At 53.7% G+C, this 69,590-nt stretch overlaps 2 protein-coding genes across 3 annotated transcripts; one reads left to right on the top strand and one right to left on the bottom strand.

Annotated features, from left to right (window-relative positions):
- Positions 1-21,229: 21,229 nt before the first annotated feature.
- LRRC8B (leucine rich repeat containing 8 VRAC subunit B) lies at positions 21,230-30,854 on the bottom strand. The gene is made up of 3 exons (XM_048497520.1): positions 30,748-30,854; positions 26,775-28,932; positions 21,230-24,532 (listed from the first exon to the last, which is right to left on the bottom strand). Exons 2-3 carry the CDS (start codon positions 28,908-28,910, stop codon positions 24,281-24,283), a joined length of 2,388 nt encoding a protein of 795 aa, XP_048353477.1. The 5' UTR covers positions 28,911-28,932; positions 30,748-30,854; the 3' UTR covers positions 21,230-24,280.
- A 9,492-nt stretch (positions 30,855-40,346) lies between these two features.
- On the top strand, positions 40,347-46,816 carry LRRC8C (leucine rich repeat containing 8 VRAC subunit C). 2 transcript variants are annotated; one of them, XM_048499026.1, is made up of 2 exons: positions 40,347-40,493; positions 44,446-46,816. In XM_048499026.1, exons 1-2 carry the CDS (start codon positions 40,356-40,358, stop codon positions 46,714-46,716), a joined length of 2,409 nt encoding a protein of 802 aa, XP_048354983.1. In that variant the 5' UTR covers positions 40,347-40,355; the 3' UTR covers positions 46,717-46,816. The 2 variants fall into 2 exon arrangements, with proteins under 2 accessions (XP_048354983.1, XP_048354982.1); XM_048499025.1 differs by lacking the exon at positions 40,347-40,493 and having other exon boundaries at positions 44,508-44,669; positions 44,792-46,816.
- Positions 46,817-69,590: the final 22,774 nt, after the last annotated feature.

The following is a 69,590-nucleotide window of genomic DNA, read 5'->3' as shown; positions in this document are numbered from 1 at the left end:
CCCCCCCCCCCCCACCCCCCCCCCCCCCCACCCCCCCCCCCCCCCACCCCCCCCCCCCCCCACCCCCCCCCCCCCCCACCCCCCCCCCCCCCCACCCCCCCCCCCCCCCACCCCCCCCCCCCCCCACCCCCCCCCCCCCCCACCCCCCCCCCCCCCCACCCCCCCCCCCCCCCACCCCCCCCCCCCCCCACCCCCCCCCCCCCCCACCCCCCCCCCCCCCCACCCCCCCCCCCCCCCACCCCCCCCCCCCCCCACCCCCCCCCCCCCCCACCCCCCCCCCCCCCCACCCCCCCCCCCCCCCACCCCCCCCCCCCCCCACCCCCCCCCCCCCCCACCCCCCCCCCCCCCCACCCCCCCCCCCCCCCACCCCCCCCCCCCCCCACCCCCCCCCCCCCCCACCCCCCCCCCCCCCCACCCCCCCCCCCCCCCACCCCCCCCCCCCCCCACCCCCCCCCCCCCCCACCCCCCCCCCCCCCCACCCCCCCCCCCCCCCACCCCCCCCCCCCCCCACCCCCCCCCCCCCCCACCCCCCCCCCCCCCCACCCCCCCCCCCCCCCACCCCCCCCCCCCCCCACCCCCCCCCCCCCCCACCCCCCCCCCCCCCCACCCCCCCCCCCCCCCACCCCCCCCCCCCCCCACCCCCCCCCCCCCCCACCCCCCCCCCCCCCCACCCCCCCCCCCCCCCACCCCCCCCCCCCCCCACCCCCCCCCCCCCCCACCCCCCCCCCCCCCCACCCCCCCCCCCCCCCACCCCCCCCCCCCCCCACCCCCCCCCCCCCCCACCCCCCCCCCCCCCCACCCCCCCCCCCCCCCACCCCCCCCCCCCCCCACCCCCCCCCCCCCCCACCCCCCCCCCCCCCCACCCCCCCCCCCCCCCACCCCCCCCCCCCCCCACCCCCCCCCCCCCCCACCCCCCCCCCCCCCCACCCCCCCCCCCCCCCACCCCCCCCCCCCCCCACCCCCCCCCCCCCCCACCCCCCCCCCCCCCCACCCCCCCCCCCCCCCACCCCCCCCCCCCCCCACCCCCCCCCCCCCCCACCCCCCCCCCCCCCCACCCCCCCCCCCCCCCACCCCCCCCCCCCCCCACCCCCCCCCCCCCCCACCCCCCCCCCCCCCCACCCCCCCCCCCCCCCACCCCCCCCCCCCCCCACCCCCCCCCCCCCCCACCCCCCCCCCCCCCCACCCCCCCCCCCCCCCACCCCCCCCCCCCCCCACCCCCCCCCCCCCCCACCCCCCCCCCCCCCCACCCCCCCCCCCCCCCACCCCCCCCCCCCCCCACCCCCCCCCCCCCCCACCCCCCCCCCCCCCCACCCCCCCCCCCCCCCACCCCCCCCCCCCCCCACCCCCCCCCCCCCCCACCCCCCCCCCCCCCCACCCCCCCCCCCCCCCACCCCCCCCCCCCCCCACCCCCCCCCCCCCCCACCCCCCCCCCCCCCCACCCCCCCCCCCCCCCACCCCCCCCCCCCCCCACCCCCCCCCCCCCCCACCCCCCCCCCCCCCCACCCCCCCCCCCCCCCACCCCCCCCCCCCCCCACCCCCCCCCCCCCCCACCCCCCCCCCCCCCCACCCCCCCCCCCCCCCACCCCCCCCCCCCCCCACCCCCCCCCCCCCCCACCCCCCCCCCCCCCCACCCCCCCCCCCCCCCACCCCCCCCCCCCCCCACCCCCCCCCCCCCCCACCCCCCCCCCCCCCCACCCCCCCCCCCCCCCACCCCCCCCCCCCCCCACCCCCCCCCCCCCCCACCCCCCCCCCCCCCCACCCCCCCCCCCCCCCACCCCCCCCCCCCCCCACCCCCCCCCCCCCCCACCCCCCCCCCCCCCCACCCCCCCCCCCCCCCACCCCCCCCCCCCCCCACCCCCCCCCCCCCCCACCCCCCCCCCCCCCCACCCCCCCCCCCCCCCACCCCCCCCCCCCCCCACCCCCCCCCCCCCCCACCCCCCCCCCCCCCCACCCCCCCCCCCCCCCACCCCCCCCCCCCCCCACCCCCCCCCCCCCCCACCCCCCCCCCCCCCCACCCCCCCCCCCCCCCACCCCCCCCCCCCCCCACCCCCCCCCCCCCCCACCCCCCCCCCCCCCCACCCCCCCCCCCCCCCACCCCCCCCCCCCCCCACCCCCCCCCCCCCCCACCCCCCCCCCCCCCCACCCCCCCCCCCCCCCACCCCCCCCCCCCCCCACCCCCCCCCCCCCCCACCCCCCCCCCCCCCCACCCCCCCCCCCCCCCACCCCCCCCCCCCCCCACCCCCCCCCCCCCCCACCCCCCCCCCCCCCCACCCCCCCCCCCCCCCACCCCCCCCCCCCCCCACCCCCCCCCCCCCCCACCCCCCCCCCCCCCCACCCCCCCCCCCCCCCACCCCCCCCCCCCCCCACCCCCCCCCCCCCCCACCCCCCCCCCCCCCCACCCCCCCCCCCCCCCACCCCCCCCCCCCCCCACCCCCCCCCCCCCCCACCCCCCCCCCCCCCCACCCCCCCCCCCCCCCACCCCCCCCCCCCCCCACCCCCCCCCCCCCCCACCCCCCCCCCCCCCCACCCCCCCCCCCCCCCACCCCCCCCCCCCCCCACCCCCCCCCCCCCCCACCCCCCCCCCCCCCCACCCCCCCCCCCCCCCACCCCCCCCCCCCCCCACCCCCCCCCCCCCCCACCCCCCCCCCCCCCCACCCCCCCCCCCCCCCACCCCCCCCCCCCCCCACCCCCCCCCCCCCCCACCCCCCCCCCCCCCCACCCCCCCCCCCCCCCACCCCCCCCCCCCCCCACCCCCCCCCCCCCCCACCCCCCCCCCCCCCCACCCCCCCCCCCCCCCACCCCCCCCCCCCCCCACCCCCCCCCCCCCCCACCCCCCCCCCCCCCCACCCCCCCCCCCCCCCACCCCCCCCCCCCCCCACCCCCCCCCCCCCCCACCCCCCCCCCCCCCCACCCCCCCCCCCCCCCACCCCCCCCCCCCCCCACCCCCCCCCCCCCCCACCCCCCCCCCCCCCCACCCCCCCCCCCCCCCACCCCCCCCCCCCCCCACCCCCCCCCCCCCCCACCCCCCCCCCCCCCCACCCCCCCCCCCCCCCACCCCCCCCCCCCCCCACCCCCCCCCCCCCCCACCCCCCCCCCCCCCCACCCCCCCCCCCCCCCACCCCCCCCCCCCCCCACCCCCCCCCCCCCCCACCCCCCCCCCCCCCCACCCCCCCCCCCCCCCACCCCCCCCCCCCCCCACCCCCCCCCCCCCCCACCCCCCCCCCCCCCCACCCCCCCCCCCCCCCACCCCCCCCCCCCCCCACCCCCCCCCCCCCCCACCCCCCCCCCCCCCCACCCCCCCCCCCCCCCACCCCCCCCCCCCCCCACCCCCCCCCCCCCCCACCCCCCCCCCCCCCCACCCCCCCCCCCCCCCACCCCCCCCCCCCCCCACCCCCCCCCCCCCCCACCCCCCCCCCCCCCCACCCCCCCCCCCCCCCACCCCCCCCCCCCCCCACCCCCCCCCCCCCCCACCCCCCCCCCCCCCCACCCCCCCCCCCCCCCACCCCCCCCCCCCCCCACCCCCCCCCCCCCCCACCCCCCCCCCCCCCCACCCCCCCCCCCCCCCACCCCCCCCCCCCCCCACCCCCCCCCCCCCCCACCCCCCCCCCCCCCCACCCCCCCCCCCCCCCACCCCCCCCCCCCCCCACCCCCCCCCCCCCCCACCCCCCCCCCCCCCCACCCCCCCCCCCCCCCACCCCCCCCCCCCCCCACCCCCCCCCCCCCCCACCCCCCCCCCCCCCCACCCCCCCCCCCCCCCACCCCCCCCCCCCCCCACCCCCCCCCCCCCCCACCCCCCCCCCCCCCCACCCCCCCCCCCCCCCACCCCCCCCCCCCCCCACCCCCCCCCCCCCCCACCCCCCCCCCCCCCCACCCCCCCCCCCCCCCACCCCCCCCCCCCCCCACCCCCCCCCCCCCCCACCCCCCCCCCCCCCCACCCCCCCCCCCCCCCACCCCCCCCCCCCCCCACCCCCCCCCCCCCCCACCCCCCCCCCCCCCCACCCCCCCCCCCCCCCACCCCCCCCCCCCCCCACCCCCCCCCCCCCCCACCCCCCCCCCCCCCCACCCCCCCCCCCCCCCACCCCCCCCCCCCCCCACCCCCCCCCCCCCCCACCCCCCCCCCCCCCCACCCCCCCCCCCCCCCACCCCCCCCCCCCCCCACCCCCCCCCCCCCCCACCCCCCCCCCCCCCCACCCCCCCCCCCCCCCACCCCCCCCCCCCCCCACCCCCCCCCCCCCCCACCCCCCCCCCCCCCCACCCCCCCCCCCCCCCACCCCCCCCCCCCCCCACCCCCCCCCCCCCCCACCCCCCCCCCCCCCCACCCCCCCCCCCCCCCACCCCCCCCCCCCCCCACCCCCCCCCCCCCCCACCCCCCCCCCCCCCCACCCCCCCCCCCCCCCACCCCCCCCCCCCCCCACCCCCCCCCCCCCCCACCCCCCCCCCCCCCCACCCCCCCCCCCCCCCACCCCCCCCCCCCCCCACCCCCCCCCCCCCCCACCCCCCCCCCCCCCCACCCCCCCCCCCCCCCACCCCCCCCCCCCCCCACCCCCCCCCCCCCCCACCCCCCCCCCCCCCCACCCCCCCCCCCCCCCACCCCCCCCCCCCCCCACCCCCCCCCCCCCCCACCCCCCCCCCCCCCCACCCCCCCCCCCCCCCACCCCCCCCCCCCCCCACCCCCCCCCCCCCCCACCCCCCCCCCCCCCCACCCCCCCCCCCCCCCACCCCCCCCCCCCCCCACCCCCCCCCCCCCCCACCCCCCCCCCCCCCCACCCCCCCCCCCCCCCACCCCCCCCCCCCCCCACCCCCCCCCCCCCCCACCCCCCCCCCCCCCCACCCCCCCCCCCCCCCACCCCCCCCCCCCCCCACCCCCCCCCCCCCCCACCCCCCCCCCCCCCCACCCCCCCCCCCCCCCACCCCCCCCCCCCCCCACCCCCCCCCCCCCCCACCCCCCCCCCCCCCCACCCCCCCCCCCCCCCACCCCCCCCCCCCCCCACCCCCCCCCCCCCCCACCCCCCCCCCCCCCCACCCCCCCCCCCCCCCACCCCCCCCCCCCCCCACCCCCCCCCCCCCCCACCCCCCCCCCCCCCCACCCCCCCCCCCCCCCACCCCCCCCCCCCCCCACCCCCCCCCCCCCCCACCCCCCCCCCCCCCCACCCCCCCCCCCCCCCACCCCCCCCCCCCCCCACCCCCCCCCCCCCCCACCCCCCCCCCCCCCCACCCCCCCCCCCCCCCACCCCCCCCCCCCCCCACCCCCCCCCCCCCCCACCCCCCCCCCCCCCCACCCCCCCCCCCCCCCACCCCCCCCCCCCCCCACCCCCCCCCCCCCCCACCCCCCCCCCCCCCCACCCCCCCCCCCCCCCACCCCCCCCCCCCCCCACCCCCCCCCCCCCCCACCCCCCCCCCCCCCCACCCCCCCCCCCCCCCACCCCCCCCCCCCCCCACCCCCCCCCCCCCCCACCCCCCCCCCCCCCCACCCCCCCCCCCCCCCACCCCCCCCCCCCCCCACCCCCCCCCCCCCCCACCCCCCCCCCCCCCCACCCCCCCCCCCCCCCACCCCCCCCCCCCCCCACCCCCCCCCCCCCCCACCCCCCCCCCCCCCCACCCCCCCCCCCCCCCACCCCCCCCCCCCCCCACCCCCCCCCCCCCCCACCCCCCCCCCCCCCCACCCCCCCCCCCCCCCACCCCCCCCCCCCCCCACCCCCCCCCCCCCCCACCCCCCCCCCCCCCCACCCCCCCCCCCCCCCACCCCCCCCCCCCCCCACCCCCCCCCCCCCCCACCCCCCCCCCCCCCCACCCCCCCCCCCCCCCACCCCCCCCCCCCCCCACCCCCCCCCCCCCCCACCCCCCCCCCCCCCCACCCCCCCCCCCCCCCACCCCCCCCCCCCCCCACCCCCCCCCCCCCCCACCCCCCCCCCCCCCCACCCCCCCCCCCCCCCACCCCCCCCCCCCCCCACCCCCCCCCCCCCCCACCCCCCCCCCCCCCCACCCCCCCCCCCCCCCACCCCCCCCCCCCCCCACCCCCCCCCCCCCCCACCCCCCCCCCCCCCCACCCCCCCCCCCCCCCACCCCCCCCCCCCCCCACCCCCCCCCCCCCCCACCCCCCCCCCCCCCCACCCCCCCCCCCCCCCACCCCCCCCCCCCCCCACCCCCCCCCCCCCCCACCCCCCCCCCCCCCCACCCCCCCCCCCCCCCACCCCCCCCCCCCCCCACCCCCCCCCCCCCCCACCCCCCCCCCCCCCCACCCCCCCCCCCCCCCACCCCCCCCCCCCCCCACCCCCCCCCCCCCCCACCCCCCCCCCCCCCCACCCCCCCCCCCCCCCACCCCCCCCCCCCCCCACCCCCCCCCCCCCCCACCCCCCCCCCCCCCCACCCCCCCCCCCCCCCACCCCCCCCCCCCCCCACCCCCCCCCCCCCCCACCCCCCCCCCCCCCCACCCCCCCCCCCCCCCACCCCCCCCCCCCCCCACCCCCCCCCCCCCCCACCCCCCCCCCCCCCCACCCCCCCCCCCCCCCACCCCCCCCCCCCCCCACCCCCCCCCCCCCCCACCCCCCCCCCCCCCCACCCCCCCCCCCCCCCACCCCCCCCCCCCCCCACCCCCCCCCCCCCCCACCCCCCCCCCCCCCCACCCCCCCCCCCCCCCACCCCCCCCCCCCCCCACCCCCCCCCCCCCCCACCCCCCCCCCCCCCCACCCCCCCCCCCCCCCACCCCCCCCCCCCCCCACCCCCCCCCCCCCCCACCCCCCCCCCCCCCCACCCCCCCCCCCCCCCACCCCCCCCCCCCCCCACCCCCCCCCCCCCCCACCCCCCCCCCCCCCCACCCCCCCCCCCCCCCACCCCCCCCCCCCCCCACCCCCCCCCCCCCCCACCCCCCCCCCCCCCCACCCCCCCCCCCCCCCACCCCCCCCCCCCCCCACCCCCCCCCCCCCCCACCCCCCCCCCCCCCCACCCCCCCCCCCCCCCACCCCCCCCCCCCCCCACCCCCCCCCCCCCCCACCCCCCCCCCCCCCCACCCCCCCCCCCCCCCACCCCCCCCCCCCCCCACCCCCCCCCCCCCCCACCCCCCCCCCCCCCCACCCCCCCCCCCCCCCACCCCCCCCCCCCCCCACCCCCCCCCCCCCCCACCCCCCCCCCCCCCCACCCCCCCCCCCCCCCACCCCCCCCCCCCCCCACCCCCCCCCCCCCCCACCCCCCCCCCCCCCCACCCCCCCCCCCCCCCACCCCCCCCCCCCCCCACCCCCCCCCCCCCCCACCCCCCCCCCCCCCCACCCCCCCCCCCCCCCACCCCCCCCCCCCCCCACCCCCCCCCCCCCCCACCCCCCCCCCCCCCCACCCCCCCCCCCCCCCACCCCCCCCCCCCCCCACCCCCCCCCCCCCCCACCCCCCCCCCCCCCCACCCCCCCCCCCCCCCACCCCCCCCCCCCCCCACCCCCCCCCCCCCCCACCCCCCCCCCCCCCCACCCCCCCCCCCCCCCACCCCCCCCCCCCCCCACCCCCCCCCCCCCCCACCCCCCCCCCCCCCCACCCCCCCCCCCCCCCACCCCCCCCCCCCCCCACCCCCCCCCCCCCCCACCCCCCCCCCCCCCCACCCCCCCCCCCCCCCACCCCCCCCCCCCCCCACCCCCCCCCCCCCCCACCCCCCCCCCCCCCCACCCCCCCCCCCCCCCACCCCCCCCCCCCCCCACCCCCCCCCCCCCCCACCCCCCCCCCCCCCCACCCCCCCCCCCCCCCACCCCCCCCCCCCCCCACCCCCCCCCCCCCCCACCCCCCCCCCCCCCCACCCCCCCCCCCCCCCACCCCCCCCCCCCCCCACCCCCCCCCCCCCCCACCCCCCCCCCCCCCCACCCCCCCCCCCCCCCACCCCCCCCCCCCCCCACCCCCCCCCCCCCCCACCCCCCCCCCCCCCCACCCCCCCCCCCCCCCACCCCCCCCCCCCCCCACCCCCCCCCCCCCCCACCCCCCCCCCCCCCCACCCCCCCCCCCCCCCACCCCCCCCCCCCCCCACCCCCCCCCCCCCCCACCCCCCCCCCCCCCCACCCCCCCCCCCCCCCACCCCCCCCCCCCCCCACCCCCCCCCCCCCCCACCCCCCCCCCCCCCCACCCCCCCCCCCCCCCACCCCCCCCCCCCCCCACCCCCCCCCCCCCCCACCCCCCCCCCCCCCCACCCCCCCCCCCCCCCACCCCCCCCCCCCCCCACCCCCCCCCCCCCCCACCCCCCCCCCCCCCCACCCCCCCCCCCCCCCACCCCCCCCCCCCCCCACCCCCCCCCCCCCCCACCCCCCCCCCCCCCCACCCCCCCCCCCCCCCACCCCCCCCCCCCCCCACCCCCCCCCCCCCCCACCCCCCCCCCCCCCCACCCCCCCCCCCCCCCACCCCCCCCCCCCCCCACCCCCCCCCCCCCCCACCCCCCCCCCCCCCCACCCCCCCCCCCCCCCACCCCCCCCCCCCCCCACCCCCCCCCCCCCCCACCCCCCCCCCCCCCCACCCCCCCCCCCCCCCACCCCCCCCCCCCCCCACCCCCCCCCCCCCCCACCCCCCCCCCCCCCCACCCCCCCCCCCCCCCACCCCCCCCCCCCCCCACCCCCCCCCCCCCCCACCCCCCCCCCCCCCCACCCCCCCCCCCCCCCACCCCCCCCCCCCCCCACCCCCCCCCCCCCCCACCCCCCCCCCCCCCCACCCCCCCCCCCCCCCACCCCCCCCCCCCCCCACCCCCCCCCCCCCCCACCCCCCCCCCCCCCCACCCCCCCCCCCCCCCACCCCCCCCCCCCCCCACCCCCCCCCCCCCCCACCCCCCCCCCCCCCCACCCCCCCCCCCCCCCACCCCCCCCCCCCCCCACCCCCCCCCCCCCCCACCCCCCCCCCCCCCCACCCCCCCCCCCCCCCACCCCCCCCCCCCCCCACCCCCCCCCCCCCCCACCCCCCCCCCCCCCCACCCCCCCCCCCCCCCACCCCCCCCCCCCCCCACCCCCCCCCCCCCCCACCCCCCCCCCCCCCCACCCCCCCCCCCCCCCACCCCCCCCCCCCCCCACCCCCCCCCCCCCCCACCCCCCCCCCCCCCCACCCCCCCCCCCCCCCACCCCCCCCCCCCCCCACCCCCCCCCCCCCCCACCCCCCCCCCCCCCCACCCCCCCCCCCCCCCACCCCCCCCCCCCCCCACCCCCCCCCCCCCCCACCCCCCCCCCCCCCCACCCCCCCCCCCCCCCACCCCCCCCCCCCCCCACCCCCCCCCCCCCCCACCCCCCCCCCCCCCCACCCCCCCCCCCCCCCACCCCCCCCCCCCCCCACCCCCCCCCCCCCCCACCCCCCCCCCCCCCCACCCCCCCCCCCCCCCACCCCCCCCCCCCCCCACCCCCCCCCCCCCCCACCCCCCCCCCCCCCCACCCCCCCCCCCCCCCACCCCCCCCCCCCCCCACCCCCCCCCCCCCCCACCCCCCCCCCCCCCCACCCCCCCCCCCCCCCACCCCCCCCCCCCCCCACCCCCCCCCCCCCCCACCCCCCCCCCCCCCCACCCCCCCCCCCCCCCACCCCCCCCCCCCCCCACCCCCCCCCCCCCCCACCCCCCCCCCCCCCCACCCCCCCCCCCCCCCACCCCCCCCCCCCCCCACCCCCCCCCCCCCCCACCCCCCCCCCCCCCCACCCCCCCCCCCCCCCACCCCCCCCCCCCCCCACCCCCCCCCCCCCCCACCCCCCCCCCCCCCCACCCCCCCCCCCCCCCACCCCCCCCCCCCCCCACCCCCCCCCCCCCCCACCCCCCCCCCCCCCCACCCCCCCCCCCCCCCACCCCCCCCCCCCCCCACCCCCCCCCCCCCCCACCCCCCCCCCCCCCCACCCCCCCCCCCCCCCACCCCCCCCCCCCCCCACCCCCCCCCCCCCCCACCCCCCCCCCCCCCCACCCCCCCCCCCCCCCACCCCCCCCCCCCCCCACCCCCCCCCCCCCCCACCCCCCCCCCCCCCCACCCCCCCCCCCCCCCACCCCCCCCCCCCCCCACCCCCCCCCCCCCCCACCCCCCCCCCCCCCCACCCCCCCCCCCCCCCACCCCCCCCCCCCCCCACCCCCCCCCCCCCCCACCCCCCCCCCCCCCCACCCCCCCCCCCCCCCACCCCCCCCCCCCCCCACCCCCCCCCCCCCCCACCCCCCCCCCCCCCCACCCCCCCCCCCCCCCACCCCCCCCCCCCCCCACCCCCCCCCCCCCCCACCCCCCCCCCCCCCCACCCCCCCCCCCCCCCACCCCCCCCCCCCCCCACCCCCCCCCCCCCCCACCCCCCCCCCCCCCCACCCCCCCCCCCCCCCACCCCCCCCCCCCCCCACCCCCCCCCCCCCCCACCCCCCCCCCCCCCCACCCCCCCCCCCCCCCACCCCCCCCCCCCCCCACCCCCCCCCCCCCCCACCCCCCCCCCCCCCCACCCCCCCCCCCCCCCACCCCCCCCCCCCCCCACCCCCCCCCCCCCCCACCCCCCCCCCCCCCCACCCCCCCCCCCCCCCACCCCCCCCCCCCCCCACCCCCCCCCCCCCCCACCCCCCCCCCCCCCCACCCCCCCCCCCCCCCACCCCCCCCCCCCCCCACCCCCCCCCCCCCCCACCCCCCCCCCCCCCCACCCCCCCCCCCCCCCACCCCCCCCCCCCCCCACCCCCCCCCCCCCCCACCCCCCCCCCCCCCCACCCCCCCCCCCCCCCACCCCCCCCCCCCCCCACCCCCCCCCCCCCCCACCCCCCCCCCCCCCCACCCCCCCCCCCCCCCACCCCCCCCCCCCCCCACCCCCCCCCCCCCCCACCCCCCCCCCCCCCCACCCCCCCCCCCCCCCACCCCCCCCCCCCCCCACCCCCCCCCCCCCCCACCCCCCCCCCCCCCCACCCCCCCCCCCCCCCACCCCCCCCCCCCCCCACCCCCCCCCCCCCCCACCCCCCCCCCCCCCCACCCCCCCCCCCCCCCACCCCCCCCCCCCCCCACCCCCCCCCCCCCCCACCCCCCCCCCCCCCCACCCCCCCCCCCCCCCACCCCCCCCCCCCCCCACCCCCCCCCCCCCCCACCCCCCCCCCCCCCCACCCCCCCCCCCCCCCACCCCCCCCCCCCCCCACCCCCCCCCCCCCCCACCCCCCCCCCCCCCCACCCCCCCCCCCCCCCACCCCCCCCCCCCCCCACCCCCCCCCCCCCCCACCCCCCCCCCCCCCCACCCCCCCCCCCCCCCACCCCCCCCCCCCCCCACCCCCCCCCCCCCCCACCCCCCCCCCCCCCCACCCCCCCCCCCCCCCACCCCCCCCCCCCCCCACCCCCCCCCCCCCCCACCCCCCCCCCCCCCCACCCCCCCCCCCCCCCACCCCCCCCCCCCCCCACCCCCCCCCCCCCCCACCCCCCCCCCCCCCCACCCCCCCCCCCCCCCACCCCCCCCCCCCCCCACCCCCCCCCCCCCCCACCCCCCCCCCCCCCCACCCCCCCCCCCCCCCACCCCCCCCCCCCCCCACCCCCCCCCCCCCCCACCCCCCCCCCCCCCCACCCCCCCCCCCCCCCACCCCCCCCCCCCCCCACCCCCCCCCCCCCCCACCCCCCCCCCCCCCCACCCCCCCCCCCCCCCACCCCCCCCCCCCCCCACCCCCCCCCCCCCCCACCCCCCCCCCCCCCCACCCCCCCCCCCCCCCACCCCCCCCCCCCCCCACCCCCCCCCCCCCCCACCCCCCCCCCCCCCCACCCCCCCCCCCCCCCACCCCCCCCCCCCCCCACCCCCCCCCCCCCCCACCCCCCCCCCCCCCCACCCCCCCCCCCCCCCACCCCCCCCCCCCCCCACCCCCCCCCCCCCCCACCCCCCCCCCCCCCCACCCCCCCCCCCCCCCACCCCCCCCCCCCCCCACCCCCCCCCCCCCCCACCCCCCCCCCCCCCCACCCCCCCCCCCCCCCACCCCCCCCCCCCCCCACCCCCCCCCCCCCCCACCCCCCCCCCCCCCCACCCCCCCCCCCCCCCACCCCCCCCCCCCCCCACCCCCCCCCCCCCCCACCCCCCCCCCCCCCCACCCCCCCCCCCCCCCACCCCCCCCCCCCCCCACCCCCCCCCCCCCCCACCCCCCCCCCCCCCCACCCCCCCCCCCCCCCACCCCCCCCCCCCCCCACCCCCCCCCCCCCCCACCCCCCCCCCCCCCCACCCCCCCCCCCCCCCACCCCCCCCCCCCCCCACCCCCCCCCCCCCCCACCCCCCCCCCCCCCCACCCCCCCCCCCCCCCACCCCCCCCCCCCCCCACCCCCCCCCCCCCCCACCCCCCCCCCCCCCCACCCCCCCCCCCCCCCACCCCCCCCCCCCCCCACCCCCCCCCCCCCCCACCCCCCCCCCCCCCCACCCCCCCCCCCCCCCACCCCCCCCCCCCCCCACCCCCCCCCCCCCCCACCCCCCCCCCCCCCCACCCCCCCCCCCCCCCACCCCCCCCCCCCCCCACCCCCCCCCCCCCCCACCCCCCCCCCCCCCCACCCCCCCCCCCCCCCACCCCCCCCCCCCCCCACCCCCCCCCCCCCCCACCCCCCCCCCCCCCCACCCCCCCCCCCCCCCACCCCCCCCCCCCCCCACCCCCCCCCCCCCCCACCCCCCCCCCCCCCCACCCCCCCCCCCCCCCACCCCCCCCCCCCCCCACCCCCCCCCCCCCCCACCCCCCCCCCCCCCCACCCCCCCCCCCCCCCACCCCCCCCCCCCCCCACCCCCCCCCCCCCCCACCCCCCCCCCCCCCCACCCCCCCCCCCCCCCACCCCCCCCCCCCCCCACCCCCCCCCCCCCCCACCCCCCCCCCCCCCCACCCCCCCCCCCCCCCACCCCCCCCCCCCCCCACCCCCCCCCCCCCCCACCCCCCCCCCCCCCCACCCCCCCCCCCCCCCACCCCCCCCCCCCCCCACCCCCCCCCCCCCCCACCCCCCCCCCCCCCCACCCCCCCCCCCCCCCACCCCCCCCCCCCCCCACCCCCCCCCCCCCCCACCCCCCCCCCCCCCCACCCCCCCCCCCCCCCACCCCCCCCCCCCCCCACCCCCCCCCCCCCCCACCCCCCCCCCCCCCCACCCCCCCCCCCCCCCACCCCCCCCCCCCCCCACCCCCCCCCCCCCCCACCCCCCCCCCCCCCCACCCCCCCCCCCCCCCACCCCCCCCCCCCCCCACCCCCCCCCCCCCCCACCCCCCCCCCCCCCCACCCCCCCCCCCCCCCACCCCCCCCCCCCCCCACCCCCCCCCCCCCCCACCCCCCCCCCCCCCCACCCCCCCCCCCCCCCACCCCCCCCCCCCCCCACCCCCCCCCCCCCCCACCCCCCCCCCCCCCCACCCCCCCCCCCCCCCACCCCCCCCCCCCCCCACCCCCCCCCCCCCCCACCCCCCCCCCCCCCCACCCCCCCCCCCCCCCACCCCCCCCCCCCCCCACCCCCCCCCCCCCCCACCCCCCCCCCCCCCCACCCCCCCCCCCCCCCACCCCCCCCCCCCCCCACCCCCCCCCCCCCCCACCCCCCCCCCCCCCCACCCCCCCCCCCCCCCACCCCCCCCCCCCCCCACCCCCCCCCCCCCCCACCCCCCCCCCCCCCCACCCCCCCCCCCCCCCACCCCCCCCCCCCCCCACCCCCCCCCCCCCCCACCCCCCCCCCCCCCCACCCCCCCCCCCCCCCACCCCCCCCCCCCCCCACCCCCCCCCCCCCCCACCCCCCCCCCCCCCCACCCCCCCCCCCCCCCACCCCCCCCCCCCCCCACCCCCCCCCCCCCCCACCCCCCCCCCCCCCCACCCCCCCCCCCCCCCACCCCCCCCCCCCCCCACCCCCCCCCCCCCCCACCCCCCCCCCCCCCCACCCCCCCCCCCCCCCACCCCCCCCCCCCCCCACCCCCCCCCCCCCCCACCCCCCCCCCCCCCCACCCCCCCCCCCCCCCACCCCCCCCCCCCCCCACCCCCCCCCCCCCCCACCCCCCCCCCCCCCCACCCCCCCCCCCCCCCACCCCCCCCCCCCCCCACCCCCCCCCCCCCCCACCCCCCCCCCCCCCCACCCCCCCCCCCCCCCACCCCCCCCCCCCCCCACCCCCCCCCCCCCCCACCCCCCCCCCCCCCCACCCCCCCCCCCCCCCACCCCCCCCCCCCCCCACCCCCCCCCCCCCCCACCCCCCCCCCCCCCCACCCCCCCCCCCCCCCACCCCCCCCCCCCCCCACCCCCCCCCCCCCCCACCCCCCCCCCCCCCCACCCCCCCCCCCCCCCACCCCCCCCCCCCCCCACCCCCCCCCCCCCCCACCCCCCCCCCCCCCCACCCCCCCCCCCCCCCACCCCCCCCCCCCCCCACCCCCCCCCCCCCCCACCCCCCCCCCCCCCCACCCCCCCCCCCCCCCACCCCCCCCCCCCCCCACCCCCCCCCCCCCCCACCCCCCCCCCCCCCCACCCCCCCCCCCCCCCACCCCCCCCCCCCCCCACCCCCCCCCCCCCCCACCCCCCCCCCCCCCCACCCCCCCCCCCCCCCACCCCCCCCCCCCCCCACCCCCCCCCCCCCCCACCCCCCCCCCCCCCCACCCCCCCCCCCCCCCACCCCCCCCCCCCCCCACCCCCCCCCCCCCCCACCCCCCCCCCCCCCCACCCCCCCCCCCCCCCACCCCCCCCCCCCCCCACCCCCCCCCCCCCCCACCCCCCCCCCCCCCCACCCCCCCCCCCCCCCACCCCCCCCCCCCCCCACCCCCCCCCCCCCCCACCCCCCCCCCCCCCCACCCCCCCCCCCCCCCACCCCCCCCCCCCCCCACCCCCCCCCCCCCCCACCCCCCCCCCCCCCCACCCCCCCCCCCCCCCACCCCCCCCCCCCCCCACCCCCCCCCCCCCCCACCCCCCCCCCCCCCCACCCCCCCCCCCCCCCACCCCCCCCCCCCCCCACCCCCCCCCCCCCCCACCCCCCCCCCCCCCCACCCCCCCCCCCCCCCACCCCCCCCCCCCCCCACCCCCCCCCCCCCCCACCCCCCCCCCCCCCCACCCCCCCCCCCCCCCACCCCCCCCCCCCCCCACCCCCCCCCCCCCCCACCCCCCCCCCCCCCCACCCCCCCCCCCCCCCACCCCCCCCCCCCCCCACCCCCCCCCCCCCCCACCCCCCCCCCCCCCCACCCCCCCCCCCCCCCACCCCCCCCCCCCCCCACCCCCCCCCCCCCCCACCCCCCCCCCCCCCCACCCCCCCCCCCCCCCACCCCCCCCCCCCCCCACCCCCCCCCCCCCCCACCCCCCCCCCCCCCCACCCCCCCCCCCCCCCACCCCCCCCCCCCCCCACCCCCCCCCCCCCCCACCCCCCCCCCCCCCCACCCCCCCCCCCCCCCACCCCCCCCCCCCCCCACCCCCCCCCCCCCCCACCCCCCCCCCCCCCCACCCCCCCCCCCCCCCACCCCCCCCCCCCCCCACCCCCCCCCCCCCCCACCCCCCCCCCCCCCCACCCCCCCCCCCCCCCACCCCCCCCCCCCCCCACCCCCCCCCCCCCCCACCCCCCCCCCCCCCCACCCCCCCCCCCCCCCACCCCCCCCCCCCCCCACCCCCCCCCCCCCCCACCCCCCCCCCCCCCCACCCCCCCCCCCCCCCACCCCCCCCCCCCCCCACCCCCCCCCCCCCCCACCCCCCCCCCCCCCCACCCCCCCCCCCCCCCACCCCCCCCCCCCCCCACCCCCCCCCCCCCCCACCCCCCCCCCCCCCCACCCCCCCCCCCCCCCACCCCCCCCCCCCCCCACCCCCCCCCCCCCCCACCCCCCCCCCCCCCCACCCCCCCCCCCCCCCACCCCCCCCCCCCCCCACCCCCCCCCCCCCCCACCCCCCCCCCCCCCCACCCCCCCCCCCCCCCACCCCCCCCCCCCCCCACCCCCCCCCCCCCCCACCCCCCCCCCCCCCCACCCCCCCCCCCCCCCACCCCCCCCCCCCCCCACCCCCCCCCCCCCCCACCCCCCCCCCCCCCCACCCCCCCCCCCCCCCACCCCCCCCCCCCCCCACCCCCCCCCCCCCCCACCCCCCCCCCCCCCCACCCCCCCCCCCCCCCACCCCCCCCCCCCCCCACCCCCCCCCCCCCCCACCCCCCCCCCCCCCCACCCCCCCCCCCCCCCACCCCCCCCCCCCCCCACCCCCCCCCCCCCCCACCCCCCCCCCCCCCCACCCCCCCCCCCCCCCACCCCCCCCCCCCCCCACCCCCCCCCCCCCCCACCCCCCCCCCCCCCCCCCCCCCCCCCCCCCCACCCCCCCCCACCCCCACACCCCCCCCCCCCACCCCCCCCCCCGCCCACCCCCCCCCCCCCCCACCGCCCCCCCCCCCGCCCCCCAGCCCCGCTCCCCCCCGCCCCCCGACCCCTGCCCCCCCCCCCCCCCACCGCCCACCCCCCCCCCCCCCCCCCCCCCCCAAGCGACGCGCCGGAGGCCCAGGGACATGCCGGGTCAGCCAGGCGCCGGCGCTCCGCGGCACCGGCTGCCCAGCTCTTTCCAGGACCGTCCGTGTGGACGGTCCCAGTGTCGTGGGGTCAGCGTCGGAAACGCCGACCCGGCCGCTTCCGCATTCGTGCGGAAACGGCCAAAGTTTACAGTGTGGTTTGCCATTGTCTTCCCCCTTCATCTATATTTTCGCCCCAGAAAGCTGGGTGCTTGTTTACTGACCTTGGAAGGATGGAAGGCTGAGTCAGCTTGAGCCAGCTACCTGAAACCGACTTCTGTTGGGATCAAATTCAGGTCATGAGCAGAGCTTGGACTATAGCACTAGAGCTTATCACTCTGCACCATGAGGGTTCTGCTATTTGTAATAAAATGGACATTAGATCTTCCATGCTAAGACATTTTCTTCAGTGTATCCATTGCCAACGTCTGTCAAAAATTCAGCAACTTGGATGCTGAATATTCCTAATAACAACTCTAGAATTACTCTTCAAACTACATTTTGTGGGGGGTGATTCATTGCTCTGGTCCTTATACTACATGAAAACAGTGGGGTTTCTCATGTAAACAGGACCAAATGTTTGTAAACTATGCAAAGATGTTAAATTGTTTAAGTGCAAGAGAACAACAGTTAAGCAGACATCTGGTAGAACTATTACCAGCAAAAAGTGAAGCAGGTTTAAAGTTTTAATTAGGGGGAAAAACTTATTCAAACCACAGATTTGCCTGCCACAAAATATAGACTGGCATGTCTATATTTGCCTGGCACTATAGATATGACATCTGTACTCTTGCAGTTTTAAAGCAGATGGGTCTCACTGCTAGTGGTTACACACCAAACTGGTATAGCCTAAATGACTACAATACATGTACTCACTCATTGTAAATCCACTGTTAGCAGCTTGTGTACACAATTGAAAATAGATTTTATGTTGTTGCTATTGGTGTCATTTTTCCCTTTTGGGGATAAACAAGGGGAAAAAACAATGCTGTGATGTATGTTTAGCCTGAACAGGATTTTACTAGAAATGAAAAACTTTAATTACTTTCACAGATTTTGAAACTCGCAGTCAGACAAATGTTTTCTCATCTGGCTCACTAGATTGGAGTGGCAGTGCAGTTTATGGTTTTTTCCATACAAGTTGTTCACAACTTATCTTCTTGCCAAATGCTTTCTTTTTTCCTTTTAATTATGCACTTCCCCCCTCCATTTGGTTCTGGAAGCATTTTCCTTTCCTTTTTCCTCCACTGTTTCCTCCAGTACTTTTACTGCAATACCTTTTCAATGTCTGTGTCTATAACCCAACTTAATTCCAAGAGGGATATTATTCTCAATTGAAACGAAACAAGTTCACTTTTTGATAGTGTGATCCCACCTTGTAACACTAAACATTTACAAAACTTACAGTAAAACATTTCCAAGACACAAGGATTGACCACTAGGAAAATCTATGGTATACTGTGCATGCAGAAAAGGCCTATATTGTATTTTACTTTCTCCATTACATTAGAGGAGCCTGAGACAATTAATAACAGATACTGAATCAAAACAGCATGGAACCTGACCACCTGTTGATTTAAAATTAAGAAAGATGACATAATTCTTATTTCAACTGACATTAAACTTCCAGGGCAAGACTTCATTTCATACAAAATGTTCACCATGGGAGATAGGTCTTGGTATTTTTGTATAACTATTGTCATAGTTAAAGAAAATAAATACAAAAGCCCAGACTTGAATACAAAATCAAGACAAGGAATGCTGCATTTTATGCATCTACCTCAGGAGCACTTATGGCTTTAATTTCAAGGATATTTACACACAGGTCTTTTAGGTTTACCAGAACTCTAGAAACTAGTTGGAAAACTAGAAGTGCAGATTTGTGGTTATCTTTCAGTAATGAATTGACCCATCAGATCAAATGGTGACCATAATAGTGTTTATTCCAGACTATAATCACATGTGTATCTAGGGTGTGGCAGTCAAAGGCCACTTGAAGGGGTGTATCTTTGGTCACCTGACCCCCTCCCTGCCAAGAACTCTGCTCTGCTGGAAGGATTTAGATTTGAGCTGCAGGCTTAAAGTCCACATGGACTTCAGAGACAGAGTCCACAGTTCAACTCTATGCTCAGCCTGGCTGGGTCCAGCTTTACACTGTTGGCCCCAATCCCAAAGCTTAACTTCTGAAGTTAGGTGATGGACTTCAGTGGCAGAAACAGCAGTATAAAGCTGGATCCAGCCAAGCTGAGCTTGCAGTTTGATGCTGGGCTCAGCCTGTGGGGTCTGCCTCCACCTCTGAAGTTCATGTGAGCTTCAGAGTCAGCATGACCCAGCTGGGAAAGGGTGGAAGTTGGAACTGAATTTTCAGTGCTTGCCATTGGTGCTGTATTCCATGGATATACCCCTGAGTATAATTTAAATCAGAAGTGAAATCAACATTAAGCAAGCGTAGTATAGTGTTTAGAATGTCATAATAGGATCTGGGAGACCCAGGTTTCAAACCTTATTCTGCCATGGAAACTTGATAGGTGATCTTGGGCTTGTGGTACACTTTTAGCATAATCTGCCTCACAAGATTGTTGAGGAAAAAATGGAAAAGAATGATGTAAGTTATTTTGGGTCTCCATCAGAAAGGAAGGGTATAAATAAAGAAAAATAAATATTTCTGCATGCTGAGGAGATTCTTTACTGTCATATGGATGATCTTGAAGTGAGAAAGCAATATTTTGCTTCCAAGATCCATGAAAATCTAAATGTGTAACAACCAAGCAAAATCTTTTATTAACTCTGCGGGCAAACTTGTTTCTATAAATTCAGCTTGTGTTCCACTAGGTGGACTCAAAGAACCACTTTCCCCTGCACATCCTGAAGTAACTCCAGTCTGAAACCAGTATGCAGTAAAACAAGATCAATAGCATTGCAATTTAGAAACCTCCCTATCAAAAAGTCCCAGGATAGTTTAAAACTTTATTTTGCTGTGGAGGAAAACACCTTTATCAAATGGTATGACCTTTCAATACATCATGAAGTTTCAGGAATTTAGTGGTCCAAAACAATGGGCAAGAAGGAAGCTCAAATTAATCTTTTAACAGCTTGATTGAAAACAATCAGCATCAAACCATGTACGGACTGCTGTAATTCACGTCAGATCTGTAAATAATGCTCTAAACAGCTGTGAATGGTGTATATAATTCTGACAGGTGATTTAAAGAGCAAGAAGGTTGGTTGGGATGGGGATAGTATGTGTGTTAAAGTGGTATGACTTTGAGATAGTGGTTGTTTCCCCACTTACCATGACCACCCTTTGCTGCATGCTACTCTCAGCGTGTGTCATTTCTGGTGCGCTCCCGGGTTTTCCCACGACCCTGCGCAAAGGCGCCGTTTTGACGCGCGCTGAGGGGGTGTGAGAGCAGTCGCGTCGGGGTGGCTGCGTTGTCGCCGCCCCTGTAGTGGGGAGTGCCGGGGGACCCCGTGCTACTCGGGGAGAGTAGCGTGCAGCAGATGATAAGTGGGAAAACGACCAGTGTGTGCCTGCGTGAGAGCACACATGTAGACATGCCAGTAGCAAAATGTTCTGACTGGATAAGAGAATGTGACTGAGAAGGAATACATTAGGAAAGTCTCAGGAAAAGAGGACAGCATAGGGTTTTGGAAAAGATTATCTTAAGAAGGGCTAGACTAGATATGTATTTGTAGGGGTTTGTAGAGAGCAGTGGACCGGAAAAGGAGGCATTACTGAAACGCTTAAGAAGTTTACTCCTCTGGATATTCTTCAAGTATTGGTAAATTCCAGTGTTGTACTCTGCTAATATCCCTCCCCACTCCCACCCTCCTTAGGTACCATCCCCCAAATCTGCAGGTATTTCTCACCCTGGAATTGGCAATACTAGCATCTGGCTGAGAGAAGTGACTGGATATTCTGAACTTTACAAGATCCTTAAAATAAAGGTTGTTTTTATTCATGTTATAAATATTGTATCCTCCGCAGTTCTTCACTCAATGGTAATGGTTCGCAGGAGTAACACACTAGTTGGCCTTTGATACCAAAAAGAAGGGTTTAAATGAGGGATGATCTAAAATGATCCTGGTAGCAGAAAAGTTTGCTGGTATTCAGGAAGGCAGGAAAACAAATTGCACAGCAAGTTCAAAAATCTGCAGTTATATAAAGAAGTGAAATATGAAAATAAGATACGGTAAGGGGAGGGCCACACAAATCACATACCACAATGACTATAACGTAGAATAGCTTCCCTGGGTGTGTGTGTGTCTTGCAGGGGAAAATATTTACTCAATTCTGCTTCCACAAGCTATACAATGCCAAGATACTTAGTTGTGGCTTTAACTGAGGATTGGAGAATGCTGCTCATTTTTAACCTTTTTACACATTGTATTTTAAATTTTCATTGTAATCTGCTTTGAGTCTCTGATTGGGGAATGGGCTTTTCAGTTTAGAAAAAGGGGCATATGACAGAAGTTTACAAAATTAGGCTTGGTGAGTAGAAAGTGAACAGTTAACTTTTTCACCTTCTTCCATAATGACAGAGGTCAACGCATGTGAGGGAGAGTAGAACTTCATTCAACATAAGAACTTCATTCAACGTAACTAAACTGTAGAGCACAGCCAGCGAATAGCTTTTAAAAAGGAATAAGACAGCTGGTCGGCCACTGCATGAACAAGAGGTGTATGGTCCAAGACATTATCCAAACCCGATTTAAATCAACAGAAAGTGCTTAACTGAGGCTGGATCATGCCCATAATATTTATGGGTACAAGGAGTGGGGGAAAATCTGGTCATTTATAAGTCTGGGAAGTTAATGAATATTTTTCAAATGCAGTTGATAAAAACCAGATCAGACACAGAGACAGTCAAGTTAATATAATTTTAATTCAAATATTTCTCCAACAAAAGTCGCCCATATATGTAAGATTGCGTTTAAACATAGACACCCCTCCCCCCACAGCAGCATTACTGAAATAAACTGAAAAGCCATTGGATATAAAATAAGTACTATATACAAATATGGTCTGAGGTTACCATAGCTTGTCTTAAATCATAAAGGTGGAGTTAGCAACTAACTTGCCGAAGTTCTTTTCATTCCAATATAAAATCCTAAGTGTGAAGGCTGGAAATGGAGCAAGTTTTTGATACTTACGGTTCAGGTGTGCGATCAGAAGGATGAAATCAAGATATAGAAGGGAAACAAAAAAGGCACATTGTGGCATGTGTTAAGGCCAGAAACACCAGCCTTCAGGACTTCTTGCTGTTTGTCAAGACTACTTTGCAATGAAGTCAAGATTTAAAAATTTAAAGGGAATTTGTAGGCCCAATTTATTCAGTTTAGAGGCTGCAATCAAGCAAGGTACCATCTACTGAAATGTCTGGGTCATGGTAATAAGATTTTAAAAAGGTTTTCAAGGACTTTCTTTAAAAATGGATTGGTAACAGATACTCTGGGAATTTTTAAAAAACCCTTATTTTTGTACAATGTACTTCCAAATCATAGAGAATAGAAATCTAGATAAAGGAAATGGCCAAGAGGCCAATTCACTACTAAAAATTAACTCACACTCAATAAGAAAATTGAAGTTCTTCTAAGGTGCAGAATGGGAGGTGCATAGAACACTTATGCAGGTTATCAAACCTAAGACCACAGCTTTTTTTCCAATTAAAAGTCCAAAAAATCAAAAGTCTTCAAAATCAAGCTGCTCGTTAATTCTCTGAAGCACAAAGCAAGTGAACTCTAAGAGTCTTTAACACTTCTTGTTATTCAAAGCCTTCCAGATACAGTAAGAAAAATTGCTTGGGTTTGATGCCATTTTACAGCAGGATCAGATGTTCACAGGCACAGGTCAGAAGTTGAGAAGCCAAGAAATTTTTTTTTTTTAAAGAGAGAGAAGTCAAAAGGGCAGAATTGAAGACAATGTAGTCTACGTAGTTGACGTACACAAGCATTTGTAGAGACAACCCCCCCCCCCCAGTGACCAGAGGTATTCCTTTATTGCAAACCACATCAAAAGAATATTACATACCATCTTAGATTATTACCTGTTTATGGCTTCAGGTTTTTTATGGCATGTAAAGCAGCCTTGGGAGATGTCTCATTGCACTAACCTACAACAAAGCCTAAAATACATGGGTTGCACTTTCCAAATGTAGTCCTATCAAGTGTTATATCTTGTCTAAATGTTACAAGGAAAGCAGGTTCAATCTGAGTAACTAAACAAATGTGGTAATCTAAGCTACTGCTTGGCAACTAGTTGTGATCTGTACCCCAAAGTATATTCTATCTTTTACCACACACCTGGGAGACTTAGAACTGCATCAGATCCCCACATCTTCTATTCCCTGAGAACTATCTAAAAGAGGTCTTTGGAATGCAAGATTGTGATGGATAAACATTAACATGCAAAGATACTACTGGAAATATATTCTTTCATTGTAATTTTGTGGCATTGCTAATGGGAACAAACTACTGAGATGAGTAAGTTTGTTCTTAAGGAACTAAGTAAAAAATTCAATATAAAATCATTACAAAAAGAGCACACATTTCTCTCTCAACCCAAGCTCAGTAAAAAGGCATTAAACTGAAGTTAGTGAAACAGCCAAATATATCTTACATCTTCTCTGTATGCATGCTATCAAATCTGTACATCTTATGGGCATATACAATTAGGAAGAAAACACACACACAACAAAGATGATGTCTCACAGGGCAATCTTGAAGTAGATCCAAATACAAGCTAAATTTGCATGAAGTATTTTACCTACTTTAATGACTATTAAGTAAAGACAAGCATAACAGAAACACTCTACTCAGTTCTCCAAAGCCTGCCGGCTAAGGAATGAGGCAAGCTGAGAGTTTTAATCAAGACCAGTTTTTTGCTTTCAAACATTTTTTAAAAACATCAGACAGTTCCTTAGGGCTTTAGCCATATTCTCCATAATGATGTACTTACTACCACATCAGTACAACAACTGGGAAGGGGCAGGAAATCAGGAAAAACTAAAACAGGTACTAAAGAGGAAAACTAGTCTGGGAGTTTGGTACCGTATATTTTAATTCCACTGTTGCTTTGAGAATAAGAGGCAAGCCACTATAATTTTTTTTGCAAGCATGCAAAGCATACACAGAGTAGGCATGTTGCCAAAACTACTTGTGCAGTTCTCCAGTCTGATTCAGCCTTTAAACCCGATCAAGTTGTATGCCATTAACCTATCTATACATAGAGTTAATTCCGATACCCCTATTTCAGAGCAACGCAAAATTAAGTCCAAACAGCAAGTTTCATACTGAGACAGTCAACATGCAGTTCATTGGGGACTGCTCGGTGAAATTCCAGTCGAGCTTGTGTAGTAGAAGCTCCTGCCAATTTGTTATACAAGTCAGCTGTAAACAGAAATGAACAGGATATCTTGTCTAATAACTTGCCCCTGAAAACCCTAAGATCTAAAAATATGAAGTACAATAGCATTTTTCAGTGCAATAAATAGCGGTGAATGGCCTTCACTAACATAGTGAACACATGTGATACACCGATCTGCATTTTTTTGGTCCTTACAGGGAAGTATTTAAGAATTACTTCCTGAAAGATAAAGTCTTCAAAATAGGAGCCTTACTTGACTTGAACAGTATTCTTATAGCCTGCACTCAAAATTTATGTATGTACTAGCCACAACTTTGCTTTCAAGTCATTAATATCAAATTACTTGCCAAATCTGTATTTTTGCTTTAAGACTTAAAATATTAACTTATCAATAGTGACATGGATCAATTCATATAACTGCAGATCTGAAGCCACGATTATTTACATTTCTGACCTTCTCATCTATAATTTCTGCAAAGGTGTGGCAATAATAATATAGTGTTTAAGAGTGTTTTTCTTATACTCTCTCTCTCAAACTCTGTCCAAACATATTTACAAATGTTCTGCCATATGAAGAGGAAGAGTCATTAATAAATGTTCTTCTACAATTAAACAACTCCGCTTCAGTGAATTACATTCCTCCAGCTCAGCAGGAAGTGACTCCAAGTGGTTTCCTATGAGTTCCAGCTGAACAAGGTTCAAGAGTCCACCAATGTGAGGGGACAAATTTGTTAGACTGTTATATCCCATAAGGAGATACTGCAGTTTTCTGCACTGAAACAATTCATCAGGTAGCTCATCAATCTAAAAAAAAGAAAACAGGATATTCAGTTAAAGGCTTGTTGGCGTGTTTTGCAAACTGATAAATACAGGAACAGCTAATGGCTAATTCATGTAACTTCCTTTGGGCTATATCCAGCACAGTATCAACCTTTCTTTTTCTTTTCTTTTTGTAATCAAGCCTGTACTTGTATGCAATGGACCAATCAATCAAATAGTTTCCTACAAATCCTATGAAACAATTCTGGTGACCTCTATCAGCACACTTACATTTGAACCATAATAAGTAGGTATTGCAATACTCTTTCTTCTTGGATTTCCCCCACCCCCATGGACATAATGACCACCTGCATGTTTTCTTATTGAATGTGGTTACTAAAGCTTGGAGTGGAAAACAGTCAGAACCATAGCTTGTTCTAATGTCTCTGAAAAGTCTGATTTAGATTGGGACCATGATGGGGAGGGAACAGGGACTCCAACATCCTCCTTCTTGGACTGTTTTCCAACCTGAAACAGTTCTGAAGGAGTTATTCGTCCTGTGAGGCACATGCAAGCACAAGCAATTCAGAGCATGTGAATCTCTCAAGGGGGTAAATACCCACCCCTTTGGGACTGTTTTGGGTCAGGAAAATGGCACACATAAATAGAAGGCTGGAACATCTCTTCCCTCTGTGCTGTGATCCTAGTCTGGCTACCCAGGTTTGGTGAGGTTTGGTTCAGGGGGTCCAAAGTTATGGCCTCCGAAAGGGGGTGCCCCCATCCTCCATTGTTTCCAATGGAAGGTAATAGGAGATGGGGCTACACCTTTGAGGGTCCATAACTTTGCACCCCCTGAACCAAACTTCACCAATCCTGGGTGGTATCATTAGGAGAGTCTCCTAAAGATACCCTAAAAGTTTGGTGCTGCTAGCTTAACAATTGCACCCCTGACAGCAGGCACCCCTTCACTTTACTTCTAGATTCTTCCTTTTTTAAATCCACCCCCTTCGGCATGGATTTAAAGGGAGAATCTGAGGTCCTCAGTTTAGAAGAAGAAGAAGAGTTTGGATTTATATCCTCCCTTTCTCTCCTGTAGGAGACTCAAAGGAGCTTACAATCTCCTTGACCTTCCCTCCTCACAACAAACACCCTGTGAGAGCTCTGAAAAGCTGTGACTAGTTCAAGGTCACCCAGCTGGCGTGTGTGGGAGTGCACAGGCTAATCTGAATTTCCCAGATAAGCCTCCACAGCTCAAGCGGCAGAGCAGGGAATCAAAGCCGGTTCCTCCAGATTAGAATGCACCTGCTCTTAACCACTACGCCACATTGAAAGTGATACTGCTTGGGGGTGGATTCCAGCATCACAGCAGCTGCCCCGGGGTGTGTGTGTGTGCAAAACTCAGATTTTGCACCAGGCTCCATTTTCCCTCTAAGCCTCTGCCCAGAGGGGAGGGCAGAAGGAACTGCCAGCTGCCGGCTGGGAGCCCAGCTGGTGGGCAGGGCGGGGGAGTCTGCCATCCCCAGCCTTGGAGAGCTGCTTTTACAAGCGCTAGGCCAGGGGTGGGGCTTGGGGAGGCATGGCCATGCCCTAGGGGCGGGTGGGGATGTGGCTCCACCCCTGAACGCCCCCATAAAAAATCTATACCTACGTCCCTGTCCCAAGGGGATTTCACATCTATTATATAACCACAAGTCCCTGTGGGGTTCACATGTTAAATGTAATATGTAATTTAGACCTTTCTGAAAACTGCTAAGGAGTGTTGGAAAAGAGCTGAATATCAAATCAAGAACTGTCAGACCAAAACTTCTTCTGGATTACCACATCAGGTATTATTAGATGAGTACTAAATTTATTTTAATAGCATGGGAATGTGACAGACTGTCAATTATGCTAAATACACACCACTCCTTAGCACAAATGTTTGATCTATGCATCCCCATGTCTTATGTAGCATCACATTATGAGTTCTTAAATCAATAGCTGAATGCAAGTCACTAGACAAAATGACATCAACAAACATCAAATTAACACCAACCCACAAAGTTAATTATTTTTGCAACAGCACACCCAGCTCAGACCCAGGATGGGAGTTGGAAAACAGAAGTTATAAGCAAGGAAGGAGTAGGAGGCAGGGCTAAAGCTCACTGCAATTGCCATCACCTCTGCGCCCTGCCCATTTGAAAGAGGCCACATATAAACTCTTTCCTTCATGGGCTGGCAGAAAAGTCCACCGTTACAAGTGTTACGGAATATTTCTAGATTTTAAAAATGTTATGCTTCTACTTACATGATTCTTTGTCACAGCAAAGTACTGCAGATTTGTTAAATACTGGATTTCTGCAGGAATGATGGTCAATTTGTTATGACTGAGATCTAAATAATGCAGCTTTGTACAGAGAAAGAGTTGCAGTGGTATTTTTTCAATGTTATTGTGATTTAAGTAGAGCTGCTCCAGATTTGCTAAGGTTCCAATCTGCACTGGGATGTAGGAGATATTGTTGTGCCACAATTTCAGGCAAGAAAGGTTCTCAAGGTGTTGAAAACTAATAATTTCCTCTACTGTTCGGAGATTATTTTCTTTCAAGTCTATTTCATGCAAGTTATTCAAGCTGAAGATAGAATGTGGAATGCGCTCCAGGTCACAGTTGATCAATTCCAGTATTCTTAGGTTAACCAATTTCTTCAAGGCTGTCAACACTAGCAGTTTCTTCCCCTCATTGTCAATGGATAACTTTTGTAGTGAAGGCAATTGGTCTGTTACCACCTGTGGTAAGCGGGAGAGGCTAATCTTTAAGTGAACTGCTTTTAGACTCACAAGATCCTCAAAACTCTCACTGTAGAAGAGATTCTGGGGTTCTAGAACATAGCATCCAGTCAGATATAGTTCCTGCAAACCTTTTAGATAAAAAAGCCAGCGTGGAATCTTTCCCAGGTCAGCTGATTTTAGACGCAGAACCTTTAAATTTTCTTCTAAGAAGTGGAGTGCTGGGAACTCCACAGTCAGTGATGAATAATAAACGTTTAGTTCCTTGAGACTGACTAATTGGCTTACAGATGGAGGAAGCTTAACCTCAGGAATAAGCTCCAGGCTTAGAACTTCTATTTCTGTCAGTTCAAAGACATCATCAGGAAGACCAGTAAGCATGAAAAGATGAAGCGCGGTCTTGTCCTGGGAGTTTCGTACTAGCTTGCTTTTCAACCTGTCTAAAGGCCATTCATTATTTAGACTGATCTGTTTCAACTTGTTTTCACTCACCTCAGAGAGGAATATTGAGAATCGTTTTGAATACAGTGGATCATACTGGTCTGCTACGTGAAGCATAAATGCGAAGTCATTTTTCACATCAGGAATATCGCTGTAATTGCTCTGTTCCCTCAGCTTTTCAAAAGAATATTCTTTGAGTGAACTTCTCAGCATCCATAGCAAACTGTAAGTGCAAGTCAGTCCATACAAGATCACCAGGATAACGTAGAATGAGGCCAGCACTTTAAAGATTTCGGCTAACGAATAAACACATTGGTATCTCTTGTACCCAGTAAAAACCTGAATATCAACTACGCAGTCAATTTCAAGGGTAATAAAGGTTAAATAATAGGGAACATAAATCATGATTAATATAAACACAATGACTTTAACAACAATCTGTTTTAGGTACACTCTGTAAATTATATCTTTTTCTTCTACATGTGTCCTGAATCTTTTAACTTTTTCAAATATTGCTTTTGCTTGCTCCCCTTCTTTTCTGTCTAGAACACTTGAAGAGCTCTCTTTCCCAGCAGCTTCTAATCCGGTTTGTGAGAAAGATATAGACTGCCGCTTGCTCTCCGACTCTGTTAAATTGGTAGGGGAAGAAAAAAATGTTTTAGATTTGGAAAATGACAAAGTCCTCACAGACTGTTCAGTAACGGTTTCTGACAGGGCACGTGTTGTCCAGGGAGAATCAAAGCATTTGTGAAGTATAGCTACGAAGTGCTCTAGCCTTGAACTTGTGCTGGGATAGTAAAGCCAAAAATTACTGCAAGCTGCAAAAATGAAAGTATGGAGGAGCACTAGGTATGGAAAAAATTTGGCAAACCAATGAAGCTCTCTTTCATAACACACAGCATCGATGTAAGAGTATTGTTGTCGATGAAGATAATTCTGGATTCTGAGCGGTTGGATTACTGGTGCGGCAGAGCTGGAGGATATATTAAGGTTGCTTTTAACCAAATCCCAAGGCACTGCACAATGATTGTCAAACTCAACCTTGCATGGAAGACAACATAACAATCTAGTTTGAGTGAGCTGGAGAGCTCCAGCAAGGACAGCAACAAGCAGCATTATCATGGTGAGGTAATAGCAGAAGACATCCCACCATGGCTTCAAGATGTGGTACGATGACTGGGCATCTGCTAAACATCTGAGTTCAGTTAACGTAATCATGACTTGCTTATGGAAAGTAAAACTGGAAAAGAGAAAAAAAAACATGCTTAACTGGGCACTCTAAACCATCCACTGACAGAACAGATTTTCTATCCCATTCAACAATGGAAATATAAAAAAAGCATGTTGAGCACCCAAACTTTATGAAGTTTTGCTTGTTGCAGAGCAAGTCTTTGAAATGTTGGAAGTACGTTGGTAATGCATATATATGTTGACAGCCATGAGGTATGCCTATTCCACAATATATCCAGAGTGCGAGAATTTAAAGGTATTTGACACATACTACTGAAGGTAGTGTTGACCCAGTTTAATTCAATTAAAGTAGATGGCATGACAACCAGGGCCATAGCCAGACATTTTATGGTGATGGGGCATGAGTATGCTGAAGAGGTGAGTATGGGTGCCACGGGAACTCCCATCAACTCAGACTCTGAGACACTTGGGGTGGGGCAGGACCTGGTGACACCACCATGAATATCAGCAGTAGAAATTTCACAATATGATCTCTGTGTGCAGTCACAATCATGCAACTTTGAAGAGATGGGCTGTTCAGCATATTAAACAATCAACTTGGCAGTACATTTAAAATTTAGCACCAGATTTCTGCTTCCCATCATCTAATACCAACTAGAGCCCTTTGGGGATTGGGCGGTATAGAAATCCCATAAATAAATAAAAATAAAAATAAAAAAAACTAGGTAAATTTGTGTGTCACTGCACAATGGAAAAAAAGCACTTTGGACATATGCAGGGTCTGAAATTTTGGCCTTCAGAGAAGGAGTTATTCTCATTTGAGATTTATGTAGATCCTGCTAAAGACCTTATTTTTCTGCAGTGAGAAATGGCTGGGCTTACAATCACCGGTATGCCATCTCAGTTCTTCAGCCTTCTTCAATAAAGCACTTTTTAAACTGCAGTGAGAATTTCTGTAGTTTAAACACAACTTAATATGCCTTTTCTGTCCTCTAGCCCTAATACTTTGTACATCTGACTTTATACATGCATTCATTATCATGTTACTTTCAGTACATGTACAGTTTAAGAAGTCACTTAAAACTTCATGTCTATCTAGGTACAGTCATCTCATAGCTTCTTTTCTATTCCTGGGCAATGCTGTAGAAACCCCTTTGCACATTTTCCCCCTATATCCCAAAGAAAATGCCCTAGAGACTGACTTTTTAAAAACGAGAGCTCATAATTTAGAGAGAGACTAGCACATTTCTCAGGAGGCCCTGCCCTATATAGAGCGACACAGCAAATATATCAAACATACATAGAAGTCTTACACAGGTAGCCAATTGTGCACAGCAAGCTTCCCGTGACCCCAAAGAGAATTCACTGCAGAGTCTTCATTTTGGGGCGTGTTCAGTATTATTACCCACTGCCCTGCTTGCACTGGAGCAGGCATTACCCATTGGCTGGGTTTTTGCTTGTGTTCAGGCAGGGAGATCTCTGCTCGTTTTCGTGGGTTCTCTATTGAACATGTGTGCTTTAGTATTTACTTTTAACCATATCGATATACAAAGGTGACCTATTACAGAAAAGTCTTGAATACAACGTCTTGAATTTCGCCTGATCACTGATTGTCTTCTACAGCGGGAAGTGATGGGGGAGTAATGGCGTGCAAACTGCAAAAGGACAATGTGAACCACCTTTTGCTAAGCTCTCTAGGTTCCCGAATGTCCCTCTCATTGTCTACTTCCCAGGAGAAAATTTCCAACTGCATACTGGAGAAATTATGTTCTCAGATCCTCAGTTTTATATGATGAATTGAAGAGCATTATTTCTGAATCCCCCAGACTTAGTTTTCTACAGATCTCCAATTATTTACACTTACTTTACTAATCAAATGGGATGGAAAATAGAACCGTCATCTTCAATCAGGTGGTCTACACCTCTTAAAGTTCCTTAGGCATGCCATCTTCACAACAGTCTTCATCCTAAAAATGAACATAAAAATATACAAAATTATGGTTGTGTATATTAAGGCCAGGCAATATCAGACCTCAAATCATATTGCTGAGTTTGTAGTGTAAAGCATATTCAGTCCTTTTACTCATAGATTGATGAAAACAATAACTTCTAAGTCATATAGCCCAACTTTCCACGTTTAGCCTGGATTCTAGACAATGCTGACAGTGTTTGTTTTAAGCACTGTCTGCTCTGAATTCCTGGCTTTCATTCAAAACAAAAAATGAAAATAATCCTCTGCTCTTTGTAGAAAAGGAAGCAAAGAAGCAGCTACAGTCATAAAGTCAAAATCCTATACTGTGGGAGCAGTAGAGATGCCTCACCAACACATGCACCGTGGGGGTGGCATGTTCAGCTAACCCAGCTTGTACACTGCACCCACAGAATGCATTACACTCAGCTGCATGCTATGGTAGAATGCTATCAAATAAGTGCAAAACATGATCATATCATGCTATGCGAAGAGAAACATAATACAGTGGCTTGAATCATACTTTTTTCTTGCTTGCATTCCTTTTCATTTATTGTGATGCTGATCAACCTTTACAGATAGCGTATCATATTCATCTGGTGCTGGAAACTTCCATAGGACCAATTTTTTTTCAAGGAGCCAGAAAATGTCTAGTGCAAGAGGAGCTCCACAGCAGAGGACCATCACCAGAATAAAGGGAGGAAAGCTCTTCTCTAGGTGCTCCCCCGCCCTGCACCCCCTGCTTTGTGGGCGTGGCTTGGAGGTGCCCCGCCCCCAGCCTCCATGCAGGCCAGCAGGGCCTAGGGAGGGCAAAAGCCAGTCTGTACGGAGACTGAGAAAGGGGCTCAGTGGCGGGAGGCCCAGGCGGGTGCTGCAGTTGCCTGCCGCTGCCAAGCCCCGTCCCCCGCCTCCCTTCAGGCCAGCCCTGGAAATGGAGGCCGGCTCCTGGAAATGGAAAGCTCCTGGAAATGGAAAGAAAATATAGGATCTAAGCCATTGTTTGCCACAATAGCACATGCTACAAGAGGTAGAAGTACCTTGTTCAGCTCTTAATAGGAACCTTCTGGAATCTGATAACTAAAACGACTGCCATCTGTGCAGGAGAACAACCTTTCTACTCTCCACGATTTTACAAGGAAGTGTTTTGAATAGCCCTTTGTATTTCTGATAGAATTTGTCTCTGTTACTTTAACAAGATCAATAAACCTTTCCATGTCCTGCTTGAATGCCATTTTCTAAAAAGATTATTAGGGAATGCTCTATCAAGCTGTTTATTACTGGTCAGGTATCTCCCCCCCCCCCCCCCAATATCTTGGAAACTTTGCTTTATTTTCTTAGAGATTATCCTAAAATTACATTTGCAGTTTTCATTCCTTTTATATCTTGAGTCAAAAAAGTGATGAATAAGTAATGAATGAAAATTTCCTGCTTCTCAAGATTTTAAATCGATGAGCTTCTGAGAGAATAAAAGGAGGAAACTGGTTCTGGTGGGTTTTCCAGACTGAGTGGCCGTGGTCTGGTGGATATTGTTCCTAACATTAAGCTTGCTCTGCGAAGAAAAAAAGCCCAATGCTGCAGTAGCCAAACAGCTAGTCATTTGGCTCAATTAAATAGGTCCAGGCCTTGTTTAAAAGTGTAGCATAAATTTATTAGTGGAGTAACAATGTGTCAAGAGAAAAAATGGTTCAAGAGAATTAATCTGATTTTGGCCAGACCTAGAGATTTATATATAACCTCCCAGCAAATAATCAAATTCAATCTAATTGAACATGTAATGTATTTGATAGTTCAGAATCTCTTCCATAAGGCTTTTAAGTTATGAAAGCTACAAGAGCTTTTAGAAGGATTCTAATTCAATTGCCAGTGGGAACTAAAATTAGTGCTTGGAGTACCTAAAATGATCTTAGTGTAATTGTACTGGATACTTTGATGATCCTTAATCTTGACAGTTAACTTTTAGAGCCTGTGTAAAAGCCAGCTACAGTAGCTTATATCTAAGTATGTTGAAGATTAAGTTAAAACTACTATAAAGCTTCCAGTGCTTATTAAACACCCATAAAGTTTATAATTTTTCTCTTTTAGTCACCATTAACTAGTTTGAACCAATAAAGCAGACAGAAAGATAGCCTGGCTAGTTCTGTGGGAAGGATGGAAGCTATAAGCATGAAAAAAAAATCTATGAGATGCACATTCTGAACTATCTGATCAGGTCAATGTACAACTTCCAGCATCTTAAACCACACAGTTACTGTATTCAGCTAGACTCATCTGCCTATCAACATATCCTGTTCAGACTTTGTCCAACAAGTAGGGGGCGGCTTATTAATTTTATAGCCTAGAGATGCATATTTTCAAGAAATCACATTTACTAGGCTTCACTATGGTATTCTAGCAAGACACGTACCACTTTGGGGCGTCCCGGTGTAACCAGTGGGTGCAATGGGTGTCTGCTGATACCATTCCCTGGTGCCCACCAAGTGTTTGTAGAAAGTAGGCAGGGCTGGGGAGTTTCTGCTCAGCAAAGCTTCTGATTGGCTACTGAATATTTAATTGACTGTGCAGATTTTAAAAAAAGGTTCCTTTGGCAGCAGCTCCCACCACACATTGTGTAGCCGGTTCAGCTTCTTTTAGCATCCATTCTGTGGCTGAATATATAACGACACTGTATCAAAATTCCTAAAGCATCCTTATGCTCGGAAAGGTCAGGGAGCCCTAGGTTATGCTGTTTCAGTTGATGGGTGATCAGCTGTTGTTACTGGTTGCTTATTATAGGTCAAAGATGATCAACTGATGTTTCTGAAACAGGCCTCTCTTGGCCAACAGCTGTGGAATTTTCAAAATCCACAGCTGCAATTTACCTCAGGTTTCTTTGTTGTGTATCTAATGGTGGGGGGTTGAGATTAACTGGTAAAACCACTATCTGTTTTTAAATTAATCTGATAAGCTTTATAACATGCATCTCTTTGCATGTTAAGTCCTTCAACTATTATCCTAATATGACAGGTGATGTAATTGCATTGACTGGACTACAAAAAGGAGAATATAGGGAAAAATTGATGTAGAGAAGGGATCAAATATACTAATAGTAGCATGCATGCAGACTCGTACCAAAATGAAAGCAGATGGAATAACCAAACATTTCTGAGTGGCTATGTTCATCTGGAATACTGCATATCTGACCTAAGCAGACATATTGTAAAAGTTTTGTATGGAAATAACTACCTGCATCAAAAAGTCTGTAAAGAAATGATTTTCCCCCCATCATGCTTTGGAATAACAAAATGTCACAAGTTCAACCATATGTATTTTTTACAGTCAGAAAATATATTTTACAAGATTATCCAAAGCTGTTTTCAGCTTTGCAAACTAGATATTGAAAATTACATAGAACCTATAACACAGATTAAAGTGGGCACAACACACTGGCAAATCCATCACAGTTTTTGTCATTTGGCCTGCAACTCATAGAAACATCTGTCTAGTTAAGCACAGTTGTACAGCATCTCTGAATTTGAAGAAGAGGAAATACTATAATTTCTATTTACCTGGGAAGTACCAACTTTCTGTTCTAGAAAGTTCTAACTACTTTTAAATTTTGTTCTGCCACTTTGAATAGTATTTAAGTGGTAAAGAAAACCAGAAACTCATTAAACCATCAGCTGTCTCTTCCCGTGTCTCAAAAAACAAAGCAAGTAAAAGCACATATGTATTTCATAACCAGAAGCCTTGGATTGTCATTAGTCTATTGTTTTATTGAACTAAAGGAACTAGGCAACAAGCAAAAACAAAAGAACAAAACACCTTCCACCAACAACAGCTGAGTACATTACTGAACATCAGTGCTAAATCAAATCAGACAATATCACATTCGTTTCTTCACTGCACAAGCAGCTGACAAGGCCCACGATTTACAGAAGCTGACTAAAATATGGCCACTTTAACCAAAAGCTGATTTGTACCATATTCAAGAACTTTTCTAGCTAACTAAGCCACATTAGAGAATGTGCACTGTTTGTTTTCCCTCTTGCACCAAAACCTTGCCCTGCATCTGATGTGCACCTGGTGGGAAGTGGTTGCTCTGCATTCTCTGCACAGAGAGGCATCACATGCTGCTCAGTAATGGAAGAACCTGATGGAACCGCTGAATGACAGAACTCAGAACTTGACTCAAGAGAACCATATATTTTTAACATTCGTTTTTAAGTTGGTACAGCTTTTTGACATAACTATTTCCTTTTATATATAATCTATCATCTCCATACTGCAACGTTTGTTTCAAATGTTCTGCTCATTTATACATGTTTGTTTTACCCTGTGGACAGGTGAATAGGACAATATGGTGTCATATTTTATGGGGCTTGGCATACCCATATCTCTCCTTCTTGTGTTATCATTCAGATTTTGTACACAGCACACACTTGCTTTGTGGGTAGATAACCACTGACACTGTAATGCACTATGTGGGATAGGTTGTTGAGGATGGGTGTGCTGACTGAATGCAGAAATCTAGAAAAGCCACTGTGCGCTCCAACAGTGCAATCCTATTCAGAGTTACTTTAAGTCTAGAGAAGTCACTGAATGTAGATAACTATTACTCTGCAAAGGATTGTACTGTTACCCCTATATAAGCTAGAAAGTCTACAGAGGAGCCATAAGAACATAAGAACAAGCCAGCTGGATCAGACCAAAGTCCATCTAGTCCAGCTCTCTGCTACTCGCAGTGGCCCACCAGGTGCCTTTGGGAGCTCACATGTAGGATGTGAACGCAATGGCCTTCTAGGCTAAGCTGTTGCTCCGGATCACCTCGGTTCTGTTAAGGCATTTGCAATCTCAGATCAAAAGAGGACGTAAGATTGGTATTGCCATAAATCGACTTCTCCTCCATAAATCTGTCCAAGCCCCTTTTAAAGCTATCCAGGTTAGTATGGGCCATCACCACCTCCCCTGTGGTAGCAGCATATTCCAAACACCAATCACACGCTGCGTGAAGGAAGTGTTTCCTTTTATTCGTCCTAATTCTTCCCCCCCAGCATTTTCAATGAATGCCCCCTGGTTCTAGTATTGTGAGAAAGAGAGAAAAATTTCTCTCTGTCAACATTTTCTACCCCATGCATATAATTTTGTAGACTTCCTAATCATATCCCTCAGCCGCCTCCTCTCCAAACTAAAGAGTCCCAAACGCTGCAGCCTCTCTTCATAGGGAAGGCTGCTCCAGTCCCTCAATAATCATCCCTTCAAGTGTTGCCCCCCTTCTCTGCACTTTTCTATCTCCTCAATATCCTTTTTGAGATGCGGCGACCAGAACTGGACACAGTAATCCAAGTGCGGTCAGCATCTTCACTGCTTTTATAAGTAAGGGCATGACAATCTTTTGCAGTTTTATTATCACCTTTTCTAATGATCCCCAGCATAGAGTTTTCTGCCTTTTTTCACAGCTGCCATGCATTGAGTTGACATTCCTGTATGGAACTATCAACTAAGACGCCTAAATCCCTTTTCCTGGTCTGTGACTGATAGCACTGGACCCCTGTAGTGTGTATGTGAAGTTTGGATTTTTGGGTTCCCTATGTGTGCATCACTCTTCTACATTTTGCTACATTGAACTGCATTTGCCATTTCTGAGCCCACTTTCATCTAATTTATCAAGGTCCGCTTGAGCTCATTGCAATCCTTTGTGGTTCTCACCACCCTACATACAATTTGGTATCATCTGCAAACTCTACACCACGCTACCCACCCCCCCTACTTCCAGGTCATTTATGAATAGGTTAAAGAGCACTGGTCCCAAACGGGATCCTTGGGGACACCACTCCCGACATCTCTCCATTGTGAGAACCTCTATTCCCATTTACATAACCCACTCCCCTTTGTTTCCTGTTTCTCAACCACAGTTTTTAATCCATAGGGAGGACTTCCCCTCTTATTCCCTTCTTCATTGCTGAGTTTTCTCAAGCAGTCTCTGGGTGAGGAACTTTTTGTCAAAAGCCTCCTTTGGAAATCCAAGAAGTACAATGTCCACTGGTTCACACTCCTGTCCACATGCCTGTTTTACACCCCCTCAAAGAACTCTAGTAAGTTTGTAAGACAGGATTTGTTCTCTCTGCAGTGCAAAAGCCATATGCTGACTCTTTTCTCAGCAGGTCTTGCTTTTCTTACATTACAAGTTTAATAATCTTTTATCTTTAATGATAGATTCTACTAATTTACTCATAGGAACAGATGTCAAACTGACTGGCCTGTAATTTCCCGGGTCCCCCCCCCCCTAGATCCTTTTCTTAAAGATCATGGTGTGACGTTGGCTATCTCTTCCAGTCTTCAGGGATGGAGCCTGATTTCAGGGATAAGTTGCATATTAAAGTGAGAAGATCAGCAATTTCATGCTTGAGCTCTTTAAGAACTCTTGGGTGAATGCAATCTGGGCCAGGGGATTTGGTAACATTTAGTTTATCAATTTAAAAATGTTTTTGCATCCATGTGTTCCCTTACGTGCACTGGGGGTTAACGGCTTCACAATTCCTATCTGAAGGGCCATCTCTCCCTTTACAACAATCTGTGTCAGTTATGTTCCTGTAACTGGCTTTTTGTTTGTCATTCTTACATGCACAGACCCAGGAGAATATGTTCCTCATCTGCCTGATCTGTGCTTTCTTGGTTTCAGCAGTCAGCGCCACTGTTATGGAGTGGACTTTTGGATGAACTAAGGAGAGAAACCTGCTCCTTTTTCAAATGAGGTTTGAAAGCAGCACTATTTGGTAGAATGTTTTAATAGTGGCTTTGGGAGGTGTCTCCAAAATTGCTGGAATAGGAGTCTTTTGATTTTTTAGGATGAGTTAAGCAGCATTTTTTGGTATTTGGTTTTTTGTTTGTATTTTTGCTGTTGTGGATCTCATTACGTATCTTTTGTGAAGCACCTGGAGCCATCAGAAAAATAAAGGAGACGGATGTTTTAAATAATTACACAGGCTACACACACAACCATTTAAATCCCATTCTCCCTACTACCCCTGCTGCATCAGGTCACAAATTTGTAATTCCTTTTTATAATCTATCCCTGAAACATCTCTGTCTTCTTCTCCATGTTACAGGTTTTAGCTATACGCCCCTTTTCTTGAGAACTCGCACATCAACAAATCATCTCTTCAAAATGCAGCCACTAGCATTCATTGGATGGGATTAGCTTGTTAACACTGGTCTAAATTGGCTCCAGAGCTTCTGCTATTGCATTGGAATTGTGAGATTGTACAGGCTACAGAAATGGGAGTAGAGTTGTTACAGTATTCACATGCTCAAGTGTGCTTCCAGTTGTCTACCTCATCACACAGTTACAGAATGTATTTAAAATATTCATAACATTATTTAAGATAATAAATTGTAGGCTGACATTGGATTGTTTTGACTTTATGTTCATCCATAGAAAGAATAATACTAATAATCACTGCTGAGGATAACTTATGCAAAAGAATTCTCTGATAAAGATAGATATCCTGCCTGCTTCTTTTGAAACCATTATCTGTCTCTTTCTGTTTCATTTTTCAGTTTGCTGCTGGAGTTTCAACTCAGCTCAACATTTCACTGTGACCTTTCTGATCATTGTGACCTTTCTTATATGTACAGTCAGCACAAATTTTTGCACATCATAATCATAAGCTGCATTTTAGAGTAATGTCTTTGATATGCAATTGGAGTCACTAGCCTGGGTTTCAATTGCTAGACCTGGATTCATCAGATTTTTAAAGAACTTTTAAATTATAAATGGGCTAAATGTGTTGTCAATGTGGTTATAGTTCGAAAAGAGAATGCAATCCTTCCGCGTAAAAAATGTTCTTTACACAAGTCAAGGGCAGTTGTTGGAAAACAAAGCTGTGATTTTCATTTAGTCTTTTGATTGGGTTGTTCAATGTAACAATATCTTACCAATGAGATTGTCTGTAGGGCAGGGAGGGCTAATGAATAATAGGCTGTTTCCGCACGGGCATTTAATGGCGGCCTGGAGACTGCAAAAACGCCGTCTCCAGGCCACCATTCGCACAGGGGGCGCAGCTGCATCGCAGCCGCGCTGCCCGACCGCTGCCCGACCGCCGCCCGACCGCCGCGAAGCCGGCGTTTCCCCAGAGCGCTTGGAAGCGCTCTTGTTGGGGAAACGCCGCCGGCCGCTGCCGGTGCCAACGGCAGCCAAGCTTCGAGACGCCTCCCCCACCTCGTGACGGGGTTACCTTGTCCCCGGGCTCTTCAGCGTGTCACCGAGGTTTGGGATCGCCCCAGCCACTGGAGCAGGCGCCGCAGGGCCAGGGCGCGTCTCTCCAGGCCTCGGCGAAGCAACAGACGTGGAGGCCCCGGTTATGCCGGGTCGGTTACGCCGATGCTTTCCGCGGGGCCGGCTGCCCGGCTCTTTCCAGGACCGGCCGTGCGGACGGTCTCAGCGTCGTCGGGTCGGCGTCGGAAACGCCGACCCGGCCGCTTCCGCCTTCGTGCGGAAACGGCCATACTTTGCTTCTTTCTGGTGTGTGGTGGGAGGGGGAGGTCCTCATGCTGCAATTTTTAGCTGGGTTGTATATTATTTCCTCATGCATACTAGATTTTGATGTTGTTGGAACAGTAGGCACATTGCCCTTATAATTCACATTGACCCTGAGATGGCACTTTAGAACTGACAAACAGGCATTCCCAGCTGGAGTTACTGACTGGGTTGGGTGTGCGTGTGTGACTGTATCCAGTCCATTTTAAAATGAAGTCCCATTTTAGCTATTCAGACTAGTGACAGCAGAGTTTGAATTCTGAGGATCAGTTCTGTGAGAAAGAAGAGGGACTGAAAGGAACAGGGAAGCTGCATGTGGTGTTGGGAGTTCCAGAACTGGAGCTCCCAGCATTTTTGTTTCCCTAAAAATCAGACACATGGGGATCCAATTTAGATCAAGATCATAGGGCCCATGAATTGTTACAAGAAGCTGCTTGGGGAAGTATACCTGTTTCAGTATGTGCATGTTTTCTGCAAGAAGGCAAATATTGAAATGGTGGCTCTCCAAGGTTGTCTCATTTCAGAAAAATGGTATGGCTTCAGAAAGGGGAAAGCCCCTTTCTTTCACACTGTGGTTCCACTTCGAATCAAGCATATGAAAAAGAAGAAGAGTTGGATTTATATCTCCCCTTTCTCTCCTGTAGGAGACTCAAAGGGGCTTACAAAATCCTTTCCCTTCTCCCCTCACAACAAACACCCTGTGAGGTAGGGCGGGCTGAGAGAGCTCAGAAGAACTGTGACTAGCCCAGCTGTCGTGTGTGGGAGTGCACAAGCTGATTTGAGTTCCCCAGATAAGCCTCCACAGCTCAAGCGGCAGAACGGGGAATCAAACCCGGTTCCTCCAAATTAGAGTACACCTGCTCTTAACCACTATGCAACTTCTGCTCTGCTTTTAGAGAAATAAACACTAAGAAAAAACATTTTTACTAAGTCATGGTGAATGAGATAAAAAAGGCTAATCATTCATTTTTCTTTGTCTTTCAGAACAATGATTCCCGTCACTGAATTTCGCCAGTTCTCAGAACAGCAGCCAGCCTTCCGTGTGCTGAAGCCATGGTGGGATGTATTTACAGATTATCTCTCTGTAGCTATGCTGATGATTGGAGTGTTTGGCTGCACATTACAGGTAAATAAACATTTCATTATTAAGATAGTAGGGAAATGCAACAGTTTCCTGACAATATTTCTGGACATAATCTGTCCAAAGGAGAAATTTTCCCTCTTCCACAATCATGGTATAGATATAAAAGCAAGGGAAGGGTATAGAGATATAAAAGAAAATGTAAGAAGCAGCTACTTAATTTTTTTCAGCCAGATTTTGTTAATCACAGCTGATTTCAGAATCAATATACGAAGGTGTTACTGAACATTTTGCTGGTATCAGTTGTATTTTCTGCACAGCAGAAGTCTTGAGGATGTTATCAGAAGCATTTTGGGGAAGATGTTTGCACTGCTCTCTCCCTCCAAATATCTTCAAGACATTTTATTTCTCTCAACCCAGGTGTGCTGCAGGCAGACAGGAGCTAGAGTGTGGCCGGGCGATCCAGAGTCAAGGCAGGCAGCATGCAAGGCATGGTCGGCCAGTTCAGAGTCATGGCATGCAGCAGGCAAATGCATAGTCAAAACCAATTCAGAGTCAGGGCAGGCAGCAGGCACATGTAAGGTCAAGGCAGTCTGAAGTCAAGGCACAAGCAGGAGATCAGGCAAGCAGACTGAGAGCCAGCAGTCCAAGGGAGACCAGGCACATGGAGCTTACCAGGAAGTGCACTTGTTGCTCCAAGGCAGAGCTTATATAGAGAGTTCTGGTTCTGAAGCTGGGATCCTGCAAGGACTCAGTCCTCCTCAGATGCAAATGCATCCATTTCACAGAGCCTTTTGCCATACCTAGCTGCAATGCGAGCACTTTTCCTTTGTAACTGTAGCCTCTGCCTCTGTCTCCTTTGTGCAGCCGGCTCGTTAACTTGGCTTCTCTGAGATCCCTGATGGCTCTCCCAGCTTCATGGCATCAGACTCTGCCTTGGCTTGCAGGGAAGAATTTGGAGCTGACTCTGCTGCCTGCACCTCCTCGTGAAGAGTCAGCTCTGACTCCACTGTGTCATCAGGCTCTGAAAGAGTTCTGAAGAACTGTGACTAGCCCAAGGTTACCCAGTAGGTTTCATGTACAGGAGTGGGGAAAGAAACCCAGTTCACCAGATTACAGTCCACTGCTCATGTGGAGGAGGCGGGAATCAAACCCAGTTCTCCAGATTAGAGTCCACTGCTCCCAACCACTACACCATGCTGGTTCTCTGGTAAAATTGATCAGATTTCTCTGATTTAAAAACAAAACAAACAAACCTGTAGTAGTGTGTTATTCTAAAGCAGAACTACCCATGCATCAGAAAAAACTGGCACATGTGCAGCATTGTGTCTAGGAGTAGCACAATCCTAGAATCCTTTCCAGCAAAGGAGCCGGACTGCTTTCTTTCTCAACCAGTCCCCAGACTCCTGTCCCTCCCTCTCCTCAAGTGTTAGGCCCCTTCCGCACATGCAGAATAATGCACTTTCAATCCACTTTCAGTGCACTTTGTAGCTGGATTTTACTACGTGGAATAGCACAATCGACTTGCAGAAAATTGTGAAAGTGGATTGAAAATGCATTATTCTGCATGTGCAGAAGAGGTCTTATTGTTGTATGCAAGAGGGACTACATTTGTATGATGTGCTGGAAATAGTGTTATTGCGTATTATATATCCAAAAAGCTATGGGGAAATGGACATGAAGAGTTGGTACTACCCAAGACCACATGCAGCTGTGGAATGCTATTCACAGTTACCCCATGTGCCAGCCTGCAACAGAAGTGACTGGATACGTTTTATATTGGAAGTCTTGAAGTGATGTCCTGACCAGAAAAAAAAATCAGTCCCCAGTGGCACTGGGGTCAACATTGACAGTGACAAAAAAATGGTGGAGGATAGGTCCACTGTGAAAATGCACAGGAGAGCTGCGTTCCCTTTCATTCAAGCACAAGAAGTACCTTTCCTTCCAGATCTGTGGGAAACAGAGGCACTACAATGCCATGCTTGAAAAGATCCTTTTTTCCTGGTTTTAAATCATGTGGAATTTTCTGCAGAAAAACCAGGCAGTACATGATTCCTGCACGAGTGGAAAATGGTGTCATGAGAAAACAAAATAAAGCAAAAATCCACACACAAAGGTTGATGAAATGGGGAAGAGTCTCTATGTGGAAACACCCTAGGATGGGTTTCTTGGTTGTCTGTGTGTCTGTTTTCTGGTTCAGTTCCCAACTTGCCTCCAGACCATCAGTTCTATCAGTTCTGGGTTCCTTCCATGAGTCAGAAGGTTTAACAAACTGTGCAGGGAAGACGCATACGCTGGTAGTTGTCTGATTGAGGATTGTAACACCATCAATTTCTAATATTTATTTTGCTGAAGTAAGTGCATCTGAAATGCACATATACTTAAAACTCCAGGAAATGGCTTTTTAAAAAATCAAATATTTGCATTTCTGAATATCACATTTTTATTCATGTACTCTGTTGTTAAAAAGAAGACTGTATTTCCCATCGAAATGAATCAGAGTTGCTCTGTGGGCATAAATCTGGGATAACTCAAAACAAGACCCATACATCTTATGTGTTAATGATAATGGTACTAAATATTTAATTTAGGGGCAGAATTCTGCAGGGTATTTGGTTCCTGTTAGACATATGAGAGACGAAAGCATTCTGATACTCTCCCAAACATTCTCTAACTGTATGCATGATAGGAACATTTTGCTTTGCATGCTGTTTAGAAACAAGAACTGTACGTAGTGAAGCTTGTACTTGAGTGTGAAACCCTTTTTATCCATGGAACTGGCCCAATTTAAGTTCAGGCATGAAGATCCTTTTCCTGCTGTATCTTAACTATGTTTTGAAGGGAAGCAGTTTCTTGCAGACTTGTGTAGCAAGATTGTCCATTTCTCTGGGCAAGCCCAGAGAATGAGTGGAACAAATAAATCTGACACCCATGTTGGTTTTGCCCCATAATTGTCTGTCTTGAAGAATCTGCGGGGACTGCAATTGTACAGCATACCGTACTTGTCCCATTGTTGTTTGTTTCTCCCAACATGAGCAGATTTCCAGTGCAACAGAACTGTAACAGATGGCTAGAGGGAGGAGAAAAATTGCAGTGGAGAAGTGCTAGAGCTGGCATTCTTTCTAAGACAACTGTGTTCCATCCTTACTCATTTCCATGCTATGGATGCACACCACCCTAAATATACGTGCATCTGATGCAGTGAGGCCTGACTCACAAAAACTTATGGTGATATAAATGGAGCACATCTTTAACATGCCACATGTTAACATGTTTGATTTTGCAGCATGAGAACATAGCTATTCCTCTGAATTGATTCTCCTAAGATTCATGCCTTTAATCTTGAAAACCCAAATTTTTAACAGGTTCCCTATGCAAATGTTCTGTAATACCGGGTTTGACTCACATTTTGTTCCAACGTGATTATAGATTTGTATTGAAATATCAATCATTTCTCCTTTCCCCTATATTTAATTCTAATATTCCAAAATAATTGCAGAAAGGGGTTCTCAAAACACTCCCTTTAACAGAAAATATTCCTCCTATAGAGAACATAACCAGGCCATACTCTCTTGTCACATCCTGTTTTCCATCTTTGTCCCATGTCTGAAGCTCCAAGGCATGATTTGCCAGTGAATGCGTAATGACGTTATTCTTCCACGAAGTGAGGTCATTGTACATGTGCCCCTTCTTTTCTGCATGGTACGGGAAAGTAAAACTATGCTGTACATGTTCAGCTTTCATCTCTGGCTCTGGGTGCTGATACAGTCAGCTAGAAAAAAAATGCTGCAATCCCAATGCACTTCTGGGATGGTGCAGATTACATATACATTTTATTTAAAAATAATTAATGAAGTAAAAAATTGACAGTATTATGGGTTAGTAGTACTGTAGATTGCACATTTATTAATTCCAAATTAGGCACATTGTGTCCTTTCTTTGTAGTACTCATTGTTTACGCTCATCATATTATAACATGGGTTTTTGTTTGTTTCAGGTTATGCAGGACAAGATTATATGCCTTCCAAAAAGAGTGCAACCTCCACAGAACGACTCTAACTTTCCCAATATGTCAAATGTGGTCTCCAATGCAACCCCATCTCTTCCACCCAAGCCATCCACTCCTCCTGCCACTGTTGAAATGAAGGGACTCAAGACTGACCTAGACCTCCAACAGTATAGCTTTATAAACCAAATGTGTTATGAACGTGCGCTCCACTGGTATGCAAAGTACTTCCCTTACCTAGTTCTTATACATACTTTGATCTTCATGCTGTGTAGCAACTTTTGGTTCAAATTCCCTGGGTCGAGCTCAAAGATTGAACACTTTATCTCCATTCTAGGGAAGTGCTTTGATTCTCCTTGGACAACAAGGGCTTTATCTGAGGTATCTGGTGAAGACTCTGAGGAGAAGGATAACAGGAAGAACACCATCAGCAGGTCAAACACTATTCAGCCGAGCACCGAAGGGACTTTGGTCAAAACTCAGTCTTTGAGATCTATACCTGAAAAGTTCATTGTGGATAAAGGAACACCAGGGGCCCTGGATAAAAAAGAGGGAGAACAGGCCAAAGCATTGTTTGAGAAAGTGAAGAAGTTCCGACTGCACGTTGAGGAAGGTGATCTGCTGTATGCTATGTATGTTCGCCAGACTGTGCTGAAAGTCATTAAATTTCTCATCATTATTGCATATAACAGCGCACTTGTTTCAAAAGTTCAATTTACTGTGGATTGCAATGTTGACATACAGGACATGACAGGATATAAGCATTTTTCATGCAATCATACTATGGCCCATCTGTTTTCTAAACTTTCCTTCTGCTATCTCTGCTTTGTGAGTATCTATGGATTCACATGCCTTTACACTTTGTACTGGTTGTTCTATCGCTCACTCAAAGAATATTCTTTTGAGTATGTCCGTCAAGAGACTGGGATTGATGACATTCCAGATGTCAGAAACGATTTCGCTTTTATGCTGCACATGATAGACCAATACGATCCTTTGTATTCCAAAAGATTTGCTGTCTTTCTCTCAGAGGTCAGTGAAAACAAATTGAAACAGCTGAATCTAAATAATGAATGGACTGCAGATAAATTAAGACAGAGGCTGCAGATGAATGCCCATAATCGTTTGGAGCTTCAGCTGTTTATGCTGTCTGGACTTCCTGATACAGTTTTCGGAATTACAGAGCTGCAGTCATTGAAACTTGAAATCATTAACAATGTCATGATACCAGCCACTGTAGCACAACTGGATAATCTCCAAGAGCTCTCATTGTATCAGTGCTCTGCAAAGATCCACAGTGCAGCACTGGTATTTTTGAAAGAAAATCTTAAAGTTCTCAATGTCAAGTTTGATGACTTCAGGGAGTTACCACCATGGATGTACGGACTGAGAAATTTGGAAGAACTGTATTTAATTGGTTCATTGAGTCATGACATTTCTAAAAATATCACTTTGGAATCTTTTCGAGAGCTTAAGAGTCTTAAAGTTCTATACATCAAAAGCAACCTGTCCAAAGTCCCACAGTCAGTGGTTGATGTTTCGAGTCACCTTCAAAAAATGTGTCTTCACAACGATGGCACTAAACTAGTGATGCTCAACAACTTAAAGAAAATGGTCAATTTGACTGAATTAGAGTTAGTGCACTGTGACTTGGAGCGCATTCCCCATGCCATTTTCAGCCTTATCAGCCTCCAAGAATTGGACTTAAAGGAAAACAATCTCAAATCAATAGAGGAGATACTTAGCTTTCAACACCTTAGAAAACTTACAACTCTCAAGCTGTGGCACAACAGCATAACCTATATTCCCGAGCACATAAAGAAACTGACAAGCCTTGAGCGGCTTTATTTTAGCCACAACAAGATAGAGGTTCTCCCATCCCACCTCTTTCTCTGCAACAAAATCAGATATTTAGACTTGTCTTATAATGACATCCGATTCATCCCCCCTGAAATAGGAGTCCTACAAAGTTTACAGTATTTTTCTATCTCTTGCAACAAAGTGGAGAGTGTGCCAGATGAACTGTACTTTTGCAAAAAACTCAAGACGCTGAAGATAGGGAAAAACAACTTGTCCATTCTGTCACCCAAAATTGGACACCTGGTATTTCTGTCTTGCTTAGATATTAAAGGCAACCACCTGGAATTTCTCCCACCAGAACTCAGTGAATGCAAAGCTCTGAAAAAGAGTGGTCTGGTGGTTGAAGACACTTTGTTTGAAACTTTGCCTTTGGATATCCGGGAGCAGATGAAGGCAGAGTGACCTTCCTGCAGTTTTATAGAACATGCCTCTACCAAATGCCTTGTACATAATTAGCTAGTCTGCCTTGGGAGGAGTGGGGGCGGGGGGGGGGTGTCCATTTTAAAAACTATTTGCCTGCATAGACAGACACTTTTTGGACTAAGAAGTGTATATAAAATATATTTTATATATAAACTTTCCATTTTCCCTATATTGTTGTAAATTTTGTTTCTACAATTTGTTTGCCCTGAGACTGTAGAACTCTTAATTTTATTTTATACTGATGAAATTGTTTTTGTCTTCTTTAAAAAAAAGAAAGAAAAGAAATGTGAGCTAGTTCAAATAGGGGCAGTGTGTTTTAAGATTCAGAACACATGTAACACATGCAGAGTAGATGAATGTATGGTTGCTGTAGCAGTTCTAATCAATTCCATCCCTTAAAGTGATAAGTGACCCCTCTGTCTTGTTTTTATCAGTTAGAATTACAGGTCATTGTCGTCTCAGTAGGTCGGAATGCCCTGTTCTTCCTTCTTGGCAGTTCAGGAAGACAGTTCCTTATAGATAAGAGGCACTTCCTGATTTCTGGTTATGGACTGTGAAAGAGCCTTCTGTGCTTCTACTGCTTTTACTCTCTCTTGGGTGGCTATAGAAGCCTTGTTCTCTGGATGATGCTAATTTAAAAAATAATAAAATCAGGCTTTCAGCTAGGATTCAGCTTGCTTTAGTGAAGTTATGTCTGTGAGTCACTGCCTCTGCATCTGGTACTCCCAGCCATGCCAGAGCTTTTGTTACAATTTCAGTTCCAATGAAAGACAATCCATGTGACTTTCATTTTTTAAATTTATTTGCATGTATCCGTTCTCTCTCATGTGTATGTGTGGGTCTTTTCAAATAGAAGTTTTGTCATGGCAATTCATGGGGAATACCCAGAAGTGATTTCTTAGTATTCCTGTCATGTGATTTTCAGAAAGCCTGTCTGTGTGCTGCAAGTGACAGCTGGCTTATGGCTATCCCATAGAGTTTTCAAGGCATAGATGTTCAGAGGTGGTTTGTCATTACCTGCCTTTGCTGGGCTGAGAAAGTTTTGAGATAACTGTGACTAACCCAAAGTCACCCAGCAGGCTTCATGTGGAGGAATAGGGAATCAAACCTGTTCTCTAGATTAGAGTCCACCTCTCTTAACCACTACACCACACTGGCTTTCAGAAGGCATATTTGGATCACAAATGAATGCCAATTTTTATAACCATTTAACTGTCATGTGATTCTGGATATAGTTTGATGGAATTTCTCTAAAGAAATCATGCTCTCTCCCAATGTGAGCGGCAAAGCCCTGTTCGAAATGCTGTAGGCAAAAAATTCCCCAGTTTGATAGCCCGGGTGTAACTCCCATTGACTTACTTCCAACAAAATGTGCATTCTATTACAAAACAAACAATATGCATAACTGTCGAAGGCTTTCACGGCCGGATTCAACTGGTTGTGGTAGGTTTTCCTAGCTGTGTGGCCGTGGTCTGGTGGATCTTGTTCCTGATGTTTCGCCTGCATCTGTGACTGGCATCTTCAGAGGTGTATCACAGAGGGAAGTTTGTTACACACTGTGTCCAGATGCAGGCGAAACGTTAGGAGCAAGATCCACCAGACCACGGCCACACAGCCCGGAAAACCCACTACAACCAATATGCATAACAGTATCCAGCATTACAGAAGGTAGTGGTAAAATCTTTACAAGAGCTTGACTATTTTTCATTTTAAAATTAGTTATTATAATATGATTATAAAATTGGATTGTAACATTATTTGGAATACACAGTCACTGCTATCCAACAAAGTCATCCTCATTTGGAGAAGTCTTCCATGCATGTTGCCATTGTGGATGCGATCCCACAACGGGAGGTACATAGCCATTAGCGCTGAAGTGTCTAGATGCATCATTTGATGTGCACCAGGGCAGAAAATCCTGAACTGGGGAAAACTGGTTGCCTAGAACTAAATTGGAACTTGATGTGCCGTAAGCATTACATTGTTATGTGGACTACATCTGTATTTGCTTTTTGGTAGCCTGCTACATATCCATCCTCCTTCTACACCTGCCACATAAAATACTAGGCCATGAATAGTTGTTCACTGTGTCATATTATCTGCAAGGATAAGCTAAAACTGTTAAAACATTATAGTAGTCATAATAAATCCCTCTTGCATCCACCTCCAAAATAATCCTGTACTAGGTTTATTATATGGAGATTGCAGTGATGTTAATAACTGCACCGTGCCCCTCTAAGCAAATGAACTAGTTAAAGTGAGCAGTATGATAATAACTGCTCATTTTTGACTTGCTCCATAGTGGTGCATTATGCAAGTGCATCAGGCAGTAGGGGTTGGGCATTCATATACACCTGACACATAAATATACCCCCCAAAATACCTTATCAGTATTATTGGGTATCTTCAGCATCCCAAATATAGTCAGGGATTTTGGGGATACCTGAAAAATGGTCCCCAAAATCTTTTCTCTTTTGCCATTCCCTTTGACTCTGATGCAATTGTGCTATGCATTGTTTTGGCTAAAGCTATAAGCAAGGTTGCTGTGGAGTGATTTTGGCTACAGCTATGATCAGACAACCTTCTTCACTTACCAAGCCTTGCTGTACATCTAAGACTGAATTTCTGCTTGCAGTATTCAAATAACAAAAACCACAAATAGCAAGGTGTAATTTTTACTCTGAAAACAGTTGCATTGAAGGATTGCTAGATGATTTGACTCAGTGCTGAGATATGGCTTCAGAACCAGTTTCCTTGAACTGGAAGTGTCTGGTTATTTGTTTACATTATCATTATCTGAATTGTGATCTCTATCTGCATCAACAAGGGATCCAGGGTGTCTCACCAATGCTTTCTGTCACTGGGGTTTGGCCTGTTGAGAGGTCACTATGGGCAGTCTGCATGGAAAGTGTTTATAATTTTGTTCTGACTTTATCATGGTTTTTACTAGTGATTCCTAGAAAATGTAGTTTGATGAGAGTAATGAGAATGTTCTGTTTTAGATCCCTATTGTATAATAAAGGAACGGGAATGCCTGTTCAACCAGCTTAGGTTTACTACTTAGCTCAGTCCTGTGTTTCAAAATGCAACTGTGATCTCCATCAGAGATGGGGTGGTATTTTTTACTCTTAGATGATCAACAAAGCAAGAACTCTACAGTCCTGCCCGTTTTCTTTCCCAGTCCCTGTATTTGAGTCTCTTCAACTTACTTCATCTCACCTTGAATATGTAAAAAAGTCAGTGGTTGGAATGAGATATCCCACCCTGGACTGATCGTGAAAGCAGGTCATTTTGTATGCTTTGGTTCAGTGAGATTTGAGGACGGGAGATGTTCCCTTTTTCTCATATAAACCTAACCACCTAAACCAAAGTGCTGTTGTTGCCAATAAGTATTAACTGCTTAATGTCTCTGTACAATCACTGACTCACTGTACTTAGCAATCATAGATAAGAAATTGGAGATGACAGCCACTGTTACATAACAACACAATCCTAAACTGTGGCGTGTTATGCTCTTTGCCATGTGTACTTATTATAGATGGCTGCTTATCAGATGAAATTTGCTAGTGTAATGGTGATGCATACGTTGTCTCTGTTTTGTATATGTGTGTTTAAGAGTCAGCTAGCCAGTTGTTGGCTAGAAATCTTGTATACATGGGAGAGGAGAATTTCTGGACCCCATACTAAGGTGCAGGATAAAATACAACTCAGTCCATGTATCTGTAGATGCATAAGTGCAATTTCTGCAATGGGTCCACTAGTTTTTTGTTCATTTATTTTTGAGAAAGAGGATTTGGTTGTATACCAGTGTATGCTGGGTCACATGTTACTTTGTGCACTTGGTAAAGAAGTGAATGTGAAGTGCTGTTGTGCATATGGAATTTTCAGCTGGTGATTTGTGTAAACCTGAAACATAACTGCAATTGCTGAAAGAGTTCACCACAACCCTTCAGCCACTCGGTCTGGAGAAGTCTCATTAAACTCCCTGAAACATCTTCAAAATAAGTAAATTAAGGAATGCAAGCTGATTCTCTAGTATCTGCTATTCATGTGTGTATATCAAAAAACATCTATTATTGTGACTAATATTGTATTGCATGTTTTAGGTGGCATATCCTTTTCTAAACAGAAATTGCAGATATCCTTTATTTGCTATAGTTTTTAATGTTTTATAATAATTTTAAATTATAATTGTAAAACAATTGTTATATTATGAAGCAAGCTCAGGTAAATGGACTGTTAAACTTCTTTTTTATTTATATTACTGTCATTGGTGTATTTGCAAAATGGTATCATAATGCATTTGAAATGCTTCTGCTGAGAAAAGACAGTTTTATTAATTCTGCCTTAGGGCAGGAAATCATGTCAGCGAAAAACTGCCATATGTACTCAGTCATTTACTTACTAAGAGACACAAATATATATGCATATATTATCATTACAGAAAACCATGGTCCTCTAGTCCAAATCAATTTTTAGTCATGGTCCAGTAGTAATAGGTATTTCATCCTTTTAAAATACAGTGGTTTCAAAAACTGGTGCAATATGGTGGAAATCAGGGTTTGCCTAAACTAAGCGTCTAATTCTAAAATAGGTTGGAATAAGATGGTATTCACAAGGCGCAATTCCCAACAGGAACTTTCTGTGGAGCACTGTCTGTATTGTGTAGTTAAGGAAACATTTGACATAATCACATTCATTTCTCCACCCTGTTCCTAAATGGCAGCCAATAATACTGGAGTGCAATTAGGGAATCCCATCTGGTGATAACATCATATCAGGGGTTTCTTAACTACATATTACAAGGAGAAAAAAAAACTCAACATGGATTTTCTGTTTTGGCACTAACCCCTTGAAAAGGAAGAAAGGTTTGTATCCTGTCACTGGTTTCAGACAATGGAAAAATGCTTCCATTGTCCTGAGGGTGGGGTGATTATTCCCCCAACACTGCAGCTCCCCTCACTTTGTTGTCTACTCTGCTATTCATGAAGATCCAGTGATCTTCAGTGACAAAATTGGAAGGATCAGTGAGATAGAGTGTGAGGAGGTAAGAAATGTCCAGGAATTTCAGGTGGCTCTGTGAACTTCAGGAGAAGGAAGCGGTGAACTCTGGTTCATAAGTTCTGGTTTTCGATGGATTTTGTCAGATGCAAGCCAGTCTCTGTCTCCAGTCTTAATATTCTTTCAAAGTTGTCTGTTTTGGGTGTTGCACACATTGTTTCAAGGAAGATACATTTATTCAGATCTGACATTGAACATACCTTTCTTATCTGTGTGTGTCCACAGGTTGTGTCAAGCTGTAGCATATCTACCTGACCAAAATAAAAGCTTTGGAATGTGATGTGATATGAACAGGCACCTGAATTCTGTAGCAAGGAACTTCTGTGAATGACAGTAGGCCAGTTTTATGTTCTGTCGTAGTACAGAATACACATTGGGAAACTGAGATCAAATAAAGATTTCTGTCAAATGCTAAGTGTCAGAGAAAAATATTGTGGTTACTATTTCCCTTGCCTTTTGCACCCCTTTGCTTCTTGCATAGTGGCGATCAAACACCCATGTTCTAAACTGCATCATCCTCAATCCTGTTAAGAGTCAAATTAGTGATGTTTATTCATGCAACTACCTTGTTATGGTGGACAGGGTAGGAGTCCTGAGTACTAGGAAGGCCCTTGATAACACCAAATGGTTGAAGGCAGCTGGATATGAGTCTGGTCAGTGCCTGAATAAGTGACTTCATGTGGCTCTCATGTATGCTGTCTTGATGGAATAAAGTCAGGATACAAAGCAATTTCAAAAGGGGTGACATGATGGGGCATTGAACTCTTCTCTACTTTACCTGTCCCCATTCTATCACACCAGTTACTTTTCTCTCAGCCCAACTCACACAATTGAAGGCAGAATGGGGAAAAGAGTGTTTGGGTAATGGATTGCAGAGAGGTATGATGGAGAGGAAGGTGGTGCAGGTCTTCTCCACGTAATCACTTTTAGCTCAATTGAAGTAAATGTGGGTTTTTTAATTTTAAAAAACAAAACATACCTAAAAAAACTCCCATCAATATCTTCCCTGAATTTTACAGATGTTCCCACTGAATACCTTTAGACTAGAAGGTTCTGTGCACAACACAAAAACAAAAATTGGGCTAAAATAAACCATCTCCCCTCCCAACAAAGGGAAGTGGAGGAGGGGGCAAAAGGCAGTAGATACAAGGGCCAGGTAAATTAGGGCCAATTCCCCATGGTCAATTAATCATGTGATACATGAAATATCAAGGATTCAGGAAGAACTCCCCACTGCCTGATCGACAAACAAGGATTCATCCCGGTTCTGGTGCTCATACTCCCCCTTATCCTGCGTCTTTGCCAAACCTGCTTGAAAGTACTACTTTAAAAAAAACACACACGTCTTCGATCCAGTTTAGAGGAGAGGATCAGGGGTCTAATCCTGGTTCAAATTTCCCGCCGTGGAGCATGACATAAATACTTTACAACCAATCAGTGTTCACGCAGTGCTGTTCTTGCAAGACCACGAGAGAACGATAACCAACCAGAAACTTGGGCAGGGAAGACGTGCTGACATCATCACGTGAGCATGTTTTTGTGGGAGAAAAAAAGGTCCTGCCCCAAAATGGCACGACAGCCAATCAGGAGATACCCGCCAAGCTGATCACGTGGTAGTGGGGATAGTTACATTTCTTGAATCCGAGATAGGCCTAGATGTCTTCACTGGAAATATGCTGCGGTGGGGAGGTTGAAGCCTCGATGGAAAGGTGCAGTTTATTTTCAAACTTGGTTTGATCTAGATTGAATTTCCTGGTGGGGTTCGGCCTTGAGGGAACAGGGGGAGGGGGGAAGGCTTCAGCAATATTGAGTGATCTGTTGAGTGTCTTTCTGTTCATACATTCCAGTATATTTTAATGTCCATTTGAGATGTTAAGTTTCTTTAATATATTCTTTAAATGTTATTACTGCAAATTCTCTTCTAAGAGTATGCCTCGATTTCATTTGTGCAGGATAGTAAGCTGCAGTCAAAGTTCTGCTTATTACCTGTGTTAGATTCCGACAGAAGTTGGTTTCAGGTATCCAACTCAAGGTTCATTTTGTCTTCCATTCTTCCAAGGTTGGTAAAATGAGTACCCAGTTTGCTGGAGGTAAAGTGTAGATAACTGGGCAAGGCAGTGGTAAACCACTCTGTAAACAAAGTCTGCCTAATAAACATTGTGATGTGACATTACCCGTTGGGTCAGTAATGACTGATACTTGCACAGGGATTACCTTTACCGTGAGTTCAAATTCTCATCTATGTCAGAGTATGCCAAGATTTCATTTGTGGCAGCTCATTCCTTTTTTTCAACTTGAATGGCTCAGAATATTCAACGCTTTTGGAGGCCCTGTTAGTTGGAATGCACTTTGTAAATATAAGATGTAAAATAAGAGGATGCTAAGAAAAACAGCATTTTAAAAATGCTTAATGGCTTAAGTGGAAACCCAACTGATCAGTTCTCTAGAACCTTATAGTTTAGCCTGGAAAATACTGGGGTAGATCCAATGGAAGATTTCCGCGAGGAAGCACTACTCCGCACTGTCTGCTAACAATAAGTGAAATGGATTGTATCCCCACTTTCTTTTCTGCATACACAAGACATAGCACAAGTTAGTTGTGCTACTACCATTTAAAAACCAAATTACGGTAAATGAAATCATGTGATTCATCAGTTGTACATTCCATTGTTAAAATGCACACTGTTGTTTCACTCAAGAATGATACTACAGTGTTAGAACTCTGGTCCCAGGGTGCTGTTCCATTAACACAGCAGCACCTTCTCTGAGGGAATGACTTTTCTTTTTGTAGGAGGGAGGGCAATTTTAGCTAATTCCCCTCACGCTGTAGACTCCCGATCTGCCAACCACCCTGTTTCTTTGGAGAAACATGATTTTGAAAAGCAAAGAAAGCTGTACTGAGAGGAGAGGGAGGCGGGGAAATTGCCTTCTTATGGTGGGACTGCATTCGCTGTACTTAGGATCCAAGCCTCTGTGTTGTTGCATCCATTGCCCCACTGCTTTCACAAGTGGAACTGTACTTCATACATTTTATTTTCCTCTCACACGTCTTTGGATCCAACCCAATGCTGTTTTATGCAAGGATTTATAGTTTGCTCCTTTGATCTTCTAAACAAGACTGTAACACTTCTGCATCTGGCTTTCTGTGCATTGTTATAAAACAATGTCCAGACAGGATTTGTTCAATGATAACATTTCCCGGTCTTTTTTGCGGCCAGGAATAGCCATAAATGCTTAGACAGGCTTCCTGGATAGTTTGCATAGTTTTGCACAATGTCCTAAGGAACATTATAATGAAAAAAAAAACCTCCAGTTTTTCAGATATTTTCTCCTGTTAATCTGCTTGTTAAATGTGCTTCAGTAAGTTACTCAGGCTTTATCTAGTTAGTCTTTTCCTTTGTTTACATTGAAACAGGACTGTCCATTCTGAAGTCTGAAGCCCAGTTAATGGATTTGCACTTTAATGATGCACAGAAAGAATTTAATGACACTTTAATGACATAGAAAGAATCTTCTAGCAATTGTAATAGGCATCTGCCTCCCCTCCCCGCCCCTCCCCGCCAAAAAAAATTACCTAAGGCAGTGGGTTGGATCCCAGCCAGTCTCTCCCAGTGGTTTCATACTATTGTGGATAGCATTTTGCTTACCCTAGTTTTAACTGCTTTGTTGTAAGTTGCTGCCACTTACACTATAATAGCTCAATAAAAACTTTTAAATAAACAAATATGGTGTTTTGAAGTGCAGAACAAAGAAAGGGTTTGAAGGAGATAATGAGAATTGGCTTCCTAATCTTGCATTGCAGCCCAGGCAGGCACTGGAAAGCTTATTTCAATATGATGCCTTATTAAAAGACAGTCATGACTATTTGCAGTGGCTTTTTAATAATGCCCTCAAATTGAAATAAGCTGTCCAGTGCTTGTAGTGGCTCCCCAGTCCTCAAACTATCTTTAGATCAACAGTAATATCTGCATTATTGTTTTTTGTGACACCAACATTAGATCCTCATGCATTCTCTGGAGCCAAGATGTTAGGTGTTCAGCTGAGTTCTTAGTAAATTGTATCCTTCAGTTCCTTTCTTCCACATTTTTCATAAGATGCTGCTGGTTCTGCAAAATCTGTTGGAATAATTCTGGAAATGTGTAATGCTTGCCCTGCCCCGTTATTATACTATTGGGTGTTGTTTAATTGTTAAAAAGACCCATCGGAATGATGCTTTACATCACATGTTTGACTTGTTAACTCTCAACGTTTGCCAAGTGTGTGTTTATAGGGAATTCTGTCTGCCAAACCATATGCTAGATGTTACCAAATAAATCAGGTTCTACTACGTGATTGCACTGTAGCAGATTGTCATAAAATTTGCTTGTGAGCACATCTTTGGTAGCTAACAGCAAAAGGCACATTAACCACTCTATGGTTCATATTATTGATGGCAACCCACATATACACACCAGCATCAAGAACTGTGAGCCATGGCAAGCTGACCATGCTGACTAATCATTTTTAGGGCTCATTTGTTGCATGTAATCCAGACAAGTCCTGCAATGTTAACATAATGTTGGGAAAAAGAAAAGCTGCTGCCATAGTTTGCCAAATTTGTGTAGCCTTTTTGTTTTATTGGGAATCAGTGACAGCCTAATGTTGGGTTGCCAGATCCCCCTTGGCCACCAGTGGGGGACACAGGGTTACCACACTTCCCCCAACCTGGGCCATTGGCATATCCAGGTTGAGAAACTCCTGGAGATTTGGGGGTGGAGCCTAGGGAGGGCCTCAGTGCTGTACAATGCTATACAGTCCCCTCTCCAAGCATTATTTTCTCCAGATGAATTGATCTCTGTAGTCTGGAGATGAGTTGTAATTCCAGGGGATCGTCAGGTCCCACTGGGTGGCTGGCATCCCCAGGTATAGATGAGCCAATTGAGGCTTGCTGCAATGCACCGTCTTAGTTGGCATGCAGGAAACTTTTGTGAAAGGATGAACAGCATAAGATTTCAAAGCTGTCAGGCCTAAGTTTCCATACAAAATGTGGGGAAAGGACTGGAAGAGGGGACCTAATGCTGAACTATGGCTGCACTGTTTTCATGCCTGGAGCAGGAGGACTTATCTAGGGTTGCCAACATCCAAGTGGGACCTGAAGACCTGGAATTATGACTGATCTCCAGACTTCAAGTATTAGTTCGCCTAGAGGAATTGGCAACTTTGGAGTGTGAATGTAATTGTATGATATCCGCACTGCGCTCCCTTCCCTCCCCAAACTCCATCTGCAGGCCGAAAGCCTAGGGAAATATCAGGGAGTTTGGATCTCCTTTTTGTCCATTTCTGGAGTATGTATGCATGCAAACCTAAAACACACACACATAGGGGCATGAAGACTTGTCTACCAACCAGACTACTTTCCCAACTAGCACATATTCTCGCATTAATCTACACAGTAATTTTTATTTTCCTGTTTTTTAATTTCAAGACCCCAAAATATAGTTTATCTAGTTTGCGCATAAATTTAGCTCTGCATCCTGGTGGTCAAAGTTTCCACACTGGACATTGTCTGCCTGTAGCCATTTGTGCTCTAAGTACTGACTCTGCAGCTGTTGGCTTGGCAGTGGTGTTGCCCTGCTTTTTTTCTTTGTTTTCACTATGAAGTGTTCCTGTGTCCCACTGATTCTCCCTCCAGCCAAGAAGCTGAACAATAACATCCTTCCTTGCAAATGTCAAAGTGGAACAGCCCAAAAACGAAGCAGCAGAGAGCTGAAAATTAGGCTCAGGTGTTGGTGGACGTCTGGTGCTGAGCACAGGATTTTTAAAAAAGTATTTTTATTCGTTACATTGTATAATAAATGGCATGCAAGTGACAAAGAAATAATCCATTACTAATATACAATTAAAGAAAAAATGAGTTCATAAAGAAAAGAAAGAAAGAGGTGCAGAGGAAGAGAGAAGAATAAATAGAAGATAAGGAAGAAAGGAAAAGAAAAGAAAAGAAAGAAGAAAAAGGAAAGAAACTAGTCTACATATGTTTTTAGGGGTGACTTCCCCAACTTAACAAAAGAATCTCCAATGTTATTCCCCAAATTGCTAAAGTGAAACTTAACTTTCGATACAATTACCGGTATTTTTCCGATTTTGCTATTATTTCATAGCCTATCTTATATATCATTCTTGCAAAATTTTCATAATCAATTGTTCATTATTATTGTTTTCCAGATATACTATAAAGTCTTTCCAAGTCTTCTGGAATTTGCTAAAAGGTAAGTCTTTGATTCTTGTGGACAGCTGTGTAGAAGTAGCCTGTGATTCGTGAAAGCCAATCTTCCAGCTCTAGGCATTTATCCAGTCTCCATGTTTTCACGATGAATATTTTAGCTGCCGTTGAGATATACAAAAATAAATCAATGTTCATGTTTAGGATTAATGCCTAGGCCCAGTAAATACAATTCTGGTGAATCCTCAAATTTAGTATTTAAAATCTCCAATGATATGATATGTACGGTACTTTTGACCAGAATTTCTTAATTTTGGGGCACCCTCACCACATGTGAAAAAAAGACCCTATACTTTTGTGACATTTCCAACATAGAGAGTTGTTATTTTTGTAGATTTTTGCTAATAGCTGTGGTGTGAGGTACCATCTATGCAGTATTTTTAAGAAGTTTTCTCTCAGTTCCAGGCTAGCAGAAAATTTACTATAGATTTTAAAAGCATCTTCCCAATCTTACAGCAGAATGTCTTTATTTAAGCCTCGAGCCCATTTTATCATTACTTCTTTAACTGCTTCCCTTTCTGTTATTAAACTTAATAACAATGTATGTCCTACTTATTGATTTTTTTATTATCTGAAAGTAATATCTCACCTATTTCAATAGGTTTTTTTATTTATTCCCCAGTTTTTGCTATCTTGGGTGAATTGTTGAAAGATCTGCTTGTAAGTGAACCAGTGACAGGTTTTCTCCCATCATTATGTTTAATCTCCTCTTTAGCCTGGGAGTTTCATTCTCCCATAAGGTTAAATCTTTATAAGTAATCCATGGCTTATTGTTGGCATTTTGTGTGTTTAAACAGATTTCTGTTCTAGAGAACCAATATGGTATTTTATTATAAAACTTGAATTTATAGTGATTCCAAATTTTTAGAAGTGGTCTTTTAATTAAATGGTTATTAATTTCATAAGTACCAGTTTTGTTTGTTGGTCAGAGGTATTCATGCCAACCGACCTTGTTATTAAAACCTTCTAAATTTAACAGAGTTTCATCCTTTAAGGTTATCCATTTTTTAACCCATAAGAGTGCACAGGCATCATGAGAACTTTGTAGGTCAGGGAGGAAAAATCCTCCCTGGGTTTTGGTCTCAATGAATGAGGAATACTTTATTCTATGTATTTTATTATTCCAAATGCATTTGTTGAAATCTTTTCTTCATTCACTCACTACTCTTCTGTTTAATATAATAGGGAGATTTTGAAATTTTAAAAAATTAGGCAGAATCATTGTCTTCATCAACTCTATTTTACCTGAGATAGAGAGCTGAATGTTTTCCCATTTGTTCAGTTTTGTCTTGACTTTTACCTACATCTGTTTATAATTATTGTTAACTATATTGTTAACTATATTTTTATTATTATTCTCCAAGATTATGCCTAAATATCAGGCCTGGACCACCACATTGCGGGTGTTGGAGATAGGCTACCTAGCTAATGGCTGTTAACTCAGCGGGCATAGGCGAGCTGCTGGTGCCATGCCATGCATGCTGGCAATGATTTTAAAAAATTCTCCAGCCACTTGAAGGGGTGTCAGTGGGAAGAGCAAATTGCCAGTGGGAGGTTTCCCACCATAGCCAGAGACTTGGCAACCCTGGGAGAAGGGATCCTTCCTCCCGCATGCAGTTCTTTTCCTCCCCAAAGGCACCCTACAGTGTGAACAGGACCTCCATGGCAAAGTTTAAAGGAGCTCCTAGCCAGGAACTCATTTTTTAAAATCATAGTGCAAACCCAGGGACACCTGTCAAGTCTGGGTGGAGCCTCAGCCAAAGAAGCATGCTGGGCAAACTCGGACCAGTCATCCTCTACTTCCTTCTGCAGTGTTCAGGATTCTTGTGGAAAAAAATGGGGATGAAAACTGCATTTACCATAAATATGATAAATGCACAGCAACCATTCAATGGGATAAGAATGTGATAAATGCACAGCAACCATTCAAAAGGAATCTCTTCAGTTTCAATACATGAAATGTACTCTGCATGAACTTTCATGTGCTGGAAGAAGAGGGCTTTGCAATGTTCCTTTCTACAAATTGGTATTTCAGATGGGCAATAAAGATGGCAATGCTAGATAGATCACTTCCTGTGCCCTTTCCCAAGCCATTTCTGTAGTTTACCCACAGTGTTACTCTTAGGGGTTCCTGCCTTTTAACTAATTTCTCCTCTTCCTCCTTCTTGCCCTAACCACTGTGAGGACAAGATGTGCTCTACTCAGTTTTTCTTCATTCTTCATAGCTAGCTTGCAATCTTTCCTTGGAGTTCCTTCACAATAAAGGACTTTGGTTTCTTTTCTAAAGCAACATGCCTTGTATGGGCTTTCTTCCATAAACAGTGTCTTCCTTCTGCAGTGCAAACCAGTCTGTAAGCTAGCAGTATTTACATGCATGTACATTGGAGGTGTGTTGCATTTGCAACCTGCTCAGGTTTAACTTCTAGAGGTTGAAAAAGGGTCTGAAAACTGGGGAGGGGGATTATATCATTACAGAGTCAATGTGGTTTAGTGGGTACAGTATTGCACTAGTATCTGAGGGACCCAGATTCAAATCCCCACTCTGCCATGGAAGCTTGCTGGGCCCAGTTACTTGCTCTCCAGCTAACCTATTTCATACAGTTGTTGTGAGGATAAAATGGAGGAGAGGAGAATGATACAAGCCTTTCAAGGGAGAAAGGTGGAGTATAAATGAAATAAAAACCTCACACTTCAAGGCACTACCAAAAGAGACTGGGGAAGCTGTCCCTGATAAATACATCGGTTGGAGAATACTTGATGTCCTTGGAGACTTTTTGGCATTGTTCTTAGGAGTGACTCTGGAGCCTCTGACGTGCATTCACTGAATGCTTGGATAAGCTTCCCTGATGACCTTTCTCTTTTAGCAGTGCTTGCCTGCCTATCCTTGAAGCATAGGCTCTGCCCCTTTGGGTTCACGCTGATGCACAGAGGGACTTGGGAGAAAAGAATTATTTTTGTCTGTGGAAGACATGAGATAAACAGGATACAATTTAGATAAATAAATCAGATAGGAGTCTGACTAAGAGTGAAATCACTATAGTAAAGAGAACTGATACCAAAGGGCAGGAAGGGGGCAGGAAAGAGAGAAAAAGAAGACTTTTATCCTAAGGCCAGAGAGGAAGTGATATTATCTTGGGTGAATTCAAACAAAATGCTCAGTTCTAAAATGATGTCTTCGTAATACAGACTGTAATATCGTGGAATGAAGGCCAAGAATCAATCATCCAGTCTACAGAGGCGGAGGTAAATGTATGCACACATATCTGCAAACCTACATTCATACACTGTATATTCTGCTGATCCGTTTGGCTATGTCCACGTTTTAATCCAAAATGCATGACACGTTCTGTCTTAGAATTATTATATGTTTTGACCTGTAATCCCTAATATGACACCAACTGATATGTTTTTGCACCTTTTGCATCTTCACTCTCGGGGATAAAATTCAAAGGCTTTGAATGGAATGGAAAAGGAAAAATTGAGTGAGCAACTCTATACCAGCCAGTGGATTGGCAAATCAAAAATATAGCTGATTACTACATCACAGCCATATGCGCTCAGCTCAGCCACAGGTACAGACTTTCATATGTCATTTGGCTTGGCAACTTCTCCCTCTCACTGCTCAGGTGAAAATTGCTTCCCGTTCTTTTAAACTGAAATGAAACGGCATTACTTTTTTGAAGCAGGAAATCAATTCTATCCCACATGGCCGGGGCTACCAATCTCCAGGTGGTGGCTGGAGATCTGCTGCTACTGCTACTGATCACCAGGCAATAGAGTCCAGTTCATCTGGAGAAAATGCCCACTTTGGATGGTGGACTCTGTACCCCACTGAAGTCCCTCCCCAAGCCCTGCCCTCCTCATACTCCAGCCCCCAAAACTCCAGATATTTCCCAACCTGAAGCTGGCAGCCCTACACATAGCAGTCATTTTGTGATTAGTCCTATCATCTACAACAGCCATTTTGTGGCACTTTCTACCTTTTGCTGTCCTAAGGGCAGAGGAGGAAGTGGAGAGGGAAGAAGGTGGGAACAGATACACACAGAAACCTATCTGGGATAAAATATTCGCAGCAGTATTGATTACAGCCACTGGAATATTGGCGTGACAAAGGGCATAGATTCAGGCATCAGAAGATCTGCCTGTTGGTTGAAGGAACCCATATCTAGCCTGCTTGCTAAGGGTAAACCTGGGATGGCAAGTCCTGTATTCCCACAAGGGCACAAGCCTCCACATGGTTTCCTTTCCACCTGTGAATGGAGCAACGTGATGGCCCCAAACTGGGTATGCTGCTGCACATCTGCTCCCAAGATCCCTTAAGAGGGTCCCCATCCAGGGGAGATGGCATGTAGGCATATCTTTCCCACTCATGACTTTGGTCCTAAGCCTAGAACCAACCTTAAGCTGTGTCAGGAAAAAATGATGCAATATACAACCATACTACAAACAAGCAACCAAGAGATGGCTGAAGCTGCCTGAGTGCACACCCAGCAGCCAAGTGACCCTATAAGGGAGAGGGGCAGGTCAGAGTGGAACTCCCACACCTTAGGTCCTCCGTTGTTCTCTCCTTCATGCTGATCCAGGCAGCTGGCAATTGGCTTGATAGCTGGATGCTGCTGGGCCCCCGCTTCACAAGCTGTCAACCACTACCTCACAACCCTGTGCTGCAGCCACAGCTGGGGAACAAAAACTTCCTGGCCTGGTCCCTGGGGCCACAAAACATGTAAGACCAGGGCCACACTTCCTCCAAATTCCAGTAGTTCATATGGACTCTGCATGTTTGGAGATCCCTTCTTTAAACACTTGGTTTGAGAATAGACTTCATTTTCCAAGGTGTAACTGTGAATCGCTATTGTCAGAGCCTCAGAGGAATTACAGCAGACTTGTGCCCTGAAGCCTGTGTCTCAGCATGGAACCAGCCAATCCACAGCAATCTCTCTTCAGAGGCAAGACTGCTGAGTGGTGTCAGTGGCTCATGTGAACTACTCTTCCAAAAGAAAATGCATACTTCCTCCTTGTGGAGATGGTGCAGTTCATGCAAACACATTTCTCTCTTTCTTTGGCTTTTCTATCAGCGTTATGATAGTTAAGTAGTATGAAGTTGGTTGTTGTGGGCTTTCCAGGCTGTGTGTCTGTGATCTGGTAGATCTTGTTCCAAACATTTCACCTGTATTTGTGGCTGGCATCTTCAGAGGTACGTCACAGAGAGAAGTGTGTAACACACTCTGTCCAGTGAGAAGGGAATATTTAGTGGGGTCAACCACACCTTTGCACAGCAAGTTCCATCCAAACACTTCTGATTGGTTCCCCACCCTGGGACATGGACAATATATACCCCACTAAACATTCCCTTCTCACTGGACAGAGTGTATAACAGACTTCTCTCTGTGATACATCTCTGAAGATGCCAGCCACAGATGCAGGTGAACTGTTAGGAACAAGATCTACCAGAACACAGCCACACAGCCTGGAAAACCCACAACAGCCAGTTGAGTCTGGCTAAGAAAGCCTTTGACAGTATGAAGTTGGTTCACGCGGCATTAATTGCGGATCCCTTTGTTCTATTCTGTACTGGGCAAGTGACAGCTTCTGACTGGAAGTCTAGACACCTCGCACCTCGTGAGACAGCTCAGCAAGGAAGGAAAAGCCCTTCCTACTTGCAGGATTACATTCTCCACAGTTCTGCAGGACTGAGAAAAACCTTCAGTAAAGGCATCATGGAATATTCATTGTATGGCACAGAAGTTTAGGGAGATAAAATGGCTGGGGATGGCAGTGCGAAGATCTTTCTGTGGCCAAGGATGTAGGTAAGGGGGGGGGGGGTTCCTCGGGTTCAAAACCCCCACATTGCATGTCCGAAGCTCCGCCAACCCGTTTGTGGGTTTTTTTGCATTTTTTGCATTTTTTGGTTTTTGGCCTGCAGGGGGCGCAGTTTTTAAGCTAGCAGCACCTAAATTTCAGGGAATTTTTGGGAGACTCTCCTGATGATTCTACCCAGGTTGGGTGAGGTTTGATTCAGGGGATCCAAAGTTATGGACTCCCAAATGGGGTGCCTCCATTCCTCATTGTTTCCAATGGGAGCTAATAGAAGTTGGCGGTACACCTTTGGGAGACCATAGCTTTGGACCCCCTGGACCAAACTTCACAAACCCTGGCTTATATCAGTAAGATACTCTCCTGATGATACATCCCAGGTTTTGTGAAGTTTGGTCTGGGGGATCCAAAGCTATGGACTCCCAAAGGGGTGCCTTCATCCCCCGTTGTTTCCAATGGGAACTAATAGAAGATGGGGGCTACATCTTTGAGGGTCCATAACTTTGGATCCCCTGAACCAAACTTCACCAAACCTGGGATGTATCATCAGGAGAGTCTCTTATTGATACCACCCAGGCTTTGTGAAGTTTGGTCCAGGGGGTCCAAAACTATGGTCTCCCAAAGGGGGTGCCTCCATCCCAATTGTTTCCAATGGGAGCTAATAGAAGATGGGGGCTACACCTTTGAGGGTCCATAACTTTGATCCCCCTGAACCAGACTTCACCAAACCCAGGTGGTATCATTAGGAGAGTCTTCTAAAGATACTCTGAAAGTTTGGTGCTGCTAGCTTAACAATTGCACCCCTGACAGCATGCACCCCCCAAATTTCCCCAGATTCTCCTTTTACCCCCCCCCCCCCCCTTTGGCATGGATTTAAAGGGAGAATCTGAGGTCCTCAGTTTAAACATTGAAAGTGATGCTGTTTCAGGGTGGGGGAGAATCTACCCCAAAACAGCATCACTTTCAATGTTGTTTTAACTGGGGACCCCAGATTTTCCCTTTAAGGTGAATTTAAAAGAAGAATTTGGGCTCTCTAGTTTAAACATCATTGAAAGTGATGCTGTTTGCAGGTGGATTCCAGCATCACAGTGGCTGCCCATTGGGGGGGGGGCGGGTGCGCGCAAACCTCAGATTTTGCACCCAGCTCCATTTTCTCTAGCTATGCCTCTGCACAGAGGGGAGGGCAAAAGGGGCTGCTGGCTGGGAGCCCAGTTGGTGGGGTGGCAGGGAGGGCAGGGCAGGGGAGCCTGCCATCCCCGGCCTCGGAGAGCTGATTTTATAAGCACTGAGGCCAGGGGTGGGGCTTCGGGAGGCATGGCCATGCCCCTAGGGTGGGTGGGGGCATGGCCCCGTCCCTGAACCCTCCCCATACAAAATCTATACCTACGTCCCTAACTGTGGCCCTTCCAAAACTGTGATAGGGGATAATGTCTGTTTGCAGATATCTCCACGCCTTTTGTCCCACATAATTGTGGAATGAAGCTGATCCATTTGGCCTGATGCAAAATGGCACATATCTATATGACTAAGGAGCAGTGACACTCAAATTTCTTCTCCACCCGCCTTGCTCCCTTAATAGAAACAACGTACTTAAGGAAATGGAGCACATCCTAACAGGAAAGGCAGATTTTTTCAGACTTCCTGCATGTTGACTAAGACTTTTTTTAAACAGGCATGAATCAATAGGACAGAATGTCAAACCATGAGCACGGACTCAGTTTCTGTTCGCTGCAATGGAGAGTTTGATCTCATGCTTTGAAAAGGTTTGAATTGGGAACATTTTTGCAATAAGAGGTGAATTTTGTTCAGTGTAAGAGTAGACAAGATAATGGTAAGGTATGTGCTAGAATTACATCTGCCAAATTGTTATAAAGCAGGATTTTAAACGCACTGGGCCTCATTCAGCAGAAGGGGTCACTGAACACTTCTGTTCACCTTCCCTCAACGTGTTTTTTTTTTAAAAAAACCCAACGTTTTCCCCCTCAACCCTGTTTTCTCCTTATGGGGATTGCTTTCAGTCTTACAAACAAGCAAACAAAAAACCCAGCTTCAAATCAGATTAAGGAAGAACATGCAGGCAGTGAAATTGTTCCTTTCCTTTGCGTGTGTAAAGTGCCATCAAGTCATAGCTGACTTAGGGCAACTCTGTAGGGTTTTCAATGCAAGAAACCAACAGAAGTGATTTACCATTGCCCACCTCTGCTTAGTGACCCTGGAATTTGTCAATGGTTTCCCATCTAAACACTAACTAAGGCGTACCCTGCTTAGCTTTTGAGACCTAACAACATCAGGCTAGCCTGGCCTACCTTTCCCTATATTTATAATATTCAGCAGAAAATGCATTTCTGACTTCTAGTTTGAGCCCTCAGAAGAAATTGATTCATAACTATTAATAAAAAAGCTCAGCATTATTGGGTTGCTTTATATATTACCTTTTCCCTAAATCAGATTAAAGTCAGAGGACATTTGCAAGCAAGAAAAAAATCCACGTATGGGAAGAAAAATCCATATATATTGGTTTTCCTCATCATATGTACATATCACATTCTATGCTGTAATTAGGTAGTTGATGTGTATGTGTGTCATGGCAGCCTGATGCTTCGGCCCACTGTATATATTCACAGATTATCAAGTGATAAAACATTTTTTTTTCTGGATTGTACCGTTTAAGATTGCCAGAAGTGACCCTTAGCCATACCTAGGTAGTTACTGTTCCATCTCACATATGGTTGAAGCATTGCACTGAATACCTCTGCATGCCTGTGATTAGGGTTGCCAACTTCCAGGTGGAGCCTGAAGATCTCCCGCTATTACAATAGATTTCCAGATGACCAAGATCAGTTCCCTTGGAGACAATGGTGTTACCCGAAGTGGTGGGAAGTCTCTCCCTTTTAGTGTGGGGAAATTAGCTGGAGCAGACTCTTGGTTTTGCAAAACATGGGGTCTTGATTGTCTACGTATATGGGAGTCAGCTTTTGTATAGAAATACGCAGGACAGTAGATCAAAGTTTAACAATTTTTAATTAAGTGATTCAGATGGGGGTACACAGCACACAATAACATAGTAGAACACAGACACAGTCCTAGGATATAGATCTATAGTAGATAAGGAATACAGGGAGGGGCAATAGAAGTTAGAGGGCAATTCTCCACAGCCTCGAGAGATTTAATTTCAATGTAATGAACAAAAAAAAGCCCAGTGGGCTTTAAAGCAGGAGAACTCCCTCACAGCTTCTCATCATCCCAGTTCCCCTGGGGTGCAACTCCCTGTCCCCCCCCACCCCCCCCCATCACACGTTTTTTCAGAACCTGCATTGAAGTGCACCTTTTTTCAATCATGCACTGAAGCCGGTTCACTGGGGAGAAACAGAGGACAGACGCAACTTATTGTTCCTGCCCTTTGAACCTTTCAGCCAATCAGAGAGCAGTGGGCTGTGCCCAAACTGCGCGCAGCCTTTTTTTCTGTGCTGCGCTAGGTGTAGCTACAAAGAAATGTAAATAGGAAGCCATGGTACAATGATTTTGATAAATTGTTTATGCATGGCTATGTTTGAACGTTAAAACGAGAATAAGAATAACATGAATTTTCAATCAGGGGCGGGGTAGTGTTCCCGCTCCAACACAATAGCCAATCAGAGGCGGTGAAATTCTGCCTACACATCTACGTAGTAACATAGCTGTGCAAAAAAAAGTTTTAAAAAAAGTTCCCGCGCCAAAACAACACAACAGCCAATCAGGATGAGGAAGAACAGACCCACCAAGCAGATCGCATGTTGGTGGGGAGTGTTACATTGTTTGAAACCACGATAGACATTGAGGTCTTCACTACAGTAGGGAGGGAGAAACCGTGATGAAAAAGGTGCTGTTTCTTTTGAAACTGGGATGTATCCGGCTTAATTGCTCAGTGAGGATTCGACCATAGTCACTGGATCCTGGAGCGGAATAGTCCGATGAACAGAACTGAGCATCCCATGCTTAGCTCTGTGAAACAGTATCGCAAAGAGACAGTTGTCCAGAGATATTGAACATTGTCAAGGGACAGTGGGCTTCTTCTAGGGCCGTGGTGGCGAACCTTTGGCACTCCAGATGTTATGGACTACAATTCCCATCAGCCCCTGCCAGCATGGCCAATTTGCCACCACTGTTCTAGGGAAAAATGGATCCTCAGGGTTATGCAGAGTGATCCTAAATCTCCCTACACAAAATTTCCTGCCCTTCCTGAGAAGGACAAGAGGCAGACATCAACCTTAAAGGAGGGGGGGGGTCATCACCAGTCTGATGGATTTAGACATCAGCCTGATGTGCCCGGGGAAGTTAGCTGAAGAGATTACAGCTGTGAAACAATTATGATGTAAAGTTAGGTGGTCATTAAAAGTGTTACTCATAGGAAGAAACATCAGTTAGTACAATACAGGGCAGGTAAGAACATTAATTCATCCTTTGTCTTCTACAGTGTGTTTGGTCCAGGACTGCAGATGGGAACTCTCTCCACACAAGATCTTTTGTGTAGACTTAACCCTGTCAGGAAGGGTGTGAGAGGACATTATGCAAGTTGCTTTGGAGGGAGACTAATCCAGACCAAGTTTTTCTTCCTTGTAGGCTGCCCGAAACAAGCTTCTCTCTTTTGGCACTGCTGCTGGGCATCCCAAAGGTGGTTGAAGAAGAAGAGTTGGATTTATATCCCCCCTTTCTCTCCTGTGAGGAGACTCAAAGGGACTTACAAACTCCTTTCCCTTCCCCTCTCACAACAAACACCCTGTGAGGTAGGTGGGGCTGAGAGAGCTCAGAAGAACTGTGACTATCCCAAGGTCACCCAGCTGGCATGTGTTGGGAGTGCACAGGCTAATCTGAATTCCCCAGATAAGTGGCAGAGCAGGGAATCAAACCTGGTACCTCCAGATTAGAGTACACCTGCTCTTAACCATTTTGCCACTGCTGCTCCTTGAGATGATAGAGGTACCACTGTCTTAAAACAGGGGCCCTTGGCCCACCAATAGTTGCTTTGGAGGGTAAACACTGTGGCATTATACACTCCTGAGGTCTCTTCCCTCACTAACCCCACTGCTCTCCAAGCTGCACCCCCAAAATCTCCAGGTATTTCCTAACTCAGAGCTGGTATCCTTAGCTGCAATGGACATCAGTTTGGAACCTTACCTGAGAAAATGGACAACTGCTCTGCAGCAGTTGGAAGATGGATCTGACAGTGGGTTTAACCAGGCACCCAGTGCCTTAATTTTAAAGCTCTTGAGGTGTTGATTAACTGCTTGGTTGAACCAAGTCCAAGGAGCAGAAATCTGCATGAATTATATTTTTATGTTGTCCGGCAGTCTGAAACACAGCAAGAGCACAGAGGCAATTGACAAAGCCCTGTCAACAGCATAGGGGGTGGGGTGGGTGGAATCTATACATTGAAGCTTATGGTTAGTAAATAGAGTTTTGAGTGAATAATGATAATGCTTTAGCTGTAATGTTGCACAGATTTTGGTATGCTTAGACCTAATGAAATCAGTGTTTATTCAAGAACACAGAGAGAGTTCTGCTGGATCAAAGTAAAGGTCTACCTCCACCTGGCATTATGTTAAAAAATAGCAAGCAGGTAGTGAGGCTTGTAGAAAACGGTTGTTCTATTGTTTTTCCTAAGCATCTGGTATGAAAATGTGTTCTATCTCTGGTTCTATATATAAGGATTATGGCCCTTGTACTCGATTATATTTGTGCA

The sequence above is a fragment of the Sphaerodactylus townsendi genome, linkage group LG05 (genome assembly GCF_021028975.2).
Source record: "Sphaerodactylus townsendi isolate TG3544 linkage group LG05, MPM_Stown_v2.3, whole genome shotgun sequence".
Classification (NCBI taxonomy): Eukaryota; Metazoa; Chordata; class Lepidosauria; order Squamata; family Sphaerodactylidae; genus Sphaerodactylus; species Sphaerodactylus townsendi.
Note: the sequence above shows the minus strand (reverse complement) of the source record. Positions and strands in the feature narration are given on the sequence as shown.

What these genes read in the sequence shown, in the direction of transcription:
- LRRC8B (XM_048497520.1), bottom strand. Translation starts at nt 28,910, where the DNA reads ATGATTACGTTAACTGAACTCAGATGTTTAGCAGATGCCCAGTCATCG. An exon ending in TTGCTGTGACAAAGAATCAT is followed by an intron (nt 24,533 to 26,774) that starts GTAAGTAGAAGC and finishes TCTTTTTTTTAG; the next exon opens with ATTGATGAGCTACCTGATGA.
- LRRC8C (XM_048499026.1), top strand. Translation starts at nt 40,356, where the DNA reads ATGATTCCCGTCACTGAATTTCGCCAGTTCTCAGAACAGCAGCCAGCC. An exon ending in TGTTTGGCTGCACATTACAG is followed by an intron (nt 40,494 to 44,445) that starts GTAAATAAACAT and finishes TGTTTGTTTCAG; the next exon opens with GTTATGCAGGACAAGATTAT.